General features: G+C 48.2%; 2 protein-coding genes across 4 annotated transcripts; one reads left to right on the top strand and one right to left on the bottom strand.

The window, feature by feature from the left end:
• Positions 1 to 2,939: 2,939 nt before the first annotated feature.
• Positions 2,940 to 13,706, top strand: CFL1 (cofilin 1). Its single transcript, XM_038764379.1, has 4 exons — positions 2,940 to 3,044; positions 10,284 to 10,591; positions 10,747 to 10,823; positions 13,526 to 13,706. The coding sequence occupies exons 1-4, from the start codon at positions 3,042 to 3,044 to the stop codon at positions 13,636 to 13,638; spliced, it is 501 nt and encodes a 166-aa protein (XP_038620307.1). The 5' UTR covers positions 2,940 to 3,041; the 3' UTR covers positions 13,639 to 13,706.
• On the bottom strand, positions 7,425 to 51,438 carry SNX32 (sorting nexin 32). 3 transcript variants are annotated; one of them, XR_005455670.1, is made up of 14 exons: positions 51,342 to 51,438; positions 35,249 to 35,353; positions 33,725 to 33,835; positions 30,558 to 30,679; positions 27,395 to 27,518; positions 27,015 to 27,119; positions 26,778 to 26,883; positions 26,398 to 26,473; positions 23,694 to 23,733; positions 23,503 to 23,589; positions 19,090 to 19,249; positions 17,679 to 17,764; positions 14,615 to 15,860; positions 7,425 to 7,439 (listed from the first exon to the last, which is right to left on the bottom strand). XR_005455670.1 is itself a non-coding variant. In XM_038764378.1 (13 exons), the coding sequence occupies exons 1-13, from the start codon at positions 51,375 to 51,377 to the stop codon at positions 15,807 to 15,809; spliced, it is 1,212 nt and encodes a 403-aa protein (XP_038620306.1). In that variant the 5' UTR covers positions 51,378 to 51,438; the 3' UTR covers positions 14,249 to 15,806. The 3 variants fall into 3 exon arrangements, 1 of the variants encoding a protein (XP_038620306.1); XR_005455669.1 differs by lacking the exon at positions 7,425 to 7,439 and adding an exon at positions 11,170 to 11,192; XM_038764378.1 differs by lacking the exon at positions 7,425 to 7,439 and having other exon boundaries at positions 14,249 to 15,860.
• Between the last annotated feature and the right edge of the window lie 20,445 nt (positions 51,439 to 71,883).

Genomic DNA, 71,883 nt, shown 5'->3' on the forward strand with positions numbered 1-71,883 from the left:
ATAGAGTAATAAATCCATACAAACATATATACAGGTGCTGTGGAGAAGTGAAGGAGGTAAGGCGGGGGGGAGGAGGGGGAACCTGATCATCTTCTTAGAGAAGCAGCGTGGCTCAGTGGAAAGAGCCCAGGCTTTGGAGTCAGAGGTCATGGGTTCAAACCCCGGCTCCGCCAATTGTCAGCTGGGTGACTTTGGGCAAGTCACTTCGCTTCTCTGGGCCTCAGTTACCTCATCTGTAAAATGGGGGTTAAGACTGTGAGCCCCCCATGGAACAACCTGAACACCTTGTAACCTCACCAGCGCTTAGAACAGTGCTTTGCACCTAGCAAGCGCTTAACAAATGCCATTATCCTCATTATTATCTTCTAACATCCCCGGCGCTTAGAACAGTGCTTTGCACATAATAAGTGCTTAATAAATGCCATTACTATTATTATTATTATCTTCTAACCTCCCTGGCACTTAGAACAGTGCTTTGCACATAGTAAGCGCTTTATAAATGCCCTTATCATTATTATTATCTTCTAACCTCCCCGTGCTTAGAATAGTGCTTTGCACATAGAAAGTGCTTAATAAATGCCATTATTATTATTATCATCTTCTAACCTCCCCAGCGCTTAGAACAGTGCTTTGCACATAGTAAGCACTTAATAAATGCTATTACTATTATTATTATTATCTTCTAACCTCCCTGGCACTTAGAACAGTGCTTTGCACATAGTAAGCGCTTTATAAATGCCCTTATCATTATTATTATCTTCTAACCTCCCCGTGCTTAGAATAGTGCTTTGCACATAGAAAGTGCTTAATAAATGCCATTATTATTATTATCATCTTCTAACCTCCCCAGCGCTTAGAACAGTGCTTTGCACATAGTAAGCACTTAATAAATGCTATTATTATTATTATCATTATTATTCTTATCTTCTAACCTCCCCAGCGCTTAGAACAGTGCTTTGCACATAGTAAGCGCTTAATAAATGCCATTGTTATTATGATTACTATTATTATTATTATTATCTTCTAACCTCCCCAGCGCTTAGAACAGGGCTTTGCACCTAGTAAGCACTTAATAAATGCCATTATTATTATTTTTATTATTATCATCTTCTAGCCTCCGCAGCGCTTAGAACAGTGCTTTGCACCTAGTAAGCGCTGAACAAATGGCATCATTATTATTCATCATCATCAATCGTATTTATTGAGTGCTTACTGTGTGCAGAGCACTGTACTAAGCGCTTGGGAAGTACAAATTGGCAACACATAGAGACAGTCCCTACCCAACAGTGGGCTCACAGTCTAAAAGGGGGAGACAGAGAACAAAACCAAACATACCAACAAAATAAAATAAATAGGACAGATATGTACAAGTAAAATAAATAAATAAATAGAGTAATAAATATGTACAACCATATATACATATACACAGGTGCTGTGGGGAAGGGAAGAAGGTAAGATGGGGGGATGGAGAGGGGGACGAGGGGGAGAGGAAGGAAGGGGCTCAGTCTGGGAAGGCCTCCTGGAGGAGGTGAGCTCTCAGTAGGGCCTTGAAGGGAGGAAGAGAGCGTGCTTGGCGGATGGGCGGAGGGAGGGCATTCCAGGCCCGGGGGATGACATGGGTCGGGGGTCGATGGCGGGACAGGCGAGAGCGAGGTACGGTGAGGAGATCAGCGATGGAGGAGCGGAGGGTGCGGGCTGGGCTGGAGAAGGAGAGAAGGGAGGTGAGGTAGGGAGGTGAGGTAGGAGGGGGCGAGGGGATGGATGGATGGACAGCCTTGAAGCCCAGGGTGAGGAGTTTCTGCCTGATGTGCAGATTGATTGGTAGCCACTGGAGATTTTTGAGGAGGGGAGTGACATGCCCAGAGCGTTTCTGGACAAAGATAATCCGGGCAGCAGCATGAAGTATAGATTGAAGTGGGGACAGACACGAGGAGGGGAGATCAGAGAGAAGGCTGATGCAGTAGTCCAGACGGGATAGGATGAGAGCTTGAACGAGCAGGGTAGCGGTTGGGATGGAGAGGAAAGGGCGGATCTTGGCGATGTTGCGGAGCTGAGACCGGCAGGTTTTGGTGACGGCTTGGATGTGAGGGGTGAACGAGAGAGCGGAGTCGAGGATGACACCAAGGTTGCGGGCCTGTGAGACGGGAAGGATGGTAGTGCCGTCAACAGAGATGGGAAAGTCAGGGAGAGGGCAGGGTTTGGGAGGGAAGACAAGGAGCTCAGTCTTCGACATGTTGAGCTTTAGGTGGCGGGCGGACATCCAGATGGAGATGTCCTGAAGGCAGGAGGAGACGCGAGCCTGGAGGGAGGGGGAGAGAGCAGGGGCAGAGATGGAGATCTGGGTGTCATCAGCGTAGAGATGAGAGTTGAAGCTGTGGGAGCGAATGAGGTCACCGAGGGAGTGAGTGTAGATCGAGAACAGAAGGGGACCAAGCACTGAACCTTGGGGAACCCCCACAGTAAGGGGATGGGAGGGGGAGGAGGAGCCTGCAAAAGAGACTGAGAATGAACGACCGGAGAGGTAAGAGGAGAACCAGGAGAGGACGGAGTCTGTGAAGTCAAGGTCGGATAGCGTGTTGAGGAGAAGGGGGTGGGCCACAGTGTCAAAGGCAGCTGAGAGGTCGAGGAGGATTAGGACAGAATATGAGCCGTTGGATTTGGCAAGCAGGAGGTCATCGGTGACCTTTGAGAGGGCAGTTTCCGTGGAATGAAGGGGACGTAATTATTATTAATGAATACGATTGAATGAATGAAAGACTACATTTCCCAGAGCGCCCCGGGCGCCGCCGGCCTCCATTTCCCAGAGCGCCCCGGGCGCGGCCGGCCTCCATTTCCCAGAGCGCCCCGGGCGCGGCCGGACTCCATTTCCCGGCGGGCCCCGGGGCAGGCGCCGGAAGCGGGCCCCGCCCCTCATTGTGCGGCTCCTACTAAACGGAAGGGGCCGGGGGAGGCCGCTTTCAGTCGGATCCCGGCAGCGGCTGCGGCGGACGCTTCGTCTTCTCCGGCCTCAGGCGACTCCTCCTCCGCTCGTTTCCGGAACCATGGTGAGCGCCAGGCCCAGGCTCGCGGACAGTTTTGAGGGGGGGGGGGTGGTGGTCTCCATCGGCCTCCCCTGGGCGCGGCGGAGGGGGGGGGCGCTGAGGGCGGTGGGCTCCTCGGCGCGCGCGCGCGCTCCCGGGAGTGTTGGAGGGCAGGGCGGTAGCGCGCGTGCGTGCGCTCCCCTTCCTCCCGGCGGTCGTGGTGGCTCCTGACGTGCCCACCGCCCTAGGACGGTCGTCGGGGGGGGAGGGGGAGGGGGCGCGCGCGCGCGCGTGCGTGCTGGGCCGAGGAGCCGGCGGCGCGCGCCGCGTTGCGGGCGGAAGCGGCGCGCGGGAGGGAGGGAGGGAAGGAGGGAGGGGTCGGGGGCGCGCGGGCGGGCGGGCGCGCGCTCGGGGCCTCCTCAGCACGCGGCGCCGAGGCCTAAGAGGAGCGGGCTGATGGCGGGGCGGGGCGGGGGGGGGGGCGGAGAGAAAGGGCGCGGGCGGCCTCGTTTGCCCCACCCAAGCGCCCTGCCTTCCTTCCCTCCTTTCCTCCTTTCCTTTCCTTCCCTCCTTTCCTTTCTTTCCCTTCCCTCCTTTCCTTCCCTCCCCTCCTTTCCTTCCCTCCTTTCCTTCCCTTCCCTCCTTTCCTTCCCTTCCCTCCTTTCCTTCCCTTCCCTCCTTTCCTTCCCTCCCCTCCTTTCCTTCCCTTCCCTCCTTTCCTTCCCTTCCCTCCTTTCCTTCCCTCCCCTCCTTTCCTTCCCTCCCCTCCTTTCCTTCCCTCCCCTCCTTTCCTTCCCTCCCCTCCTTTCCTTCCCTCCCCTCCTTTCCTTCCCTTCCCTCCTTTCCTTCCCTTCCCTCCTTTCCTTCCCTTCCCTCCTTTCCTTCCCTTCCCTCCTTTCCTTCCCTTCCCTCCTTTCCTTCCCTTCCCTCCTTTCCTTCCCTTCCCTCCTTTCCTTTCCTTCCCTCCTTTCCTTTCCTTCCCTCCTCTCCTTTCCTTCCCTCCTCTCCTTCCCTTCCCTCCTTTCCTTCCCTTCCCTCCTTTCCTTTCCTTCCCTCCTTTCCTTTCCTTCCCTCCTTTCCCTTCCCTTCCCTCCTTTCCCTTCCCTTCCCTCCTTTCCCTTCCCTTCCCTCAATCAATCGTATTTATTGAGCGCTTACTGTGTGCAGAGCACTATACTAAGCGCTTGGGAAGTACAAGTTGGCAACATCTAGAGACAGTCCCTACCCAACAGTGGGCCCCTTCCCTCAGTCCCTTCTTCCCCTCCTTCCCTTCCCCTCCTTCCCTTCCCTCCTTCCCTTCCCTTCCCTCCTTTCCTTTCATTCATTCATTCGATCGTATTTTATTGAGCGCTTACCGTGTGCAGAGCACTGTACTAAGCGCTTGGGAAGTCCAAGTTGGCAATATATAAAGACGGCCGCTACCCAACAACGGGCTTCCAGTCTATTAGAGGGATCCTTTCCTTTTCCTTTCCTTTCCTTTCCTTTCCTTTCCTTTCCTTTCTTTTTTTCCTTCTTGTTGGCCCTCCTTTCCCTTCCTTCCGCCGTGGCCCGCGGGCGGCCCCGGGCCGTGGCCTCGTGGCCGATGACCGACCGACCGTCTCCATCCGTTGCCGACTTGTACAGAAGCAGCGGGGCACAATAGAAAGAGCCCGGTCTTGGGAGTCAGAGGTTGTGGGTTCCAATCCTGACTGTGCCATATAATAATAATAACGGCATTTAGTAAGCGCTTACTATGTGCAAAGCACTGTTCTAAGCGCTGGGGAGGTTACAAGGTGATCAAGTTGTCCCCCGGGGGGGGTCCCAGTCTTCATCCCCATTTTCCAGATGAGGTCACTGAGGCCCAGAGAAGTGAAGTGACTTGCCCAAAGTCACACAACTGACAGTTGGCGGAGTCGGGATTCGAACCCATGACCTCTGACTCCAAAGCCCGGGCTCTCTCCACGGAACCACACTTTTTCTCTGGGTGACTTTGGGCGAGCCACTTGACTTCTCTGGGCCCCAGTGACCTCATCTAGAAAACGGGGATGAAGACTGGGAGCCCCACGGGGGACAACCTTGATTACATTATATCCCCCCCCCCTCAGCGCTTAGAACAGTGCTTGGCACATAGTAAGCGATTAAGCAGCGTGGCTCAGTGGAAAGAGCCCGGGCTTTGGAGTCAGAGGTCATGGGTTCGAATCCCGACTCCGCCCCATGTCTGCTGTGTGACCTTGGGCAAGTCACTTAACGACTCTGAGCCTGTTACCTCATCTGTAAAATGGGGATGAAGATTGTGAGCCCCACGTGGGGCAACTTGATCACCTTGTATCCCCCCCAGCGCTTAGAACAGTGCTCTGCACATAGCAAGCGCTTAACAAATGCCAACATTATTATTATTACCTCCCAAGCGCTTAGTCCAGTGCTCTGCACACAGTAAGTGCTCAATCAGTACGACTGAATGAATGAAGGACGGCACATAGCAAGTGCTTAACAAATGGCATCATTATTATTAACAAATGCCACCATTATTATTATTACTTCCCAAGCACTTAGTCCAGTACTCTGTGCACAGTAAGCGCTCAATCAGTACGATTGAATGAATGAATGAAGGATGGCACATAGCAAGCGCTTAATAAATGCCATCATTATTATTAAGAAATGCCAATATTATTATTATTACTTCCCAAGCGCTTAGTCCAGTGCTCAACACATAGTAAGCGCTCAATCAGTACGACTGAATGAATGAATGAAGGACGGCACATAGCAAGCGCTTAACAAATGCCATCATTATTATTAAGAAATGCCAACATTATTATTATTATTACTTCCCAAGCGCTTAGTCCAGTGCTCTGCACACAGTAAGCGCTCAATCAGCACGATTGAATGAATGAATGAAGAACGGCACCTAGCAAGCGCTTAACAGATGCCATCATTATTATTAAGAAATGCCAACATTATTATTATTATTACTTCCCAAGCGCTTAGTCCAGTGCTCTGCACACAGTAAGCGCTCAATCAGTACGATTGAATGAATGAATGAAGGATGGCACATAGCAAGCGCTTAACAAATGCCATCGTTATTCTTAACAAATGCCAACATTATTATTATTACGTCCCAAGCAATTAGTCCAGTGCTCTGCACACAGTAAGCGCTCAATCAGTACGAATGAATGAGTGAAGGACGGCACATAGCAAGCGCTTAACAAATGCCGTCATTATTATTAGGAAATGCCAACCTTATTATTATTACTTCCCAAGCGCTTAGTCCAGTGCTCTGCACACAGTAAGCGCTCAATCAGTACGATTGAATGAATGAATGACGGGGTAGGGGTGGGAGGGGGCGTCTCCCCCTAGACTGTGAGCCCGCTGTTGGGTAGGGACCGTCTCTCTGTGTTCCCAAGTTGGCCAACCCAAGCGCTTAGTCCAGTGCTCTGCACACAGCGCTCACTAAATACGATTGAATGAATGAATGACGGGGTGGGGGAGGGAGGGGGCGTCTCCCCCGCTGCCGGCAGGCCGGGTTTGGGGAAGTGGGGCGGGCGGGCGGGGCCCGGAAACGGTGGGAGCCCGAGTGGGGTTGTGTAACCGCCCAACGGGAGGCCGGCCTCCCCCGGGGGACGAAGAGGAGGATGAGAGGAGGAGGAGGATGATGAGGGGAGGAGGATGATGAGGGAAGGAGGAGGGGATCCCTCCCCGGTGGCGTCCTCCCCACCCCCCAGTCCCGGAACCGGCAGGGTCATGTGGTCCCGGGTGGCTTCCCTTGCCCTGCCCTGACCGTGAGGTTGCCCGGGGCTAGGAGAGTACATTCATTCATGCACTCATTCATTCAATCCTATTTATTGAGCGCTTACTGTGTGCGGAGCACCGTACTGAGCGCTTGGGAAGTAACAGAGTAACAAAACAGAATTCTGTTAATTTGCTTTGCTGTCTGTCTCCCCCTTCCAGACTGTGAGCCCGTTGTTGGGTAGGGACCGTCCCTCTATGTTGCCGATTTGGACTTCCCAGGCGCTTAGTACAGCGCTCAGTAAGTACGATTGAATGAAGTACAAGTTGGCAACATGTAGAGACGGCCCCTACCCAACAGTGGGCTCACAGTCTAGAAGGAGGAGCCCGCCTAGGCCAGGACCGGCCCCACGCCTCATTCATTCATTGTCAATCGTATTTAATAATAATAATAGTGTTGGTATTTATCATCATCAATCGTATTTATTGAGCGCTTACTATGTGCAGAGCACTGTACTAAGCGCTTGGGAAGTACAAATTGGCAACATATAGAGACAGTCCCTACCCAGCAGTGGGCTCACAGTCCTATTTAAGCACTTACTATGTGCGAAGCACTGTATTTGTTGAGCGCCGACTCTGCAGAGCACTGGACTAAGCGCTTGGGAAGGCCAGGTCGGCAACAGAGACGGTCCCTACCCACCAACGGGCTCTCACAGTCTAGAAGGGGGAGACACGACGAAATAAAAGAGGGAGACGGGTGTCAAAATTGTCAGAACAAATAGAATTATGGTTATAGGCACATCATTACCAAAATAGAGTAGTAGATACGTACAACTAAAATAGTGATAAATCTGTACAAATGTATACAAGTGCGGTGGGGAGGGGAAGGAGGTAGGGCTGAGGGGTGGGGAGGAGGAGAGGAAAAAAAGGGGGCCCAGTCTGGGAAGCTCTTAGTAGGGCTTTGAAGGGAGGAAGAGGGCTAGCTTGGCGGATTCATTTATTCAGTCGTATTTATTGAGCGCTTACTGTGTGCAGAGCACTGGACTAAGCGCTTGGGAAGTCCAAGTTGGCAACATATAGAGACGGTCCCTACCCAACAGTGGGCTCACAGTCTAGAAGGGGGAGACAGACAACAAAGCATATAAACCAAATAAATAGAATAAATATGTACAGGTAAAATTAATAAATAAAGAGTAATAAATCTGTACAAACATATATACAGGTGCTGTGGGGAGGGGAAGGAGGTAAGGCGGAGGGGGAGAGGAAGGAGGATGTGTGGAGGGGAGGGCATTCCAGGCCAGGGGAAGGATGTGGGCCGGGGTCGACCACTCTGTGCCCCAATCCCGTTTCCTCATCGGTTAACCGGGGCTCCTTCCACCTTCCCGGGGGGGTGGGACGGGGCGGCCTGCTTCTCTCGTGTCCCCCCCCAGTCCTGAGGAGGGTGCTTGGCGGGTAGTAAGCGGTTAATGAATACCTCAGTTGTTGTGAAGGACTTCCTTCGCAGGGCCGGGCGTTAAGGGAAGATAATAATAACAGTATTTGTTAAGCGCTTACTATGTGCAAAGCGTGGGGGGGGGGGGGGGTGTTATTTATTTGTTTATTTTGCTTGTGCATATCTATTCTATTTATTTTATTTTGTTAGTATGTTTGGTTTTGTTCTCTGTCTCCCCCTTTTTAGACTGTGAGCCCACTATTGGGTAGGGACTGTCTCTCTATGTTGCCAACTTGGGCTTCCCAAGCGCTCTGCACACAGTAAGCGCTCAATAAATACGATTGATGATGATACAAGGTGATCAGGTTGGCCCAGGTGGGGCTCACAGTCTTAATCCTCATTTTATAGACGAGGGAACTGAGGCCCAGAGAAGGGGCTTGCCCAAAGTCAACACAGTGGCGGAGCTGGGATTAGAACCCATGACCTCTGACTCTGAGAAGCAGCATCGAGCCGTGCTGCTTCTCAATAATAAGATGGTTGATAGTAATATCGTATTATTATAAGATAATAATGGCATTTATGGCAGATACACACACACCCTATGCCCCACGCGCCCTCCCCCCTCAGATAACCTTGGGCCTCGGGTTATCCTGCCTGTTTCCTGGTAACCCCCTCCCCCCCCCAATACAGAGCAGCTGCTGAACCCCGAGTTTGGGCGAGGAGACTGGCAGCTGTCGGGTTTGGGGGGGATAAGATGTCTCCTCCTGCTTGATCTGCATTTCTGCCAGGCACCCTAAACACCATCTTGAGATGTGTCAATTTCATGAGTTAAATGGGGAAGGGAGGTGGTGGTGGTGGGGTGCTTGGAGTTTCGGTCCGTATTGATCTCTCTCTCTCTCTGGCTCCCTCCCACTCTCTTTCCTTTTCACACGTCCCAGATTCAGTAGATTTCTGAAAGGTGGCCCCTCTTCTCCGGCACTAACCAGAACTCCTTCCCTCCCCACCCCCTTCAGAGCCACAGAGGGAAGTCGAGATTCAAAAATTTGGGCAGAGGGGTAGGGAGGAGGAGGCAGTGTCAAGAGCCCAATTGTCTAGTTATAAAATGAACTAGAAAAGTGAGCCCCCCCCCCCCCCCACCTCCATAAAACCGAGGGCCACTCGAGTTTTTTCTATTCACTAATCTCGGACCCTTACCTTTTTTGGAATCTGAGCCCCGGACCCCTGACCGTTTCTCCCCCCCCACCCCCGGCTAAGACCTCTTTCTAGGAGAGAGGGAGTTGAATGAGGGGTATTCAGGCAAACACAGAGTCGTCTAGACTCCCCAGAAGATTCTCCGTCCGAAGCAAGATGGGAATATGAGGCAGTGAAGGTAGCAGAAGTTTTCATCTATCAATGTATAGGCATTTTCTGAGGATTATCCCCTTTGTAGTTTTAAGCAACTACAAGTTGTGGTAACTGCCCCTTGGGCCCTAACCTCAGCCGGGGGACCAGTACCCACCCCGACAAGTAGATCGGGCCCTGGTCCCCGAAAGAGTCTGGCCTCTTGTCTGGAGCTCTCTTCCTCCCTTCAGGCCCTACTGAGAGCTCACCTCCTCCAGGAGGCCTTCCCAGACTGAGCCCCTTCCTTCCTCTCCCCCTCGTCCCCCTCTCCATCCCCCACATCTTACCTCCTTCCCTACAGCACCTGTATATATGTTTGTACATATTTATTTATTTTACTTGTACATATCTATTCTATTTATTTTATTTTGTTAGTATGTTTGGTTTTGTCTCCCCCTTTTAGACTGTGAGCCCACTGTTGGGTAGGGACTGTCTCTATATGTTGCCAATTTGTACTTCCCAAGCGCTTAGTACGGTGCTCTGCACACAGTAAGCGCTCAATAAATACGATTGATGATGATGATGATGAGTTCTGAGGGGGGGCACCTCTCCCACGATGCCTTCCAGCTAATGCCTCTTGGGTCCCCATGGCACGTCTGGCCCTGGGCCAGCCCCACCCTCGCCTCTGGCACGATCTGTGGGGCGAGGTAGGAAAGAAATGGTTTGGGAAGGGTGTGTGTGGGGGTTGGATTTGAGGGGGGATCGCCCCCAGAGCATGCGGTGAACCCACCCACCCCCCGTTCCTACAGGCCTCCGGCGTGGCAGTCTCCGATGGGGTCATCAAGGTGTTCAACGACATGAAAGTGCGCAAGTCGTCAACGCCAGAGGAGGTGAAGAAGCGCAAGAAGGCGGTGCTGTTCTGTCTGAGTGAGGACAAGAAGAACATCGTGCTGGAGGAGGGCAAGGAGATCCTGGTCGGGGACGTGGGGCAGACGGTGGACGACCCCTACGCCACCTTCGTCAAGATGCTTCCGGACAAGGACTGCCGCTACGCCCTCTACGATGCCACCTACGAGACCAAGGAGAGCAAGAAGGAGGACCTGGTGTTCATCTTCTGGTGAGCCGGGCGGGGGTCTGTCCCACGAGGGCCGGGGAGTGGGGGGGGAAATCACCAGGGTGGGCCGGGATCGGCCCCCAAAGCCCGGGAGGGTGTTGTCGCCTGGGCATCGCCTCTCCCGTCTGGTGCCCTGAACCACCTCCTTGTCTTCTCAGGGCCCCAGAATGTGCCCCCCTCAAGAGCAAAATGATCTACGCCAGCTCCAAGGATGCCATCAAGAAAAAGCTGACAGGTGAGCGCTTCAGGCCCCAGGACAGTCTATGTTGTTTTGCCCCTCTCCCCCTCTGCCTTCTCCTGGCACACTTAATCAATCAATCGTATTTATTGAGCGCTTACTGTGTGCAGAGCACTGTACTAAGCGCTGGGGAAGTACAAGTTGGCAACACATAGAGACGGTCCCGACCCAACAGTGGGCTCACAGTCTAAAAGGGAAAGCTCTTGGCAGCACAGTATTCTTACTCATGTTGTAAGGGACGTGCCCATGGGACTACCACCCTCCCCTGCCCCCCTGTGATCCATCATTCATTTAATCGGACGTACCGAGCGCTCACTGCGGGCAAAACACTGTACGAAGCGCTTGGGACAGCTGGCGCGGGCCTACCTGGAGGGCGGGCAGAGGGTCAGTCATTCATTAATCAATCAATCAATCATATTTATTGAGCGCTTACTGTGTGCAGAGCACTGTACTGAGCGCTTGGGAAGTCCAAGTTGGCAACATATAGAGACAGTCCCTACCCAACAGTGGGCTCACAGTCTTAAAGGGGGAGACAGAGAACAAAACAAAATATACTAACAAAATAAAATAGAATAGATATGTACAAGTAGAATAGAGTAATAAAAATGCCCCTCCACTCCACTTGCTCCTTCCACCCACTTGTCAAGCTTATTAAACCCCCTTTCCACCCCTGCCACTGCCAGTGCAGGTGGGTGGGTGTGTTGTGTGAGTGCGTTCTTCCCACTTTTAACAACACTCCAGTAGTAAAGATTTTTAGTATTTTTCACCCCCTGCCCCACCATTCATGTGTAAACACCCTGTGGGCAGGGCCTGGACACTTTTGGTCCTTACCAAGTGGTGTTCAGCAAGCGCTTAGAACAGTGCTTTGCACATAGTAAGCGCTTAATAAATGCCATCATTATTATTATTATTACTGCCCCTCAGTGGGAAACAGCGGAGTCTAGTAGTAATAATTATGATAGTAAGCGCTTACTATGTCAGGTACTGTATTGAGCACTGGGGTGGATACCGGGAAATCAGTTCTTGTCCTGCATGGGGCTTAATCCCCGTTTTACAGAGGAGGGAACTGAGGCCCGGAGAAATGGAGCGACTTGCCCATGGCCACCCAGCAGACAAGTGCCAGAGCCGGGATCAATCAATCAGTCGTATTTATTGAGCGCTTAGTGTGTGCAGAGCACTGTACTAAGCGCTTGGGAAGTCCAAGTTGGCAACATCTAGAGACGGTCCCTACCCAACGGTGGGCTCACAGTCTAGAAGGGGGAGACAGAGAACAAAACATATTAACAAAATTAAATAGAATAGATGCTAGTGCAAGTAAAATAGAGTAATAAATATGTACAAATACATATATACAGGTGCTGTGGGGAGGGGAAGGAGGTAAGAGGAGGGGGAGAGGAAGGAGGGGGCTCAGCTCCGGAGGTCATGGGATCATCATCATCATCAATCGTATTTATTGAGCGCTTACTATGTGCAGAGCACTGTACTAAGCGCTTGGGAAGTACAAATTGGCAACATATAGAGACAGTCCCTACCCAGCAGTGGGCTCACAGTCTACAAGGGGGAGACAGGGAACAAAACCAAACGTACTAACAAAATAAAATAAATAGAATAGATATGTACAAGTAAAATAGAGTAATAAATATGTACAAACATATATCCATATATACAGGTGCTGTGGGTAAGAGAAGGAGGTAAGATGGGGGGGGGGTGGAGAGGGGGACGGGGAGAGGAAGGAAGGGATGAGAACCCATGACCTTCTCACTCCCAGTATGCCATGCCTTTTAGACTGTGAGCCCACTGTTGGGTAGGGACTGTCTCTATATGTTGCCAACTTGGACTTCCCAAGCGCTTAGTCCAGTGCTCTGCACACAGTAAGCGCTCAATAAATACGATTGATGATGATGTAAGAGTCCGCTGGGAGCCAAAGGAGCTGGTTTCTAATCCTGCCTCTGCCCCCTGACCTGCTGTGACCGCGGACGAGTCACTTCATTCATTCACATTCAGTTGTCTTTATTTCACTGCCGTGGCTCAGTTCCCTCCTCTATCAAATGGGGATTCAACACCCATCCTCATCATCATCATCAATCGTATTTATTGAGCACTTACTATGTGCAGAGCACTGTACTAAGCGCTTGGGAAGTACAAATTGGCAACATATAGAGACAGTCCCTACCCAACAGTGGGCTCACAGTCTAAGAGGGGGAGACAGAGAACAAAACCAAACATACTAACAAAATAAATAGAATAGATATGTACAAGTAAAATAAATAGAGTAATAAATATGTACAAACATATATACAGGTGCTGTGGGTAAGGGAAGGAGGTAAGATGGGGGGGATGGAGAGGGGGACGAGGGGGAGAGGAAGGAAGGGGCTCAGTCTGGGAAGGCCTCCTGGAGGAGGTGAGCTCTCAGCAGGGCCTTGAAGGGAGGAAGAGAGCGAGCTTGGCGGATGGGCAGAGGGATTGGGGGCATTCCAGGCCCGGGGGATGACGTGGGCCGGGGGTTGACGGCGGGACAGGCGAGAACGAGGTACAGTGAGGAGATTAGCGGCAGAGGAGCGGAGGGTGCGGGCTGGGCTGGAGAAGGACAGAAGGGAGGTGAGGGTGGGACGGGGACCAGCTTTTATCTTGACCGCCCCGGTGCCAAGCGTCGCGCCGGTCGATAGCGTTGGCAGCGGCCCTTTATTTCTTCTCCCCAGGGATCAAGCACGAGTTGCAAGCGAACTGCTACGAAGAGGTGAAGGACCGCTGCACCCTGGCCGAGAAGCTGGGGGGCAACGCGGTCATCTCTCTGGAGGGGAAGCCCTTGTGAGCCCCCTCTCACCCCCCCCACCTCTGTCCCTCCCCTCCTCCCCCTGCCTGGAGCAGCCCAGCGAGCGAGCGAGCGAGCGAGCTGGGGGGGAAAGCTTCCTGGCCAGACCAGAGGGGCCGGGGGAGCCGGGGGCGGGTGGGGAAGCACCAACCCTCAACCCCATTTGCCAAACCCCCGGCCCCCGCCCCCTCCCCAACGGTTCTGGTCCACCCCAGCCCCGCTTTTGATCTAATTCCCCTTGGTTGAAGCAGACCAAGTGGGGCCCGCCCCCCCCCCCCACCCAGCAGGAAAACCGGGCTCGTGGGGACGGGTCTGTATATTTTTTCTTCTTTTTTTTTTTTTAACGACGACCCCACCACATTCCTCCCACCCGTGCTGCCAACTTCTAACCGCAAATAGTGGCTTTGTGCTTGTTCGTTTAGTTCTGTGTATAAATGGAATATTGTCACCACGACCCCATCCCACCCCCGGCCGGCTCCTCCCCCCCCCCCCCCCCCCCCCCCCCCGGCCCGGCCGCTCTCGTGGAAGCAGCACCAGTAAGGAATCAATTTAAAGCAAAAAAGAAAAAAAAAGGAGAATAAAAAAGGATAGCTGCTTGCTGGGCTCTTCATATTTTTTTTTTCCTTTAATTCCCCTCCTCCACAGCACACCCTTGGACAGTACGAAGGGGTGGGGGGTGAGAGAGATAAAAAGCAGCATGGTTCACCCCTCGCCTGCTGAACGAAGGGAGAGGGTAGAAGTGCCTGGTACGATTTCCGAACTTGGTTTTGTGGTGATGCGGGCAAGACCATGGGGCTTCAGTTCTCCCTCAGAAGCTGTTCCCACCCATCCTCCGTCCATTTCCTGCCTTTTCCCCCCAGCCCGCCTCCGTGCAACAGGGTCGGTGAGAGAGCCTTCCCGCCCTTCCTCCTCGATTCCCTATCCCAGTCTGGTTGGATCCGGCTTCTCGGGAGGGTGGACTGGGCAACCCGCTTACCTGGGAAAGGCGTGGCAGGAGGCAGAGCATCCAGCTGGGAGCAGGCCCTCAGACCTTGGACCCGCGTGTCTTTGGCCTGCCTCCTCGCCGTGTTGACTCAGGAGGGTGTGAGCCTCCCGGCTCCCTCCTCCCAGTCGGGTCGGCCTGTACTTTATCCCCTGGGAGCCGAAGGGGACCGGGAAGGAGCCGGAGCAGGAGATCGGAGTCCAGCCTGCTTCTGGGGGCGGAGGAGGACGGCAGAGAAAGGGTGGGCCGGCAGCCAGCGCCCACCTGTTCCTCCAGCTGCAGGGGTGGGGTATGGACATAATTATGATTACGGTACTCGTTAAGCATTACTAGGTGCCAAGCGTGGTTCTGGGCAGTGGGGTAGATACAAGATCATCAGATTGGTCACAGTCCCTGTCTCACATGGATATGCCAGAGGCCCGGGGATGGGAAGTTCCTTGCCCAAGATCGCACAACAGACGAAGGGCAGAGCAGGAATTAGAATCCAAGTCCTGCCTCCCAAGCGTGCTTCTTGACAGGCAGAGGGGACGGGGCTGAACTTAAGCCCCGAAGCCCGACTGTCACAGCCTGCCACCCCTCAGGGGTCAGAATGGGTGCGGGCTCCTTGTCCTTCCAACTTCACACCTTATCGGAGGAGGAGGAGCCGCCAGCTGCCAAGGAGGCCCCTCCAAGCTGGCCAAATCAATCAATCGTATTTATTGAGCGCTTACTGTGTGCAGAGCACTGGACTAAGCGCTTGGGAAGTCCAAGTTGGCAACATAGCCCGAGACGGGCCCCCTACTTAGGCCTGCCAGTAGGGAGAGGGAGTGAAGGGGGCCGCCCCTGCCCCAATTTCTCCTGCTGGTTCCCCGGGGCCTGTGGAAGACGGAGGAGGCCAAGTTCCAGTCTGCCCAGAGGTGGGCACAGCCAGTGGGCAGTCCCACGGACCCACCCTTCCCTGTTCCTGGGATTTTTCCGGCTGGGGAAGGGGTGGGGGCTGGCGGCCGTTCCTCGGAACTCCTGGCAGTGGTGGATGGGGGGCGGGGATCGTCCTGGTCTTGGAGGAATGGCGATACAGGTGGCGGGAGGCCCTGCTGGGGGGACCCTGGAAGATGGAGAGGCCGGTCCGTGGTCCTAAGCCACCGTCCCTTCCTTGTGGTGTAACTTGCCAAGGCAGCACTGGGAAGGTGGCATTGACCTGGCCATTTTAGGGCTCCCCTTTGACGGCCAGGAGGGTGGTGCGGAGGAGCATTGTGCTCGCCTGCAAAGTGGGGAGAGAAGAGTTAATTAGGATTCTCCCCCCCGTCCCCCCTCCAAAAGCAAAGACGGGCTACTCTGTTCCAGTCACCTGCCTCTCATTAATAATGATGGCATTTATTAGGCGCTTACTACATGCAAAGCACTGTTCTAAGCGCTGGCACTTACCTTCTCCCACCCTACAGCAGCTGTGCCCCCTTCCCTGCCCCGAGAGGCAGGGGATCCTAGCAGGATGGAAAGGGGAGAAGCAAGATCCTCTTAATTGTAGTTTTTTTAAAATATTTTTTAAGCATTTACTCCATCCTAAGCCACTTCCCATATGGACTGGACTGCTTCCTGGGAAGCAGCGTGGCTTAGTGGAAAGAGCCCGGGCTTGGGAGTCAGAGGTCGTGGGTTCTAATCCCAGCTCCCCCACTTCTCTGCTGTGTGACCTTGGGCAAGTCGCTTAGCTTCTCTGGGCCTCACTCAGTTCCCTCATCTGTAAAATGGGGATTAATAATAATAGTAAGCGCCTAATAAATGCCATTATTATGTGCAAAGCACTGTTCTAAGCGCTGGGGAGGTTACAAGGTGATCAGGTTGTCCCAAAGGGGGCTCACAGTCTTAATCCCCATTTTACAGATGAGGGAACTGAGGCCCAGAGAAGTGAAGTGACTTGCCCAAAGTCACCCAGCTGACCGTTGGCAGGGCTGGGATTTGAACCCATGACCTCTGACTCCAAAGCCCAGGCTCTTTCCACTGAGCCACGCTGCTCCTCCTTTGAGCCCCACATGGGACAACCTGATTACCTTGTATTTACCCCAGCGCTTAGAACAGTGCTTAGCACCTAGTAAGCGCTTAAATACCATCACCATCATTATTATATGGGATTCACAGTCTTACTCCCCATTTTACCAAGGAGGGAACAGGCACAGGGAAGTGACTTGCCCAAGGTGACAAGTGGCAGAGCCGGGGGTTCGGAGTCAGAGGTCATGGGTTCAAATTCCGGCTCTGCCAATTAGCTGTGCGACTTTGGGCAAGTCACAACTTCTCTGCGCCTCAGTTCCCTCATCTGTAAAACGGGGATTAAGACTGTGAGCCCCACATGGGACACCCTGATCACCTTCTAACCCCTCGGTGCTTAGAACAGTGCTTTGCACATAGTAAGCGCTTAATAAATGCCATCATTATTATTATTATTTAGAGCCCAGGTCCTCTGCCTCCGCGGCCTGGGCTCTTTCCACTCGCTTTTGAGGCTAAGCTGCTTCTCTTAATCAATCAATCAATCAATCGTATTTATTGAGCGCTTACTATGTGCAGAGCACTGTACTAAGCGCTTGGGAAGTACAAATTGGCATCACATAGAGACAGTCCCTACCCAACAGTGGGCTCACAGTCTAAAAGACTGTGCTCACTCTCCTTAATAAGGAGAGTGAGCACTTAAGCACTTAATGCTTAAGTGCTTAATAAGCACGTAAGCACTTAATAAGTGCTCACTCTCCTCTAAGCGCTGGGGTAGGATTAGAAACAGTCCCTGTCCCTCTTAGGGCTCCCAGTATAAAGGGAGGGAGAAAAGGTATTGCTCGCTGTGGGCGGCCAACGTATCTGCTAACTCCCCCGTACTAAGTGCTCAGTGCCCAGTAACTGCTCAAACTGAAGCCCAGAGAAGTCGAGCGATTGGCCCGAGGGCACACAGCAGGCAGAGCTGGGGTTGGAGTGTATTTTTCCACTCGACCACCCCGCTTCCCTTCTCTTGCTGAGGTTTCCACTGCACCAGCGGACTGACTGATCAGTCGATCAGTCGTATTTCGGTGGAGAAAGGGGGTCGGGGGGCAGTTGGTACCTTGGCGTGCTTGAGTTCCAACTCCGCCAACTCGACGAGGTTCTTGCGGAAGGCGGACACGCGGCGGGACTTGAAATCCGTGAGCTCTGAGCCGGAGAGAGGGACGGGGTCATTCGACGGTTTACTTGTACCTATCTATTCTATTTATTTTATTTTGTTGGTATGTTTGGTTTTGTTCTCTGTCTCCCCCTTATAGACTGCGAGCCCGCTGGTGGGTACGGACCGTCTCTAGATGTTGCCGACTTGTACTTCCCAAGCGCTTAGTCCAGTGCTCCGCACACAGTAAGCGCTCAATAAATACAATTGATTGATTGATAGTAAGCGCTTAACAAATGACATTATTATTATTATTATTATTATTATTAATGGAATGCCCTCCCTCTGCTCATCCGCCAAGCTAGCTCTCTTCCTCCCTTCAAGGCCCTACTGAGAGCTCACCTCCTCCAGGAGGCCTTCCCACACTCAGCCCCTTCCTTCCTCTCCCCCTCGTCCCCCTCTCCATCCCCCCATCTTACCTCCTTCCCTTCCCCACAGCAAATGTATATATGTATATATGGTTGTACATATTTATTACTCTATTTATTTATTTATTTTACTTGTACATTTCTATCCTATTTATTTTATTTTGTTGGTATGTTTGGTTCTGTTCTCTGTCTCCCCCTTTTAGACTGTGAGCCCACTGTTGGGTAGGGACTGTATGTGTTGCCAATTTGTACTTCCCAAGCGCTTAGTACAGTGCTCTGCACATAGTAAGCGCTCAATGAATACGATTGATTGATTGATTGTCTCCCCCTTTTAGACTGCGAGCCCGCTGGTGGGTAGGGACCGTCTCTAGATGTTGCCGACTTGGACTTCCCAAGCGCTTAGTCCAGTGCTCCGCACACAGTAAGCGCTCAATAAATACGATTGATTGATAGTAAGCGCTTAACAAATGACATTATTATTATTATTATTATTAATGGAATGCCCTCCCTCTGCCCATCCGCCAAGCTCGCTCTCTTCCTCCCTTCAAGGCCCTGCTGAGAGCTCACCTCCTCCAGGAGGCCTCCCCAGACTGAGCCCCTTCCTTCCTCTCCCCCTCGTCCCCCTCTCCATCCCCCCCATCTTACCTCCTTCCCTTCCCCACAGCACCTGTATATATGTATATATGTTTGTACGTATTATTACTCTATTTATTTTATTTGTACATATCTATTCATTTTATTTTGTTAGTATGCTTGGTTTTGTTCTCTGTCTCCCCCTTTTAGACTGCGAGCCCGCTGGTGGGTAGGGACCGTCTCTAGATGTTGCCAACTTGGACTTCCCAAGCGCTTAGTCCAGTGCTCCGCACACAGTAAGCGCTCAATAAATACGATTGATTGATTGATTGGGAGGCGGCGGGCGGGGAGGGGGTGATGGGGGTGGTCCTCACCTTGCTTGGCGGAGTCCGAGAGGCGCTCAAAGCGCCGGCAGCACAGCTGTTGGTGCGTCTCGGCTGGCCGGACTTCGCGGTTCCTCATTCGGGCCTTGTCCAGGGCCTTGTTGGCGTTCTCGTAGTCGGCCAGAGCCCGCAGCCGCCGGTAAAGCAGGTCCTGGAAAGCGCGTGCGCGGCCGTGGATGGGGTGGGATAGAAAGAGAAAGACGCCAAGTGTGTACGTCTGTCTCTACATGTTGCCAATTTGTACCTCCCAAGCGCTTAGTACAGTGCTCTGCACATAGTAAGCGCTCAATAAATACGATTGATGATGATGGTGTACGTGTTAAGCGGCAGAATAATAATAATAATAATAATGATGGCATTTGTTAAGCGCTTACTATGTGCACAGCACCGTTCTAAGCGCTGGGGGGGAAACAAGGCGATCAAGTTGTCCCACTTGGGGCTCACACTCTTCATCCCCATTTTACAGATGAGGTAACTGAGGCTCAGAGAAGCTAAGCGACTTGCCCAAGGTCACACAGCAGACGTGGTGGAGTTGGGATTCGAACCCCTGACCACTGACTCCAAAGCCCGGGCTCTTTCCACTGAGCCACGCTGCTTCTGATGGCGTTTGTTAAGCGCTTACTCTGTGCAAAGCACTGTTCTAAGCGCTGGGGAGGTTACAAGGTGATCGGGTTGTCCCACGGGGGGCTCACAGTCTTCATGCCCGTTTTCCAGATGAGGGAACTGAGGCCCAGAGAAGTGAAGTGCCTTGCCCAAAGTCACACAGCTGACAGTTGGCGGAGCTGGGATTTGAACCCATGACCTCTGACTCCAAAGCCCGGGCTCTTTCCCGACTCTGCAGAAAGTCCCAGGTGCTTGCCCAGAGTCCATGGAACTTTCTCCCTACATCCCTCTTACCTCCTCATTAATAGCCCCAGGACCAGTCAATCAATCAATCAATCATTTATTGAGCACTTACTGTGTGCAGAGCACTGTACTAAGCACTTGGGAAGTACAAGTTGGCAACATATAGAGACAGTCCCTACCCAACAGTGGGCTCACAGTCCTCTCGTAGAACTACAAGAAGCAGTGTAGAAGCAGCGTGGCTCAGTGGAAAGAGCCAGGACTTTGGAGTCAGAGGTCATGGGTTCAAATCCCGGCTCCGCCACTTGTCAGCTGTGTGACTTTGGGCAAGTCACTTCACTTCTCTGGGCCTCAGTTCCCTCATCTGTAAAATGGGGATGAAGAGTGTGAGCCCCCCGTGGGACAACCTGATCACCTTGTAACCTCCCCAGCGCTTAGAACAGTCCTTTGCACATAGTAAGCGCTTAATAAATGCCATTATTATTATTATTATTATTATTATTATTATTATTATTATTAACTATGCATGGCTCAGTGGAAAGAGCCCGGGCTTTGGAGTCAAGAGGTCATGTGTTCAAATCCCAGCTCCACCAACTGTCAGCTGGGTGACTTTCAGCAAGTCACTTCTCTGGGCCTCAGTTCCCTCATCTGTAAAATGGGGATTAAGACGGAGCCCCAAGTGGGACAACCTGATCACCTTGTAACTTCCCCAGCGCTTAGAACGGTACTTTGCACATAGTAAGCGCTTAATAAATGCCATTATTATTTTTTTATAGAGAAGCAGCGTGGCTCAGTGGAAAGAGCATGGGCTTTGGCTATGTTGCCAACTTGTACTTCCCAAGCGCTTAGTACAGTGCTCTGCACACAGTAAGCGCTCAATAAATACGATTGATTGATTGATTGATTGATTTGGAGGCAGAGGTCATGGGTTCAAATCCCAGCTCCGCCAATTATCAGCTGTGTGGCTTTGGGCAAGTCACTTGACTTCTCTGTGCCTCAATTCCCTCAGAGAAGCAGCGTGGCTCAGTGGAAAGAGCCCGGGCTTTGGAATCAGAGGTCAGGGGTTCAAATCCTGGCTCTGCCAATTGTCAGCTGTGTGACTTTGGGCAAGCCACTCAACTTCCCTGTGCCTTAGTTACCTCACCTGTAAAATGGGGATGAAGACTGTGAGCCCCACGAGGGACAACCTGATCACCTTGTAACCTCCCCAGCGCTTAGAACTGTGCTTTGCACATAGTAAGCGCTTTATAAATGCCATCATTGTTATTTTTATCATTATTAAAATGGGGATGAAGACTGATTCCCCCTGATGGGACAACCTGATCACCTTGTAACCTCCCCAGCGCTTAGTACAATGCTTTGCACATAGTAAAGGCTTAATAAATGCCATCATTGTTATTATTTCCCATAGAACTACGCTACTTAATAACAATAATGATGGTACTGAAGCACTTAAACTGTTTTAAGCACTGGAGTAGATACAAGATAATCAGGTTGGTTGGACACAGTCCCTGTCCTACATGGGCCTCACATTCTCAATTCCCATTTTGGACAGGGATTTTGCGTTTATCTGATTAACTTGTATCTACCCCAGTGTTTAGAGGAGTGTTTTCCACATAGTAAAGGCTTACTAAGTGCCATCATTGTTATTATTACTTCCCATACAACTACGCTACTTAATAACAATAATGATGGTACTGCAGCACTTTCTGTGTCCCAGGCACTGTTTTAAGCGCTGGAGTGGATACAAGATAATCAGGTTGGTTGGACCCCGTCCCTGTCCCACATGGGCCTCACATTCTCAATTCCCATTTTGGCCAGGGATTTTGCGTTAATCTGATTAATTTGTATCTACCTCAGTGTTTAGAGGAGTGTTTTCCACATAGTAAAGGCTAAGTGCCATCATTGTTATTATTACTTCCCATAGAACTATGCTACTTAATAACAATAATGATGGTACTGAAGCACTTACTGTGTCCCAGGCACTGTTTTAAGCGCTAGAGTAGATACAGTATAATCAGGTTGGTTGGACACAGTCCCTATCCCACATAGGCCTCACATTCTCAATTCCCATTTTGGCCAGGGATTTTGCGTTAATCTGATTAACTTGTATCTACCCCAGTGTTTAGAGGAGTGTTTTCCACATAGTAAAGGCTTACTAAGTGCCATCATTGTTATTATTACTTCCCATACAACTATGCTACTTAATAACAATAATGATGGTACTGAAGCACTTACTGTGTCCCAGGCACTGTTTTAAGCGCTGGAGTGGATACAAGATAATCAGGTTGGTTGGACACAGTCCCTGTCCCACATAGGCCTCACATTCTCAATTCCCATTTTGGACAGGGATTTTGCATTAATCTGATTAACTTGTATCTACCCCAGTGTTTAGAGGAGTGTTTTCCACATAGTAAAGGCTTACTAAGTGCCATCATTGTTATTATTACTTCCCATAGAACTATGCTACTTAATAACAATAATGATGGTACTGAAGCACTTACTGTGTCCCAAGCACTGTTTTAAGCGCTAGAGTAGATACAAAATAATCAGGTTGGTTGGACACAGTCCCTGTCCCACATAGGCCTCATATTCTCAATTCCCATTTTGGCCAGGGATTTTGCGTTAATCTGATTAATTTGTATCTACCCCAGTGTTTAGAGGAGTGTTTTCCACATAGTAAAGGCTTACTAAGTGCCATCATTGTTATTACTTCCCATAGAACTATGCTACTTAATGACAATAATGATGGTACTGAAGCACTTACTGTGTCCCAGGCACTGTTTTAAGCGCTAGAGTAGATACAAAATACTCAGGTTGGTTGGACACAGTCTCTGTCCCACATGGGCCTCACATTCTCAATTCCCATTTTGGCCAGGGATTTTGCGTTAATCTGATTAATTTGTATCTACCACAGTGTTTAGAGGAGTGTTTTCCACATAGTAAAGGCTTACTAAGTGCCATCATTGTTATTACTTCCCATAGAACTATGCTACTTAATGACAATAATGATGATACTGAAGCACTTACTGTGTCCCAGGCACTGTTTTAAGCGCTAGAGTAGATACAAAATACTCAGGTTGGTTGGACACAGTCCCTGTCCCACATGGGCCTCACATTCTCAATTCCCATTTTGGCCAGGGATTTTGCGTTAATCTGATTAACCTGTATCTACCCCAGTGTTTAGAGGAGTGTTTTACACATAGTAAAAGCTTACTAAGTGCCATCATTGTTATTATTACTTCCCATAGAACTATGCTACTTAACAATAATGATGGTACTGAAGCACTTACTGTGTCCCAGGCACTGTTTTAAGCGCTAGAGTAGATACAAAATACTCAGGTTGGTTGGACACAGTCCCTGTCCCACATGGGCCTCACATTCTCAATTCCCATTTTGGACAGGCATTTTGCGTTAATCTGATTAACCTGTATCTACCCCAGTGTTTAGAGGAGTGTCTTACACATAGCAAATGCTCAACGAGTATCAGAATTATTAAATTGTCAGGGGAAACCCAAAATAATGGCACGGTGTGTAACGGGGGGGGCTGGCCCATCTCACCTTGGCGGCCTGAGAGTCTCTCATGTAATATTTGAGCATATCCGTCAGCTTCAGATCCTCATCCGAGGCCACTCGCCCTTCCAGCTTCTGCAGATTAGAGGGAGGGTTGAGGGGGACGGTTTGGTAGTAGATGCCCCCTCCCCTACTCCCCACAGCACTAGGTTTCTGTCCGAAAGGAAGCCGGCACTCACCCGCAGACGCTCAAAAAGCTCAGCCAACTTGAGGAAGCTCCTACAGCGGAGAGAAGCGCCCGTTACGACTAAGCCCCTTTCATTCAGTCAATCGTATTTATTGAGCGCTTACTGTGTGCAGAGCACTGGACTAAGCGCTTGGGAAGTCCAAGTGGGCAACATCTATTATTAATAACAAAGGGGCTGAGAGATGGTCCTGGTCGTCGTAGATTCTGTTCATTCCTGACGTCAATCAATCAATCAATCATATTTATTGAGGGCTTACTGTGTGCAGAGGACTGGACTAAGCGCTTGGGAAGTCCAAGTTGGCAACATCTATTATTAATAACAAAGGGGCTGAGAGATGGTCCTGGTCATCGTAGATGCTGTTCATTCCTGACGTCAATCAATCAATCGTATTTATTGAGGGCTTACTGTGTGCAGAGCACTGGACTAAGCGCTTGGGAAGTCCAAGTGGGCAACATCTATTATTAATAACAAAGGGGCTGAGAGATGGTCCTGGTCATCGTAGATTCTGTTCATTCCTGACGTCAATCAATCAATCGTATTTATTGAGCGCTTACTGTGTGCAGAGCACTGGACTAAGCGCTTGGGAAGTCCAAGTTGGCAACATCTAGAGACGGTCCCTACCCAACAGTGGGCTCACAGTCTAGAAGGGGGAGGCAGAGAACAAAACAAAACATATTAACAAAATAAAATAAATAGAATATGTACAGATAAAATAAATAGAGTAATAAATACATACAGACATATATACAGATGCTGTGGGGAGGGGAAGGAGGTAAGGCAGGGAGGGCAGGCTTTAATAATAACATTTATCGTATTTCAGCACTATGTGCTAGGCACTGTACTAAACACCGGGGTGGATACAGTCCCTGTCCCACATGGGGCTCACAGTCTCAATCCCTATCTTACAGGCGAGGTAACTGAGGCACAGAGGAGAGAAGTGACTTGCCAAAGTCACAGGGCAGACATTCACTCATTCATTCAATTGTATTTATTGAGCGCTTACTGTGTGCAGAGCACTGTACTAAGCGCTTGGGAAGTCCAAGTTGGCAACATAGAGAGACGGTCCCTACCCAACAGTGGGCTCACGGTCTAGATGGGGGAGACAGACGACAAAACAAACCAAGTGGACAGGTGTCAAGACGTCAGAACAAACAGAATTAAAGCTAAATGCACATCACTGACGAAATAAATAGAATTGTAAATATGTACAAGTGACGGAGCCGGGATTAGAACTCAGGTCCTTCTGACTCCGAGGCCTGTGCTCTTGTGCTAAGTACTGTAATCAATCAATCGTATTTATTGAGCGCTTACTGTGTGCAGCGCACTGTACTAAGCGCTTGGGAAGTACAAGTCGGCAACATCTAGAGATGGTCCCTACCCACCAGTGGGCTCACAGTCTAGAAAGGGGAGACAGAGAACAAAACCAAACATAGTAACAAAATAAAATAAATAGAATAGATAAGTACAAGTAAAATAAATAGAGTAATAAATACGTACAAACATATATACATATATATATATATACAGGTGTGTGTGTATATATATATATATATATATATACACACACAAACCATATAGAACAAAACCAAACATATTAACAAAATAAAATAAATAGAATAGATAAGCACAAGTAAAATAAATACAGTAATAAATACGTATAAACATATATACATATACATATATATGTGTGTGTGTGTGTATATATATACACACATATATATACACACACATATATATGTATATACACACACACACACACACACACACACACATATATACATGTGTGTGTGTGTATGTATGCTCTGTCTCCCCCTTTTAGACTGTGAGCCCACTGTTGGGTAGGGACTGTCTCTATATGTTGCCAACTTGTACTTCCCAAGTGCTTAGTACAGTGCTCTGCACACAGTAAGCGCTCAATAAATACGAATGATGATATATGTATATATATATGTATGTGTGTGTATATATATAAAATATATACATATATAATAAAATATATTATATATGCCTATATTATATATATATAATATATATAATAAAATATATACATATATATATATATATATATATATATATATATATATATATATATAATTAAAAGGTGCTGTACTAAGCCCTGGGGTAGATAGAGGATTATCAGGTCCCACATAGGGCTCACAGTCCAAGAAGGAAGAACAGGGATTGAATTGCCATTTTGCAAGTGAGGTAACAGGCACAGAGAGGCCAAGTGACTCGCCAAGCAGACAAGTGGCGCCAGGACTAGAATCCAGGTCCTGACACCCCAGGCCTGGGCTTTTATATTGGACTCTCCCAAGCGTCCATTCTTTCAATCGTATTTATTGAGCGCTTACTGTGTGCCGAGCACTGTACTAAGCGCGTGGGAAGTCCAAGTTGGCAACACATAGGGACGGTCCCTACCCAAAAGTGGGCTCACAGTCTCGAAGGGAGCCCCCCGTGGGACAACCTGATCACCTTGTAACCTCCCCAGCGCTTAGAACATAGTAAGCGCTTAATAAATGCCGTATTATTACAGTGCTTTAAGTGCTCAATAAATATGAATGAATGAGTGCCGCCGCCCGGGGGGGGGTTAGGGGGCCCCCTGGTGGCAGGTGGGGGTAGCGCGGACTGGGCTGGCAAACTGGGCAAACTGGGCAAACTGGGGGTAGGAGATGGGCGAGGGGGTGCGGCTCCTCACGTCTTCAGCTGGTTGACCTCCTGCGCGCCCAGGCTGCTCAGCGCGGCCGAGATGGGGATGTAATCCTCGGCCAGACCTGCGCGGGACAATCTCACCGTCAGGGCCAACCTCGGAGCGGCCGGGGGGGCCGCGTCACGGGCCGGCTCCGGCCCCCCGTACCCAGCGGGTGCCCCAACACCAGGCCCCGTCGCCCCAGGACGGGTCTGCCAACTCTTCCGTTGGACTCTTCCCAGCGGCTTCACCCAGTGCTCTGCACGGAGTTGGCGCTCGAGGAATGCCCGTCGGTGGACCTAGATGGCCACCCCTGCCCTCCCCTGGCCCCGGCGAGGCGGGGAGGCACGCTCCTGGGGGCGGCGGGGGGACGGGGAGGGCCCACGTACACTTGTGCGAACGCATGACGCGGTCGGCACGCAGGCAGGCGTCCCGGATGCGGGTGTGATATTCCAGCAGGAATGTCCGCTCGTGCTCGAAGAAGTCATCCACTTCCTGGTGGGAAGCGGTGATGCTGGGATTGCCCAGCCCCCCCCCGGCCATGCCCAGTCTCCCGCTCCCCAGGTCGGAAGCCACGTACCGGGGAGCCTCCCCCCCGCCAGCCCCGTCTTGCTCCCCTCACTCACCTTGAGGCCCACCACGCCCGTGATCAGGGCCTCGTCGGCCGACTTGACGATGTTCCTCAGGAATCCCCCCAGCAGCTCCTTGCGGTTCTTCCCTCGCACGCTCAGCTGGGTGAGGCGGGAGGGAAGCGGAGAAGGGGATGAGCTGAGGGGCTCTGTCACCCCCCGCCACCCCACCGCGCCCCGATAATCAGACCTCCCTCCGCCCGCTGCCTCGTCCCCGACGGCCGGCCTTCCCAAGGGGGCTCCGGGCAGCTCCCGGATCTCTGTCCCCTCGGGGATTTGGCCACCCTTCCGCTCCATTCCCGCTCCCGGGAAGCCCCACGGGCCCTCTGGCTTCTCCCGGGGCCCGCGGTCCCTCTGGGCGGCTGCCTCCCGCTCACGTCCTGGCCGTATTCCAAGAAGACGAAGAGGTTGTGGTCGCGCCGCAGGGTGGGATGGGCTGCCAAGCGCTGGAGGAACACTTCGTGCATGGCCACCGTCTTCTTGAAGATCGCCAGGTATTCCCTGAGTCGGGAGCGGGGACCGAGGAGGAACGGCAGGCTCAGAGGGCCCGGCTGACTTCTCCCTCCCGCCCCGCTTCTCTTTTCAGAACAAAAATAATAATAATAATTGTGGAATTTAAGCACTTCCTCTGCGCCAGGCACTGTACTACTACTACTACTACTAATTAAGCACTGGGATGGATGCAACGAATGGTGTCAGGCGCTTACGATGTGCCGGGCTCTGCACTAAGCGCTGCGCTGGACACAGTACATTGCGTTCAGGCCTGACTATGGGCCAGACACTGTACTAAGTGCTGGGATGGATACAACGAATGCCATTTGTCAGCTGTGTGACTTCGGGCAAGTCACTCAACTTCTCTGTGCCTCAGTTCCCTCGTCTGTAAAATGGGGGTGAAGACTGTGCGCCCTCCGTGGGACAACCTGAGCACCTTGTAACCTCCCCAGCGCTTAGAACAGTGCTTTGCACATAGTAAGCGCTTAATAAATGCCATCATCATTACTACTAATTAGTAGTATTATTACTATGTGCAAAGCACTGTTCTAAGCACTGGGGGGGATACAAGGTGATCAGGTTGTACATACTTATTACTCTATTTTACTTGTACACATCTATTCTATTTATTTTATTTTGTTAATATGTTTGGTTTTGTTCTCCGTCTCCCCCTTCTATCAATCAATCAATCAATCGTATTTATTGAGCGCTTACTGTGTGCAGAGCACTGGACTAAGCGCTTGGGAAGTACAAGTTGGCAACATCTACAGACGGTCCCTACCCAACAGTGGGCTCACAGTCTAAAAGGGGGAGACAGAGAACAAAACCAAACATACTAACAAAATAAAATAAATCATCATCATCATCAATCATATTTATTGAGCGCTTACTGTGTGCAGAGCACTGGACTAAGCGCTTGGGAAGTCCAAGTTGGCAACATATAGAGATGGCCCCAACGTAACAGTGGGCTCACAGTCTAAAAGGGGGAGACAGAGAACAAAACCAAACATACTAACAACATAAAATAAAGAGAATAGATATGTACAAGTAAAATAAATAAATAAATAAATAGAGTAATAAATATGTACAAACATATATACTGTGAGCCCACTGTTGGGTAGGGACTGTCTCTATATGTTGCCAACTTGTACTTCCCAAGCGCTTAGTCCAGTGCTCTGCACACAGTAAGCGCTCAATAAATACGATTGATTGATTGATTGATCAGGTTGTCCCGCGTGGGGCTCACAGTCATCCTCCCCATTTTACAGATGAGGTAACTGAGGCTCCGAGAAGTGAAATGACTTGCCCAGCGTCACACAGCAGACAGGTGGCAGAGCCGGGATTCGAACACATGACCTCTGACTCCAAAGCCCGTGCTCTTTCCACTGAGCCACGCTGCTTCAAAACTAGACTGTAAACTCACGGTGGGCAGGAAATGCGTCTGTTATATTGTACTCGCCCAAGCACTTAGCACAAGACTGCACAAAGAGCATAGGCCTGGAGCAATAATAATGATGATGGCATTTATTAAGCGCTTACTATGTGCAAAGCACTGTACTAAGCGCTGGGGAGGTTACAAGGTGATCAGGGTGTCCCATGGGGGGGCTCACAGTCTTAATTCCCATTTTACAGGAAGTCAAAAGGTCATGGGTTCTAATCCCTGCTCCGCCACTCGGCTGCTGTGTGACCTTGGGTAAATCACTTAACTTTTAGACTGTGAGCCGACTGTTGGGTAGGGACTGTCTCTATATGTTGCCAACTTGGACTTCCCAAGCGCTTAGTCCAGTGCTCTGCACACAGTAAGCGCTCAATAAATACGATTGATGATGATGATGATGATGATGATAACTTCTCTGGGCCTCAGTTCCCTCATCTGTAAAATGGGGATTGAGACTGGGAGTCCCACGCGGGACAGGGACTGTGTCCAATCCCGTTTGCTTGTATCCACCCAGTGCTTAGTACAGTGCCTGGCACACAGTAAGCACTAAACAAATACCACAATTAGTCGACGCTCAATAAATACGATTGAATGAAGGATTTACATTTATTTATACTGATGCTATTGATGCCTGTTTACTTGTTTTGTTTGGTTTTGATGTCTGTCTCCCCCCTTCTAGACTGTGAGCCCGTTGTGGGCAGGGATTGTCTCTCTTTGTTGCTGAATTGTACTTCTCAAGCGCTTAGTCAGTGCTCTGCACACAGTAAGTGCTCAATAAATACGATTGAATGAATGAATGTCAGCCCTATTTGTGTTTCTCCCCCTTCTAGACTTTGAGCCCGTTAGGTGGGGACCTGATAATCCTCTATCTACCCCAGGGATTAGTACAGCACCTTTTTATTATATATATATATACACACACACACACACACACACACATATACATATATATACATATATATACACACACACACAGCACCTTATATATATATATATATATATATATATATACATACATATACACCTGTGTATATATACACACCCCTCTCTCTCTCTATGTATATATATACCTGTATATATATAGGCGTAAACACACACACACACACACACATACCTATATACATATACACCTATGTATATGTGTGTGTGTGTATATATATGTGTGTGTGTGTGTGTGTGTGTATATATATATATATATATACACCTATATATAGGTATATATATACACCTATATATAGGTATATATATACACCTGTATATATGTATATATGTACACGTGTGTGTGTGTGTATATATACATACACCTACATATATATATATATATATATATATATATATATGTTTGTACGTATCTATTACTCTATTTATTTTACTTGTACATATCTATTCTATTTATTTTATTTTGTTAATATGTTTGGTTTTGTTCTCTGTCTCCCCCTTCTAGACTGTGAGCCCACTGTTGGGTAGGGACCGTCTCTATATGTTGCTAACTTGTACTTCCCAAGCGCTTAGTCCAGTGCTCTGCACACTGTAAGCGCTCAATACGATTGATTGATTGATTAAAAAAAGAATGGGGAGGGGGTCGAGGGGAGGGTCTCGGCGACACTCACCCCTCCAGCTCCTGTTTCATCTTGGCAAACTCTTCTCGGGTGACAGAGCTGTCCCCTTCCCCCAGTTTCTGAAGTTTCTCCCGGGAGACCTCGAAGTCCGGTTTCGGCGGAGCTGGGGGAATCTGTCCGAGGCAAGATGGGGAATGATGATAATCATATTAATAACTGTGGCAGCCGTTAAGCACTTAGTATGTGCCAAGCCCTGTACGAAATGCTGGGCTAGATATGAGATCGTCAGGTCCCATGTGAGGCTCACAGGTCTAAGCAGGAGGGAGAAGAGGTACTGAATCCCCATATATGTATATATGTTTGTACATATTTATTACTCTATTTATTTATTTATTTTACCTGTACATATCTATTCTATTTATTTTATTTTGTTAGTATGTTTGGTTTTGTTCCCTGTCTCGCCCTTTTAGACTGTGAGCCCACTGTTGGGTAGGGACTGTCTCTATATGTTGCCAACTTGGACTTCCCAAGCGCTTAGTACAGTGCTCTGCACATAGTAAGCGCTCAATAAATACGATTGATGATGATTTCTGCAATGTGGGAACCGAGGCCCTGGAAAGTGAAATGATTTGCCCAAGGTCATGCGGCAGGCAAGTGGGAAAGCCGGAATTAGAACCCAGGTCCTCTGACTCCCATGCCACGAAGACAGGGAAGCGGGCAGATCCCCCACGTGTCTGCTTTGTGACCTTGGGCAAGCCGGGCTTTGGAGTCAGAGGTCATGGGTTCAAATCCCGGCTCTGCCGCTTGTCAGCTGTGTGACTTTGGGCAAGTCACTTCACTTCTCTGGGCCTCAGTGACCTCACCTGGAAAATGGGGATGAAGACTGTGAGCCCTCCGTGGGACAACCTGATCGCCCTGAAACCCCCCCGGCACTTAGGGAACAATTTCTAACCAAGACAAGCAACTGTGGGTGATTTCAGGAATATTTATGTTTCATGAAAAAAATTAGGCTATTGATAGTGCTGTCCTGCTGCAAAATCACCCTAAATAAAACCCATAGGGGAAAAAAAAAACCCACGATATTTGAAATTGGTAAAACTTAGTCATCTGAGCAAACTTGATCCTGTGTTCTGTTAGTATCTTTGAATCATAGATACTAACCCCCGCCTCCATCCCCCCGTCTTACCTCCTTCCCTTCCCCACAGCACCTGTATATATGTATATGTTTGTACATATTTATTACTCTATTTATTTTACTTGTACATATCTATTCTATTTATTTTATTTTGTTAATAGGTTTGGTTTTGTTCTCTGTCTCCCCCTTCTAGACTGTGAGCCCGCTGTTGGGCAGGGACCGTCTCTATATGTTGCCAACTTGTACTTCCCAAGCGCTTAGTACAGTGCTGTGCACACAGTAAGTGCTCAATAAATATGATTGATTGATTAGAACAGTGCTTTGCACAGAGTAAGTGCTTAATAAATGCCATCATTAGTATTATTATTCTCTGGGCCTCAGTTACCTGATCTGTAAAATGGGGATTTAATAATAATAATGAGGGCATTTACTAAGCGCTTACTCTGTGCAAAGCACTGTTCTAAGCGCTGGGGAGGTTTCAAGCTGATCTTCTAGATTGTGAGCCCACTGTTGGGTAGGGACCGTCTCTATATGTTGCCAACTTGTGCTTCCCAAGTGCTTAGTACAGTGCTCTGCACACAGTAAGTGCTCAATAAATACGACTGAATGAATGAATGAATCAGGTTGTCCCACGGGGGGGCTCACAGTCTTAATCCCCATTTTACAGATGAGGTAACTGAGGCCCAGAGAAGTGAAGTGACTTGCCCAAAGTCACACAGCCGACAATTGGCGGAGCAGAGATTTGAATCTATGACCTCTGACTTCAAAGCCCGTGCTCTTTCCACTGACCCACGCTGCAGAACAGTGCTCTGCACATAGTAAGCGCTTAACAAATACCATTATTATTATTATTATTATTATTATTATTATTAATAACAAAGGGGCCGAGAGATGGTCCAGGTCATCGTAGATTCTGTTCATTCCTGACGTCAATCAATCCATCAATCCATCGTATTTATTGAGGGCTTACTGTGTGCAGAGCACTGGACTAAGCGCTTGTGAATCAATCAATCAATCAATCAATCGTATTTATTGAGCGCTTACTGTGTGCAGAGCACTGTACTAAGCGCTTGGGAAGTCCAAGTTGGCAACATCTAGAGACGGTCCCTACCCAACAGCGGGCTCACAGTCTAGAAGGGGGAGACAGACAACAAAACCAAACATATTAACAAAATAAAATAAATAGAATAGATATGTACAAGTAAAATAACTAGAGTAATAAATCCGTACAAACATATATACATCTATACAGGTGCTGTGGGGAAGGGAAGGAGGTAAGGCGGGGGGGGGGACGGAGAGCGGGAGGAGGGGGCTGAGTGTGGGAAGGCCTCCTGGAGGAGGTGAGCTCTCAGTAGGGCCTTGAAGGGAGGAGCTTGGCGGATTCATTCATTCAATCGTATTTATTGAGCGCTTACTGTGTGCCTAGCATTGGACTAAGCGCTTGGGAAGGACAAGTTGGCAACCTATAGAGACGGTCCCTACCCAACAGCAGGCTCACAGTCTAGAAGGGGGAGACAGACAACAAAACCAAACATATTAACAAAATAAAATAAATAAAATACATATGTACAAGTAAAATAAATGGAGTAACAAATCCGTACAATCATATATACATCTATACAGGTGCTGTGGGGAAGGGAAGGACGTAAGGCGGGGGGGACGGAGAGCGGGAGGAGGGGGCTGAGTGTGGGAAGGCCTCCTGGAGGAGGTGAGCTCTCAGTAGGGCCTTGAAGGGAGGAGCTTGGCGGATTCATTCATTCAATCGTATTTACTGAGCGCTTACTGTGTGCCTAGCACTGGACGAAGCGCTTGGGAAGGACAAGTTGGCAACATCTAGGGACGATGTGGGGACCATTTTTTTGTCCCCTCTCCCTTCCCGGCTGACGCCACAACCTCCCAACGCGCGGAGCGGGGAGAGAAGCGGGAAAGGAGAGAAGACGTGGCGACGTCGCCCCGCTTCCCTCCCTACCCCACGCCGGACCTCTCCACCCCGGCCCAGCCCCACGGGCCCCGCTCCGTCCGCGCCCCTGACTTGTGCCCCTCCACCCCAGGATCCCCGTCTCCCCCAGCGCCGCTGCCTCACGATGATGCCGGCGTAATCCCGGTTGTCCGTGTAGGCGTCGTGCAGCCAGATGAACTCCTCGTGCTGGCGCACCACCGCGAACTCCGCCTGAGCGAAGTGCGGCAGGGAGCTCTGAAACCCAGAAAGGCCGCCGCCGTCAGAGACCCCCCCAACAAAAAAAAAACACAAACACTCCCACGCCCCGAAGGACCCACACTCACCCCCCAAAATGATCGTCTTTAGTCCAGACCCCCCCAACAAAAAAAACACAAACATTCCCACGCCCCGAAGGACCCACACTCACCCCCCAAAATGATCGTATTTAGTCCTCACTACAGTGCTTTGCACACAGTAAGCGCTCAATAAATACAATTGAATGAATGAATCCTCTTTCAGAGTCTCTCCCTGGGGATAATAATAATAAAAATGATGGAATTCATTAAGTGCTTATCAATCAACCAATCAATCAGTCGTATTTATTGAGCACTTACTGTGTGCAGAGCACTGGACTAAGCGCTTGGGAAGTCCAAGTTGGCAACATATAGAGACAGTCTCTACCCAACAATCAATCAATCAATCGTATTTATTGAGTGCTTACTGTGTGCAGAGCACTGGACTAAGCGCTTAGGAAGTACAAGGTGGCAACGTATAGAGACAGTCCCTACCCAACAATCAATCAATCAATCAATTGTATTTATTGAGCGCTTACTGTGTGCAGAGCACTGGACTAAGCGCTGGGGAAGTACAAGTTGGCAACATATAGAGACAGTCCCTACCCAACAATCAATCAATCATATTTATTGAGCGCTTACTGTGTGCAGAGTACTGGACTAAGCGCTTGGGAAGTACAAGTTGGCAACATATAGAGACAGTCCCTACCCAACAATCAATCAATCAATCAATCGTATTTATTGAGCGCTTACTGTGTGCAGAGCACTGGGCTAAGCGCTTGGGAAGTACAAGTTGGCAACATATACAGTTCCTACCCAACAATCAATCAATCGTATTTATTGAGTGCTTACTGTGTGCAGAGCACTGGACTAAGCGCTTGGGAAGTGCAAGTTGGCAACATATAGAGACAGTCCCTACCCAACAATCAATCAATCAATCGTATTTACTGAGCGCTTACTGTGTGCAGAGCACTGGACTAAGCGCTTGGGAAGTACAAGTTGGCAACATATAGAGACAGTCCCTACCCAACAGTGGGCTCACAGTCTAAAAGGCAGAGGGAAGGAGTTGTGGCGATGGGGAGCGGAGGAGCACCTGTATATATGTTTGTACATATTTATTACTCTATTTATTTTACTTGTACATATCTATTCTATTTATTTTATTTTGTTAATATGTTTTGTTCTCTGTCTACCCCTTCTAGATTGTGAGCCCACTGTTGGGTAGGGACTGTCTCTAGATGTTGCCAACTTGGACTTCCCGAGCGCTCAGTCCAGGGCTCTGCACACAGTAAGCGCTCAATAAATACGATTGATTGATTGAGGGGAGGGGGCCCGTGACCGGCGAAAGTCGTCTCCCGCCGCCTGGGAGCCTCACCTTGGTCTGGACGGTGAATTTTACCCTGTCCCGCTCGCTCACGGCATCGGAGATCTCCACCTGCAGCAAGCTGGCTCCCTGCAGGCCCACAGACACGGAGCAAGGCTGGCCGGGGGGGAGGAAGGCAGAGAATAATAATAATAATAATGATTATTATTATTACAGTATTAGAACAGTGCCTGGAACATAGTAAGCGCTTAACAAATACCGTAATAATAATAATCATTATCATTATTATTATTCTCTGCTTTCCTCCCCCCTTTCCTAGTACTTAGAACAGTACTTAGTACTGTTCCCCCTCCCCCCCTTTCCTAGTACTTAGAAGCGCTTAACAAATACCGTAATAATAATAATCATTATTATTATTATTATTCTCTGCTTTCCTCCCCACTTTCCTACTACTTAGAAGAGTGCCTGGCACATAGTAAGCGCTTAACAAAGTACTAGAGAAGCAGCGTGGCTCAGTGGAAAAGAGCCCGGGCTTGGAGTCAGAGGTCATGGGTTCAAATCCCGGCTCCGCCAACTGTCAGCTGTGTGACTTTGGGTAAATCGCTTCACTTATCTGGGCCTCAGTGACCTCATCTGTAAAATGGGGATGAAGACTGTGAGCCCCACGTGGGACAACCTGATCACCTTGTATCCTCCCCAGTGCTTAGAACAGTGCTTTGCACATAGTAAGTGCTTAATAATAATAATAATAATGATGGCATTTATTAAGCGCATACTATGTGCAATGCACTGTTCTAAGCGCTGCAGAGATCACAAAGTGATCTGGTTGTCCCACATGGGGCTCACAGTCTTCATCCCCATTTTACAGATGAGGGAACTGAGGCCCAGAGAAGTGAAGTGACTTGCCCAAAGTCACACAGCTGACAACTGGCAGAGCCTGGCAGAGCAGCGTAATAAATGCCATTATTTTTATTACTCTCTGGGCCTCAGTTCCCTCATCTGGAAAATGGGGATGAAGACTGTGAGCCCCCGTGGGACAACCTGATCACCTTGTATTCTCCCCAATCAATCAATCGTATTTATTGAGCGCTTACTGTGTGCAGAGCACTGTACTAAGCGCTTGGGAAGTACAAGTTGGCAACATATAGAGACAGTCCCTACCCAACAGTGGGCTCACAGTCTAGTCTCCCCAGTGCTTAGAACAGTGCTTTGCACATAGTAAGTGCTTAACAAACACCATCATCATTATTATTATTATTACTGGGGTAGATACAAGGTAATCAGGTCCCAGTCCCAAATGGGGCTCACAATCTTAATTCCCCATTTTACAGATGAGGTAACTGAGACAAAGAGAAGTCCAATGACTTGCCCAAGGTCACCCAGCAGACGGGTCACTTCTTTAACAGTGAGCCCACTGTTGGGGAGGGACTGTCTCTATATATTGCCAACTTGTACCTCCCAAGCGCTTAGTCCAGTGCTCTGCACACAGTAAGCGCTCAATAAATACGATTGATCGATTGATTGATTGATTCTGAGCAGTCAGTCAGCAGTCTCAGACCTCATGGTGGAGGGTGGAAATGGCTCCACCCGGCCCCTTCTCCTTCCCTGGGTTCCTTTCATTCATTCAATCAGATTGATTGAGCGCTTACTATGTGCAGAGCACTGTACTAAGCTCTTGGGAGAAGACAGAATAATAGACACAATCTTGGTTCCTGGTTCCTGGACCACCTGCCCTCTGCCTCCCTCTGCCCATCCACCAAGCTGGCTCTCTTTCTCCCTTCAAGGCCCTACTGAGAGCTCACCTCCTCCAGGAGGCCTTCCCACTCTGAGCCCCTTCCTTCCTCATCCCCTCATCCCCCCTCCATCCCCCCATCTTACCTCCTTCCCTTCCCCACAGCACCTGTATATATGTATATATGTTTGTACATATTTAATACTCTATTTATTTATTTATTTTACTTGTACATATCTATTCTATTTATTTTATTTTGTTAGTATGTTTGGTTTTGTTCTCCGTCTCCCCCTTTTAGACTGTGAGCCCACTGTTGGGTAGGGACTGTCTCTATATGTTGCCAATTTGTACTTCCCAAGTGCTTAGTACAGTGCTCTGCACGTAGTAAGCGCTCAATAAATACGATTGATGATGATGCCTCCCCCTCCCAGCCCTACAGCACTTTACGTCCATATCTGTCATTTTATTTCCTTCTATTAATGTCTTTCTCCCCCTCTATACTGTAAGCTTGTTGTGGGCAGGGACTGTGTCTGTTGTATTGTTATACCGTACTCTCCCAAGCACTTACTACAGTGCTTTGCACACAGTAAGTGCTCAATAAATACAACTCCGTGAATGAATGAATGAACTGATGACTCTCCCTGCTGGTCTCCTTGCTGGTCCCCTGCAGGGCTGAGTACAGACTTTCTGGGCCCGGGAGTTTGGTGTTTACACACAACAGATTAGACACAATAATAGAGATAAACACAATAATAGAGAAGGGGAGGGAAGAAGGAGGAGGAGGAGAGAGTGGGAGGAAGAGATGGGAGAGAAGGAAAAGGGGAGGAGAGGAAGGGAAGATGGGGAGAAGGGGTGGGGAGAAGGGGTGGGGAGGAGGAGAAGAAGAGAGAAGAGAAGAGGGAGGAGGAGGAGGAGAGAGTGGGAGGAAGAGATGGGAGAGAAGGAGAAGGGGAGGAGAGGAAGGGAAGATGGGGAAAAGGGGTGGGGAGGAGGAGAAGAAGAGGGAAGAGGAGAAGAGGGAGGAGGAGGAGAGAGTGGGAGGAAGAGATGGGAGAGAAGGGGCAGGGGAAGAGAGGAAGGGAAGATGGGGAGAAGGGGTGGGGAGGAGAAGAAGGAGGAGGAGGGGAAGAGGGAGGAGGAGAAGAGGGAGGAGGAGAAGAGGGAGGAGGAGAAGAGGGAGGAGGAGAAGAGGGAGGAGGAGAAGAGGGAGGAGGAGAAGAGGGAGGAGGAAGAGGGAGGAGGAAGAGGGAGGAGACGGGGGATGGGGAGAAGAGGCAGGATAGGAGGATAGGAGAGGAAGGAAAGAAGAGAAGGGGTGGGGAGGGGGAAGAGATGGGGGAGAAGGGGCGAAGAGGAAGGGGAGAAGGAATAGGGAGGAGAGGAAGAGGAGAAGGAATAGGGAGGAGAGGAAGGGGAGAAGGAATAGGGAGGAGAGGAAGGGCAGAAGGAATAGGGAGGAGAGGAAGGGGAGAAGGAATAGGGAGGAGAGGAAGGGGAGAAGGAATAGGGAGGAGAGGAAGGGGAGAAGGAATAGGGAGGAGAGGAAGGGGAGAAGGAATAGGGAGGAGAGGAAGGGGAGAAGGAATAGGGAGGAGAGGAAGAGGAGATGGAATAGGGAGGAGAGGAAGGGGAGAAGGAATAGGGAGGAGAGGAAGGGGAGAAGGAATAGGGAGGAGAGGAAAGGGAGAAGGAATAGGGAGGAGAGGAAAAGGAGAAGGAATAGGGAGGAGAGGAAGGGGAGAAGGAATAGGGAGGAGAGGAAGAGGAGATGGAATAGGGAGGAGAGGAAGGGGAGAAGGAATAGGGAGGAGAGGAAGGGGAGAAGGAATAGGGAGGAGAGGAAGGGGAGAAGGAATAGGGAGGAGAGGAAGGGGAGAAGGAATAGGGAGGAGAGGAAAAGGAGAAGGAATAGGGAGGAGAGGAAGGGGAGAAGGAATAGGGAGGAGAGGAAGGGGAGAAGGGGTGGTGAGGAAGGGGAGAAGGAATAGGGAGGAGGAAGGGGAGAAGGGGCAGGGAGGAGAGTTAAGGGAGAGAGGGACCAGGTGACCACAGTGACAACCACAGATTCATTTGCACCCCTTGTTCCTGGAAAGGTGCAAGGTGTTTGCCTTTTGCTTGCCTTAATATTCCTCCTTGTTCCTTCCTTCCTTCATTCAATCCTATTTATTGAGTGCTTACTGTGTGCAGAGCACTGGACTAAGCGCTTGGGAAGTCCAAGTTGGCAACATCTAGAGATGGTCCCTACCCAACAGCGGGTTCACAGTCTAGAAGGGGGAGACAGACAACAAAACAAAACATATTAACAAAATAAACAAAATAAAATAAAAAAGGTCATCTCTGAGGGGGTGAGATCTACGCAGGGGAGCAGCAAGGCTTAATGGCGAGATCCTAGGTCCGGGAGTCGGAGGTCCTGGGTTCTAATCTGGGCCTCAGTTACCTCATCTGCAAAATGGGGGCTAAGACTGTGAGCCCCACGAGGGACAACCTGATTACCTCGTGAGAAGCAGCGTGGCTCAGTGGAAAGAGCCCGGGCTTTGGAGTCAGAGGGCATGGGTTCGAATCCCGGCTCCACCACAAGTCTGCTGTGTGACCTTGGGCAAGTCACTTCACTTCTCTGAGCCTTAATTACCTCATCTGTAAAAATGGGGATTAAGACTGTGAGCCCTACGTGGGACAACTTGATCACCTTGTATCCCCCCCAGCGCTTAGAACAGTGCTTTGCACGTAGTAAGCGCTTAACAAATGCCATTATTATTATTATTATTATCTACACCAGCGCTTAGAACAGTGACTTTTAGACTTCTAGTCTTTTAGACTGTGAGCCCACTCTTTTAGACTGTGAGCCCACTGTTGGGTAGGGACTGTCTCTATGTGTTGCCACCTTGGACTTCCCAAGCGCTTAGTACAGTGCCCTGCACATAGTAAGCGCTCAATAAATACGATTGATTGATTGATTGATTGATTGGCACATAGTAAGCACTTAAATAGCAATTTAACTAATCCCAGCTCCGCCTCACTGTGGCCCAGTGGCTAGAGCCCAGTCCCCTGAGTCAGAGAGACCTGGGTTCTCATCCTGGCTCTATCCACTGGGCCACACTGCTTCTCTATTGAGCACCCACCGAACGCAACACACTGTACTAAACTCTCCGGAAACTCCGACAGAAGCTTCAAACAGGCTCCTGTCCCACAAGGAACGTACACACCGACGACACATATACCAGATCGCTAACGTATTTTCCTCCTCGTCATTACGAAGAGCCCGGGCTTTGGAGTCGGAGGTCAGGGGTTCAAATCCCGGCTCCGCCAACTGTCAGCTGGGTGACTTTGGGCAAGTCACTTCACTTCTCTGGGCCTCAGTGACCTCATCTGTAAGACGGGGATTAAGACTTTGAGCTCCCCCTTGGGACAACCTGATCACCCTGAAACCTCCCCAGCGCTTAGAACAGTGCTTTGCACGTAGTAAGCGCTTAATACCATCATTATTATTATTATTATTAATACATGCGGTTTTAAATCCGGCTGGGATTTAGCTCGGACACACTATTTCTAGGCTGTGAGCCCACCTTCTAGACTGTGAGCCCACCTCATCCATACAATCGTATTTATTGAGCGCCTACTGTGTGCAGGGCACTGTACTAAGCGCTTGGGAAGTACAAGTCGGCAACCTATAGAGACAATCCCTACCCAATAACGGGCTCCTGCTGCTCCCCTCCTCTGTACCCCCTGCACCCCCCCGTCCCAGGCCCTGCACCTAAACTCCAGACCCACCCCACAGGCCTGGAGTCATTCATTCATTCAATCGTATTTATTGAGCGCTTACGGTGTGCAGAGCACTGTACTAAGCGCTTGGGAAGTCCAAGTTGGCGACATATAGAGACGGTCCCTACCCAACAGCGGGCTCACAGCCTAGAAGGGGGAGACAGACAACAAAACAAAACACGTGGACAGGTGTCAAAGCAGTGTGGCTCATTGGAAGGAGCACGGGCTTTGGAGTGAGAGGTCATGGGTTCGAATCCCGGCTCCGCCAATTGCCAGCTGTGTGACTTTGGGCGAGTCGCTTCACTTCTCCGGGCCTCAGTTACCTCATCTGTAAAATGGGGATGAAGACTGGGAGCCCCAAGTGGGACAACCTGATCACCTTGTATCCTCCCCAGTGCTTAGAACAGGGCTTTGCACATATAGTAAGCGCTTAACAAATGCCATCATTATTATTATTATTATTAAGTCATCAGAATAAATAGAAATAAAGCTAGATGCACATCCTTAACAGAATTAATAGAATAGTAGATATGTACAAGTCAAATAAATAGAGTAATAAATCTGTCCAAACATATATACAGGTGCTGTGGGGAGGGGAAGGAGGTAGGGCAGGGGGGATGGGGAGGAGGAGAGGAAAAAGGGGGCTCAGTGTGGGAAGGCCTCCTGGAGGAGGTGAGCTCTCAGTAGGGCTTTGAAGGAGTCCTCCTTCTGGCCCTAGGATTCATTCATTCATTCAATCGTATTTATTGAGCGCTTACGGTGTGCAGAGCACTGGACTAAGCGCTTGGGAAGTCCAAGTTGGCAACATATAGAGACGGTCCCTACCCCACAGTCTAGAAGGGGGAGACAGAGAACAAAGCCAAACATATTAACAAAATGAAATAAATAGAATAAACATGTACAAATAAATAAATATGCGCAGAGCACTGTACTAAGTGCTTGGGAGAGTACAGTGCAAAAGACTTAGCAGGCCCGTTCCCTGCCCACGAGCTTACAGTCTAGACGGGGAGACAGACTAAGCTCCAACTAATATATACTATACAGTCCCAAGCATTTAGAACGGTGCTCTGCCCACAAGTAGTAATGTTATTTATTAAGTGTTCAAAAAATAGGACGGGAAGCGGACCCCTTGAATTTGCACCTTCTAGTCACCCCTCAGCCCCACAGCACTTGGGTCATTCATTCATTCAACCGTATTTATTGAGCGCTTACTGTGTGCAGAGCACTGTACTAAGCGCTTGGGAAGTACAAATTGGCAACATATAGAGACAGTCCAACAGCGGGCTCACTGTCTAGAAGGGGGAGACAGACAACAAAACAACACACATTAACAAAATAAGATAACTAGAGTAGTAAATATGTACAAGTAAACTAAACAGAGTAATAAACCTGTACAAACATGTTCATTCATTCATTCATTAGAGCTTACTGTGTGCAAAGCACTGTACTAAGCGCTTGGGAAGTCCAAGTTGGCAAGATATAGAGACGGTCCCTACCCAACAGCGGGCTCACAGTCTAGAAGGGGGAGACAGATAATAAAACAACATATATTAGCAAAACAAAATAGCCACCATTTTATCTACTTATAATCATGGCTTTCTCCCCCTCTAGACTGTAAGCTCCTTGTAGGCAGGGAACATGACTACCAAAGCATGTACTCTCCAAAGCGCTTAGATCAGTGCTCTGCACACAGTAAGCACTCAATAAATATCATCGGTTGATTTAATCCCCTCAAGAGACACCCTCCCATCATCATCAATCGTATTTATTGAGCGCTTACTATGTGCAAAGCACTGTACTAAGCGCTTGGGAAGTACAAACTGGCAACATATAGAGACGGTCCCTACCCACCAGTGGGCTCACAGTCTAAAAGGGGGAGACAGAGAACAAAACCAAACATACTAACAAAATAAAATAAATAGAATAGATATGTACAAGTAAAATAAATAAATAGAGTAATAAATACGTACAAACATATATACATCTATACAGCTAGGCCTGTCGGCTTGGGGAAGGCCAACTTTTCTCTTGTTCTATAACTGTGTTATAGCAAGAGGACATGGGTTCTAATCCCGTCTCTGCCTCTTATCTGCTGTGTGACCTTGGGCAAGTCACTTAACTTCTCTGGGCCTCAGTTGCCTCACCTGTAAAACGGGAATGAAGACTGTGAGCCCCCCGTGGGACCACCTGATTACTCTGTAACTATCCCAGCGCTTAGAACAGTGCTTGGCACATAGTACGTGCTCAACAAATTGTAACCTCCCCAGTGCCTGGAACAGTGCTTTGCACATAGTAAGCGATTAATAAATGCTAAATAAATAAATAAATGCTAAATAAATAATAAATAAATGCTATAAATTTTATTTTAATTTATTTTATTCTGTTAATATGTTTTGTTTTGTTGTCTGTCTTCCCCTTCTAGACTGTGAGCCCACTGGTGGGTAGGGACCGTCTCTATCTGTTGCCGATTTGTACTTCCCAAGCGCTTAGTACAGTGCTCTGCACACAGCAAGCGCTCAATAAATGCGATTGAATGAATGAATGAACAAATACCCTTATTATTCTCCCAAGCGCTTAGTACAGGGCACTGCACACAGCTGGTAGTCAATGAATATAGTTGATTGATTTTCTCCCGATGATTTTCTCTGGTTTCTCCAACCAGAATTAGCCAATAGAAAATAAAATATATAGAAAATAGAAAATAAATGGCAGTTATTACAGTCTTCTAGACTGTAAGCTCATCATGGGCAGGGAATGTGTCTCCTAATTGTGTTGTATTTTCCCAAGTGCTTAGTGCAGGGCTCTGCACTTCGCGCTCAAAAGCAGCGTGGCTTAGTGGAATTAGCCCGGGTTTGGGAGTCAGAGGTCACGGGTTCTAATTCCACCTCCGCCACTTCATCATCATCAATCGTATTTATTGAGCGCTTACTATGTGCAGAGCACTGTACTAAGCGCTTGGGAAGTACAAATTGGCAACATAGAGAGACAGTCCCTACCCAACAGTGGGCTCACAGTCTAAAAGGGGGAGACAGAGAACAAAACCAAACATACGTGTGACTTTGGGCAAGTCACTTAAATTCTCTGTGCCTCAGTGACCTCATCTGTAAAATGGGGATTAATCAATCAATCAATCAATCGTATTTGTTGAGCGCTTACTGTGTGCAGAGCACTGGACTACGCGCTTGGGAAGTCCAAGTTGGCAACATATAGAGACAGTCCCCACCCAACAGTGGGCTCACAGTCTAGAAGGGGGAGACAGAGAACAAAACCACACATACTAACAAAATGAAATAAATAGAATAGATATGTACAAGTAAAATAAATAGAGTAATAAATATGTACAAACATATATACATATATACAGGTGCTGTGGGGAAGGGAAGGAGGTAAGATGGGGGGGATGGAGAGGGGGACGAGGGGGAGCGGAAGGAAGGGGCTGAGTGTGGGAAGGCCTCCTGGAGGAGGTGAGCTCTCAGCAGGGCCTTGAAGGGAGGAAGAGAAAGCCCCACGGGGGACAAACTGATTACCTTGTATCTACCCTAGCGCTTAGAACAGTGCTTGGCACATAATAAGCGCCTCAGATCCCTCATCTGTAAAATGAGGGTGAAGACCGTGGGCCCCAGGCCTGTCTACTTGTTTTGTCTTGTTGTCTGTCTCCCCCTTCTAGCCCGTTGTTGGGTTGGGATCGTCTCTATATGTTGCCGATTTGCACCTCCCAAGCGTTTAGTACAGTGCTCTGCACACAGTAAGCGCTTAATCATCATCATCATCATCATCAATCGTATTTATTGAGCGCTTACTATGTGCAGAGCACTGTACTAAGCGCTTGGGAAGCACAAATTGGCAACATATAGAGACAGTCCCTACCCAACAGTGGGCGCACAGTCTAGAAGGGGAAGACAGAGAACAAACCAAACATACTAACAAAATAAAATAAATAGAATAGATATGTACAAGTAAAATAAATAAATAAATAGAGTAATAAATATGTACAAACATATATATATATATATGAATGAATGAATGAACTGGGACTGTGGCCAACCCAATTACCTTGCATCTACTATAGTGCCTGGCACACAGTAAGTGCTGAAGGAGGATAATAATAATACTAATAACAATGGTATTTGTTAAGTGCTTACGAGGTGCCAAGCATTAGTTTGTTTGCTTTTTGATGGCATTTATTAAGCGCTTACTATGTGCAAACCACTGTTTTAAGCGCTGGGGAGGTTACAAGGTGATCACACAGTAAGCGCTCAATAAATACGATTGATTGATTGATTGATTGGTCAGGTTGTCCCATGGGGGGCTGTCAGTCTTAATCCCCATTTTACAGTTGGGGTAACCGAGGAACAGAGAAGTGAAGTGACTTGCCCAAAGTCACACAGCTGACAAGTGGTGGAGATGGGATTTGAACCCAGGACCTCTGACCCCAAAGCCCGGGCTTTTTCCACTGAGCCACGCTGCTTCTCTTCGCTTCACTGTTCTAAGCACTGGGTAGATATAAAGTAAGCAGTGTGGCTCAATCAATCAATCAATCATATTTATTGAGCGCTTACTATGTGCAGAGCACTGTACCAAGCGCTTGGTGAGCCCGGGCTTTGGAATCAGAGGTCACGGGTTCAAATCCTGGCTCCGCCAATTGCCAGCTGGGTGACTTTGGGCAAACCACTTCACTTCTCTGGGCCTCAGTTCCCTCATCTGTAAAATGGGGGTGAAGACTGTGAGCCCCCTGTGGAACCACCTGATCACCCTGTAACCTCCCCAGCGCTTAGAACAGTGCTTTGCACATAGTAAGTGCTTAACAAATGCTATCATTATTATTATTATTATTATTATTATCCCACGTGGGGCTCACAGCCTTGATCCCCGTTTTACAGATGAGGTCACTGAGGCCCAAAGAAGTGAAGTGGCTTGCCCAAAGTCACCCAGCTGACAAGTGGCGGAGGCAGGATTAGAACCCATGACCTCCGAGTCCCAAGCCCGGGCTCTTGCCCCCAAGCCACGCTGCGCTCCTTCATCATCACCCCATGATGATGGAGATAATGACGTCTTGCTCCTGTCAGTCAGTGGTATTTATTGAGCGCTTACTGTGTGCACAGCACTGTAATAATAATATTCAATCATATTTATTGAGCGCTTACTGTGTGCAGAGCACTGTACTAAGCGCTTGGGAAGTACAAGTTAATAATATTGGTACTTGTTAAGCGCTTACTATGTGCCAAGCACTGTTCTAAGCGCTGGGGTATATACAAGGTGATCAGGTTGCCCCACGGGGGGCTCACAGTCTTCATCCCCATTTTACGGATGAGGGAACTGAGGCCCAGAGAAGTGAAGCGACTCGCCCAAAGTCTCACAGCTGACAAGTGGCGGAGCCGGGATTAGAACCCATGACCTCTGACTCCCAAGCCCGGGCTCTTTCCACTAGAGAAGCAGCGTGGCTCAGTGGAAAAGAGCCAGGGCTTGGGTGTCAGAGGTCACGGGTTCAAATCCCAGCTCTGCCACTTGTCGGCTGTGTGACTTTGGGCAAGTCATTTCACTTCTCTGGGCCTCAGTTCCCTCATCTGTAAAATGGGGGTTAAGACTGTGAGCCCCACATGGGACAATCTGATCACCATGTAACCTCCCCAGCGCTTAGAACAGTGCTTTGAACATAGTAAGCGCTTAATAAATGCCTTTTAAAAAAAAGGGCACTGGCTTGGTCGTCAGAGGTCATGGGTTCTAATCCCAGCTCCCCCACTTGTCAGCTGTGTGACCTTGGTCAAGTCACTTCACTGGGCCTCAGTTGCCTCATCTGTAAAATGGGGATGAAGACTGTGAGCCCCCCGTGGGACAACCTGATCACCTTGTATCCCCCCCAGCGCTTAGAACAGTGCTTTGCTCATAGTAAGCGCTTAACAAATGCCATTTTTTTAAAAAAGGGCACGGGCTTGGGAGTCAGAGGTTATGGGTTCTAATCCCGACTCCCCCACATGTCTGCTGTGTGACCTTGGGCAAGTCACTTCACTTCTCTGGGCCTCAGCTGCCTCATCTGTAAAATGGGGATGAAGACTGTGAGCCCCCCGTGGGACAACCTGATCACCTTGTATCCCCCCCTGCGCTTAGAACAGTGCTTTGCACATAGTAAGTGCTTAATAAATGCCATTTTTTTTTAAAAAAAAAGGGCACGGGCTTTGGAGTCAGAGGTCATGGGTTCTAATCCCGGCTCCCCCACATGTCAGCTGTGTGACCTTGGGCAAATCACTTCACTGGGCCTCAGCTGCCTCATCTGGAAAATGGGGATGAAGACTGTGAGCCCCCCGTGGGAAAACCTGATCACCTTGTATCCCCCCCTGCGCTTAGAACAGTGCTTTGCACATAGTAAGTGCTTAATAAATGCCATTTTTTTTAAAAAAAAAAGGGCACGGGCTTTGGAGTCAGAGGTCATGGGTTCTAATCCCGGCTCCCCCACATGTCAGCTGTGTGACCTTGGGCAAGTCACTTCACTGGGCCTCAGCTGCCTCATCTGGAAAATGGGGATGAAGACTGTGAGCCCCACGGGGGACAACCTGATCACCTTGCATCCCCCCAACACTTAGAACAGCTCTGGGCACATAGTAAGCGCTTAACAAATGCCATCATTATTATTGCTATTATTCTCTGGACCTCAGCTGCCTCATCTGGAAAATGGGGATGAAGACTGTGAGCCCCACGGGGGACAACCTGATCACCTTGCATCCCCTCCAGCGCTTAGAACAGCGCTGGGCACATAGTAAGCGCTTAACAAATGCCATCATTGTTATTGCTATTATTCTCTGGGCCTCAGTTGCCTCTTCTGGAAAATGGGGATGAAGACTGTGAGCCCCACGGGGGACAACCTGATCACCTTGCATCCCCCCAACACTTAGAACAGCTCTGGGCACATAGTAAGCGCTTAACAAATGCCATCATTAGTATTGCTATTATTCTCTGGGCCTCAGCTGCCTCATCTGGAAAATGGGGATGAAGACTGTGCGCCCCACGGGGGACAACCTGATCACCTTGCAACCCCCCCAGCGCTTAGAACAGTGCTGAGCACATAGTAAGCGCTTAACAAATGCCATCATTATTACTGCCATTATTCTCTGGGCCTCAGTTGCCTCATCTGGAAAATGGGGAGGAAGACTGTGAGCCCCACGGGGGACAACCTGATCACCTTGCATCCCCCCCAGCGCTTACAACAGCGCTGGGCACATAGTAAGCGCTTAACAAACGCCATCATTATTATTGCTATTATTCTCTGGACCTCAGCTGCCTCATCTGGAAAATGGGGATGAAGACTGTGAGCCCCACGGGGGACAACCTGATCACCTTGCATCCCCTCCAGCGCTTAGAACAGCGCTGGGCACATAGTAAGCGCTTAACAAATGCCATCATTGTTATTGCTATTATTCTCTGGGCCTCAGTTGCCTCTTCTGGAAAATGGGGATGAAGACTGTGAGCCCCACGGGGAACAACCTGATCACCTAGCAACCCCCCAGCGCTTAGAACAGCGCTGGGCACATAGTAAGCGCTTAACAAATGCCATCATTGTTATTGCTATTATTCTCTGGGCCTCAGTTGCCTCTTCTGGAAAATGGGGATGAAGACTGTGAGCCCCACGGGGGACAACCTGATCACCTTGCATCCCCCCAACACTTAGAACAGCTCTGGGCACATAGTAAGCGCTTAACAAATGCCATCATTAGTATTGCTATTATTCTCTGGGCCTCAGCTGCCTCATCTGGAAAATGGGGATGAAGACTGTGCGCCCCACGGGGGACAACCTGATCACCTTGCAACCCCCCCAGCGCTTAGAACAGTGCTGAGCACATAGTAAGCGCTTAACAAATGCCATCATTATTACTGCCATTATTCTCTGGGCCTCAGTTGCCTCATCTGGAAAATGGGGAGGAAGACTGTGAGCCCCACGGGGGACAACCTGATCACCTTGCATCCCCCCCAGCGCTTAGAACAGCGCTGGGCACATAGTAAGCGCTTAACAAACGCCATCATTATTATTGCTATTATTCTCTGGGCCTCAGCTGCCTCATCTGGAAAATGGGGATGAAGACTGTGAGCCCCACGGGGGACAACCTGAGCACCTTGCATCTCCCCCAGCGCTTAGAACAGTGCTTGGCACATAGTAAGCGCTTAACAAACGCCATCATTATTATTGCTATTATTCTCTGGGCCTCAGCTGCCTCATCTGGAAAATGGGGAGGAAGACTGTGAGCCCCACGGGGGACAACCTGATCACCTTGCATCTCCCCCAGCGCTCAGCACAGTGCTTGGCACATAGTAAGCGCTTAACAAATGCCATCATTATTATTGCTATTATTCTCTGGGCCTCAGTTGCCTCATCTGGAAAATGGGGATGAAGACTGTGAGCCCCACGGGGGACAACCTGATCACCTTGCATCTCCCCCAGCGCTCAGCACAGTGCTTGGCACATAGTAAGCGCTTAACAAATGCCATCATTATTATTGCTATTATTCTCTGGGCCTCAGCTGCCTCATCTGGAAAATGGGGATGAAGACTGTGCGCCCCACGGGGGACAACCTGATCACCTTGCAACCCCCCCAGCGCTTAGAACAGTGCTGAGCACATAGTAAGCGCTTAACAAATGCCATTATTATTATTGCTATTATTCTCTGGGCCTCAGTTGCCTCATCTGGAAAATGGGGATGAAGACTGTGAGCCCCACGGGGGACAACCTGATCACCTTGCATCCCCCCCAGCGCTCAGCACAGTGCTTGGCACATAGTAAGCGCTTAACAAACGCCACCATTATTATTGCTATTATTCTCTGGGCCTCAGCTGCCTCATCTGGAAAATGGGGAGGAAGACTGTGAGCCCCACGGGGGACAACCTGATCACCTTGTATCCCCCCCAGCGCTTAGAACAGTGCTTGGCACATAGTAAGCGCTTAACAAATGCCACCATTACTATTGCTATTATTCTCTGGGCCTCAGTTGCCTCATCTGGAAAATGGGGAGGAAGACTGTGAGCCCCACGGGGGACAACCTGATCACCTTGTAACCTCCCCAGCGCTTAGTACAGTGCTGGGCACATAGTAAGCGCTTAACAAATGCCATCATTATTATTGCTATTATTTTCTGGGCCTCAGTTGCCTCATCTGGAAAATGGGGATGAAGACTGTGAGCCCCACGGGGGACAACCTGATCACCTTGTATCACCCCCAGCGCTTAGAACAGTGCTTGGCACATAGTAAGCGCTTAACAAATGCCACCATTATTATTGCTATTATTCTCTGGGCCTCAGTTGCCTCATCTGTAAAATGGGGATGAAGACTGTGAGCCCCACGGGGGACCACCTGATCACCTTGTAACCTCCCCAGCGCTTAGAACAGTGCTGGGCACATAGTAAGCGCTTAACAAATGCCATCATTATTATTGCTATTATTCTCTGGGCCTCAGCTGCCTCATCTGGAAAATGGGGATGAAGACTGTGAGCCCCCCGTGGGACAACCTGATCACCTTGTATCCCCCCCAGCACTTAGAACAGTGCTTGGCACATAGTAAGCGCTTAACAAACGCCATCATTAGTATTGCTATTATTCTCTGGGCCTCAGCTGCCTCATCTGGAAAATGGGGATAAAAACTGTGAGCCCCATGGGGGACAACCTGAACACCTTGCATCCCCCCCAGCGCTTAGAACAGTGCTGGGCACATAGTAAGCGCTTAACAAACGCCATCATTATTATTGCTATTATTCTCTGGGCCTCAGCTGCCTCATCTGGAAAATGGGGATGAAGACTGTGAGCCCCACGGGGGACAACCTGAGCACCTTGCATCTCCCCCAGCGCTTAGAACAGTGCTTGGCACATAGTAAGCGCTTAACAAATGCCACCATTACTATTGCTATTATTCTCTGGGCCTCAGCTGCCTCATCTGGAAAATGGGGAGGAAGACTGTGAGCCCCACGGGGGACAACCTGATCACCTTGCATCTCCCCCAGCGCTCAGCACAGTGCTTGGCACATAGTAAGCGCTTAACAAATGCCATCATTATATCAGCTGCCTCATCTGGAAAATGGGGATAAAAACTGTGAGCCCCACGGGGGACAACCTGATCACCTTGCATCCCCCACAGCGCTCACCACAGTGCTTGGCACATAGTAAGCGCTTAACAAACGCCATCATTATTATTGCTATTATTCTCTGGGCCTCAGCTGCCTCATCTGGAAAATGGGGATGAAGACTGTGAGCCCCACGGGGGACAACCTGAGCACCTTGCATCTCCCCCAGCGCTTAGAACAGTGCTTGGCACATAGTAAGCGCTTAACAAATGCCACCATTACTATTGCTATTATTCTCTGGGCCTCAGCTGCCTCATCTGGAAAATGGGGAGGAAGACTGTGAGCCCCACGGGGGACAACCTGATCACCTTGCATCCCCCCCAGCGCTCAGCACAGTGCTTGGCACATAGTAAGCGCTTAACAAACGCCACCATTATTATTGCTATTATTCTCTGGGCCTCAGCTGCCTCATCTGGAAAATGGGGAGGAAGACTGTGAGCCCCACGGGGGACAACCTGATCACCTTGTAACCTCCCCAGCGCTTAGTACAGTGCTGGGCACATAGTAAGCGCTTAACAAATGCCATCATTATGATGATGATGATGATGGTTTTACCTCAGTGTCGTCCCCCGTTTGTTGGTTTTCGTCCATGACGGCTGTCTGTCTGTCTGTCTGTCTGCCTCCTCACAGAGGCGGCGCCCACCAGGCGGCGCTCGCTCGCTCCCTCCCTCCGTCCCTCAGCTCTCCGCCAACCAACGGCGGGTGGGGGAGGGGGAGGGAGCGAACGCCTCAGCCGGCTGCCCCTCCCCCCCCCGCCTCAGGTCACCTGCCAGGAGGCGGGCTCCCGGCCCGCGCCTGCCACCAACGCCTCGCCTGATTGGACGCCTGTCTGGAATCCTGGCTGCCATTGGCTGGAGCCCCTGCCGCTCACCCTTCGAACGCCCGCCCCCTTAAGGGAGGGGCCGGGGACGAAAGGAAGAGCCGGGGTGGAGCCTCCCGGAGGGGAGGATGGCGTCATTCATTCATTCGTTCGTTCATTCATTCATTCGTTCGTTCGTTCGTTCGTTCGTTCATTCATTCATTCGTTCGTTCGTTCACTCACTCATTCATTCATTCGCTCATTCATTCACTCATTCATTCACTCGCACGTTCGTTCATTCATTCGTTCGTTTGTTCGTCCACTCACTCACTCACTCATTCATTCACTCGCTCATTCATTCATTCACTCACTCATTCATTCACTCAAGCGCTTAGTACAGTGCTCTGCACATAGTAAGCGCTCAATAAATACGATTGATTGATTGATTCACTCATTCACTCGCTCGTTCGTTCATTCATTCATTCGTTCGTTTGTTCACTCACTCATTCATTCATTCGCTCATTCATTCATTCATTCATTCACTCACTCATTCACTCACTCGTTCGTTCATTCACTCTTTCGTTCATTCATTCATTCACTCATTCACTCATTCATTCATTCAGTCACACTCATTCATTCATTCACTCACTCATTCATTCATTCACCCACTCATTCATTCACTTGATCGTTCATTCATTCATTCATTTGTATTTATTGAGAAGCAGCGTGGCTCAGTGGAAAGAGCCTAGGCTTTGGAGTCAGAGGTCATGGGTTCAAATCCCTGCTCTGCCACTTGTCATCATCATCATCAATCATATTTATTGAGCGCTTACTATGTGCAGAGCACTGTACTAAGCGCTTGGGAAGTACAAATTGGCAACATATAGAGACAGTCCCTATATATACATATATATATATTACTATATATTACATATATATATATATGTCAGCTGTGTGACTTTGGGCAAGTCACTTCACTTCTCTGGGCCTCAGTTCCCTCATCTGGAAAATGGGATGAAGAGCGTGAGAACCCCATGGGACAACCTGATCACCTTGTAACCTCCCCAGCGTTTAGAACAGTGCTTTGCACACAGTAAGCGCTTATAAATGCCATTATTATTATTATTATTATTATTATTATTGAGCGCTTACTGTGTGCAGAGCACTGGACTAAGCGCTTGGGAAGTCCAAGTTGGCAATATATAGAGACGGTCCCTACCCAACAGTGGGCTCACAGCCTAGAAGGGGATACTTCTAGAGGAAGGGGATACAGTCTAGAAGCACTTTGTTAAGTGCTTACTATGTGCGAAGCACTGTTCTAAGCGCTGGGGGGATACAAGGTGATCAGGTTGTCCCACGGGGAGCTCACAGTCTTCATCCCCATTTTACAGATGAGGCAACTGAGGCCCAGAGAAATGAAGTGACTTACCCAAGGTCACACAGCAGACATGTGGGGGAGTCGGGATTAAACCCCATGATCTCTGACCCCCAAGCACATGCCCTTTTTTTTTTTTTTAAAAAAAAAGGCATTTATTAAGTGCTTACTATGTGCAAAGCACTGTTCTAAGCGCTGTGGGGGATACAAGGTGCAATACAGCAGAGCTAACAGTCATGTTCCCTGCCACCACAAGCTTCTAGTCTGGGGGACAGGAGGGATGAGGAAACAGGGCTGGAGATGGGGGTGGGGGGATTATTGTCAAAATCACTCAGTCAGTCATATTTATTGAGCGCTTACTGCACTGTACTAAGCTCTTGGGAGAGTACAGTATAACAATAAGTAGACACATTCCCTGCCCACAACGAGCCTATAGTCTAGAGGATGGGAGACAGACATTAATATAAATACATTTTGGATATGGACATAAGTGCTGGGAGGGGGGCTGAATAAAGGGAGCAAGTCAGGGTGACACAGAAAGGAGCTGAAGAAAAGGAAAAGAGGGCTTAAATCAGAGAAGGCCTCTTGGAGGAGATGGGTCTTCAGTAAGGCTTTGAAGAGGGGGGAGAGCAATTGTCTGTCGGATCGAGGAGGGAGGGCAATCCAGGCCAGAGGCAGGACATGGGTGAGAGGTTGGGATGAAATAGATGAGATTGAGTGCAATGAGTAGGTTGGCATTAGGTGAGCGAAGAGTGGGGGCTGGGTTGGAATAATAATAATAAAAAAAAATAATAATAATAATGTTGGTATTTGTTAAGCGCTTACTTCAAAGCCCTACTGAGGGCTCACCTCCTCCAGGAGGCCTTCCCACATTGCGCCCCCCTTTTTTCCTCTGCCCCGCCTCCCCTCCCCATGGCCCCTACTCCCTCCCTCTGCTCTACCCCCTTCCCTGCCCCACAGCACTTGTGTATATTCGTACATATTATTCTATTTATTTTTTTAATGATGTGTACCTATATAATAATAATGGCATTTGTTAAGCGCTTACTATGTGCAAAGCACTGTACTAAGCGCTGGGGAGGCTATGAGGTGATCAGGTTGTCCCACGTGGGGCTCACCATCTTAATCCCCATTTCACAGATGAGGTAACTGAGGCTCAGAGAAGTTAAGTGACTTGCCCAAGGTTACACAGCAGACGTGGTGGAGCCGGGATTTGAACCCATGACCTCTGACTCCAAAGCCCAGGCTCTTTCCACTGAGCCACGCTGCTTCTCTAGTGTATATAATGTATATATATATATATATATATACACACACACACACACTATATATATATACATATATAGTGTATATATATATACACTATATATATACGTATATATAGTGTATATGATATATATATTATTCTATTTATCTGTTTTGATGCTATTGATGCCTACTTGTTTTGTTTGATTGTCCGTCCCCCCCTTTTAGACTGTGAACCCAATGTTGGGTAGGGACTGTCTCTGTATGTTGCCAGTTTGTACTTCCCAAGCGCTTGGTACAGTGCTCTGCACATAGTAAGCGCTCAATAAATACGATTGATGATGATGATGATGTGCAAAGCACTGTTCTAAGCGCTGGTAGGAGAGTAGCGAGTTGAGTTCAAGGCCCTGCTGAGAGCTCACCTCCTCCAGGAGGCCTTCCCAGACTGAGCCCCTTCCTTCCTCTCCCCCTCGTCCCCCTCTCCATCCCCCCATCTTACCTCCTTCCCTTCCCCACAGCACCTGTATATATGTATATATGGTTGTACATATTTATTACTCTATTTATTTATTTATTTATTTTACTTGTACATTTCTATCCTATTTATTTTATTTTGTTGGTATGTTTGGTTCTGTTCTCTGTCTCCCCCTTTTAGACTGTGAGCCCACTGTTGGGTAGGGACTGTCTCTATGTGTTGCCAATTTGTACTTCCCAAGCGCTTAGTACAGTGCTCTGCACATAGTAAGCGCTCAATAAATACGATTGATTGATTGATTGATTGAGTTAGGAGGGGACAAGGGGATTGAAGGTGAGACGTAGGGAAACATGGACTGAAGGAGGTGGGTTTGGGGAAGAAGGGAGAGAGTTTGGAGGTGAAAGGGTCCGGGGAGACTGGGGCTGAACGGGGGCGACTTTGCGGGCAAGAGAAGTGAGATGGGTATGGAAGTTCAGGGTGAAGGGATCCATTTTGAAGTTGAGAGGGCAGAGGCTGGGGTTCAACAAATGATTTATTTTTATTTTAATGGTATTTGCTAAACATTTGTTATGTGCCAGGCACCGTACGAAGTGCTGGAGTAGATACAAACTAATCAGGTTGGACCCAGTTCATGTCCCACGCGGGGCTCACAATCTTAATCTCCGTTTTACAGATGAGGAATCTGAGGCACAGAAAAGCTAGGTGACTTGTCCAGGGTCACACAGCAGACAAGAGGCAGGACTAGGGAACAGAACCCAGGACCTCCCAGGGCCGTGCTCTAACCACTAAGCGATGCTGCTGGTTGATCGATTGGGATGGGGTGTGTTATTGAAGAAGATTTATTGGTGGAAAGGGTGCGGACCAGGCCCGAGAAAATGGGGGGAAACTGGGAGGGATTGGAAGGAATTGGAATCAGCGTGGTCTAGTGGATAGAGCCCCGGCCTGGGTTCTAATCCCGGCCTCACAACTTGTCTGCCATGTGACCTTAGACAAGTCACTTCACTTCTTTATGCCTCAGTTCCCTCATCTCTAAATTGGGGATTAAGACTATTAGCCTCATGTGGGACATGGACTGGGTCCAAGGTGATTAGTTTGTATCCCAGCTCTGCCAATTATCAGCTGTGTGACCTTGGGCAAGTCACTTAATCAATCAATCAATCATATTTATTGAGCGCTTACTATGTGCAGAGCACTGTACTAAGCGCTTGGGAAGTACAAATTGGCAACACATAGAGACAGTCCCTACCCAACAGTGGGCTCACAGTCTAAAAGACTTAACTTAACTTAACTTAACTTAACTTAAGTTCTTAAGCACTTAACTTCTCTGTGCCTCAATTAGCTCATCTGTAAAATGGGGATTAAGACTGTGAGCCCCCCGTGGGACAACCTGATCACCTCATATCCTCCCCACTGCCTAGAACACTGCTTAGAAGCAGCATGGCGCAGTGGAAAGAGCCTGGGCTTTGGAGTCAGAGGTCATGGGTTCAAATCCCGGCTCCGCCACTTGTCAGCTGTGTGACTCTGGGCAAATCACTTCACTTCTCTGGGCCTCAGTTCCCTCATCTGTAAAATGGGGATGAAGACTGTGAGCCCCTTGTGGGACAACCTGATCACCTTGTACCCTCCCCAGCGCTTAGAACAGTGCTTTGCACATAGTAGGTGCTTAATAAATGCCATCATTATTATTTATTATAAACAGTGCTTTGCACATAGTAAGCGCTTAACAAATGCCATTATTATTATTATTATGATCTATCCCTGGGCTTAGTACAGTGCCTGGCACATAGTAAATACTTAATCAATCACTCAATCAATCAATCCTATTTATGAGCACTTACTACGTGTAGAGCACTGTCCTAAGAGCTTGGGAATCCTGGCTCTGCCACTTGTCTGCTATGTGACCTTGGGCAAGTCACTTCGCTTCTCTGGGCCTCAGTTTCCTCATCTGTAAAATGGGCATTAAGACTGAGAATGCTGTGTGGGACAGGGATTGTGTCCAACCCAATTATCTTGTATCTACCCCAGCACTTGGAACAGTGCGTGGCTCATATTAAGTGCTTAACAAATACCATAATTATTAATTATATTATTATTGGGAGAGTACCATACCACGGAACTAGTAGACACATTCCCTGCCCACATCAAGCATACAGTCTAAATGGGGAGACAGACAAAAATATAAATCGATAATACGCAGATATGTATATAAGTGCCATGGGGTTGAGGATGGGGTGAATTGCAAATATTCAAAGGATACGGATCCAAGTACAGAGACGAAGCAGGAGGGAGAGGGAGTCGGAGAAGAGAGGGATTAATCGGGGAATGTCTTGAGTTTATTCCTTTTAAATCTCCTCCAGGCATTCCTGGTACATACAAGATAGGATCTGAGCTGAAAGAGCATCGATTTGTGATTTTTATAGGCTTTCACATAAATCCCTTCCTCTGTTCCTTCCCAGAGTGATGTGATCAGATCCCATTAGTCAGGTCCGTTATTTAGAATGGTGGGTCAGTGACTTTTTGAAAAGCAGGGAAGTAGCATAGTGTAGTGGAAAGAGCACAGGCCTGGGATTCAGAAGGACTTGGGTTCTAATCCTGACTCCTCCACTTGTCTGCTGTGTGACCTTGGGCAAGTCAGTTTGCTTCTCTGTGTCTCAGTTGCCTCATCTGAAAAATGGGGATTAAGGCCGGGAGCCCCATATGGGACAGGTAACTCATAACTGTCAAACAAACAAAAAACTCCTCACCATAGGCTTTAAAGTACTCAATCACCTTGCCCAATTATACTTTACCTCCCTGATTTAGTGCGATTTTTTATGGTACTGGTTAAACGCTTACTATGTGCCCAGCGCTGTTCTAAGCTCTGTCGTAGATTGGACACAGTCCCTGTTTCACATGGGGCTCACTGTCCAAGGAGGAAGGAGTGTCTGCCCCACGGGGGACAACCTGATCACCTTGCATCCCCCCAACAGCGCTTAGAACAGCGCTGGGCACATAGTAAGCGCTTAACAAATGCCATCATTATTATTGCTATTATTCTCTGGGCCTCAGTTGCCTCATCTGTAAAATGGGGATGAAGACAATGAGCCCCACCATGGGACAACCTGATCACCTTGTATCCCCCCAGAGCTTAGAACAGTGCTTTGCACATAGGAAGCGCTTAACAAATGCCATCATTATTATTATTATTATTTAATCCCCATTTTACAGTACTTAGTATTTACTTGTATCCACCCCACCGCCTAGTATGGTGCCTGGCACATAGTAAGCACTTAACGAATACCAAAAAATAAAAAAATAAAAAGGCAGGTCTGTTCATTCATTCATTCATTCAATCGTATTTATTAAGCGCTTACTGTGTGCAGAGCACTGTACTAAGTGCTTAGGAAGTCCAAGTCGGCAACATCTAGAGACGGTCCCTACCCAACAGTGGGCTCACAGTCTGGAAGGGGGAGACAGAGAACAAAACATATTAACAAAATAAAATAAATAGAATAAATATGTCTGTTTACGAACTCTTCTTTCAATCTGATGTTCTCTGACCTCCTGTCTGGACATAATAATAATAATAATAATAATAATGATATTTGTTAAGCACTTACTATGTGCAAAGCACTATTCTAAGTGCTGGGGAGGTTACAAGGTGATCAGGTTGTCCCACGGGGGGCTCACAGTTTTAATCCCCATTTTACAGATGAGGTAACTGAGGCACAGAGAAGTGAAGTGCCTTGCCCAAAGTCACACAGCTGACAGGTGGCAGAGCCGGGATTTGAACCCATGACCTCTAACTCCAAAGCCCGGGCTCTTTCCACTGAGCCACGCTGCTTGATTTGGGGTCAAATTGGGGTTGATCTCAGGTGTAGTTCGGTACTAAGCCTCCCTGTAGAGAAGCACCATGGTGTGAATTCAGCCGGGCCTGGGGGTCAGAAGGTCATGGGTTCTAATCCCGGCTCCACCACCTGTCCGCTGTGTGACCTTGGGCAAGTCACTTCACTTCTTTGTGCCTCACTTACCTCATCTGTCAAAAATGGGGATTAAGAGTGTGACCCCAATCTGGGCCAGGGTCTGTGTCCAACCTGATTAACTTGTACCTACCTCAGCGTTTAGAACAGTGCTTGGCACATGGTAAGTGCTTAACAAGTACCATAATTATTACTATTATTATTAATATTTGGTTTGTCAAAGAAGCCAAAGCCTCCAGGAGGCCTTCCCAGACTGAGCCCCTTCCTTCCCCTCCCCCTCGTCCCCCTCTCCATCCCCCCGTCTTACCTCCTTCCCTTCCCCACAGCACATGTATATATGTATATATTTGGTTGTACATATTTATTACTCTATTTATTTATTTATTTATTTTACTTGTACATATCTATCCTATTTATTCTATTTTGTTAGTATGTTTGGTTTTGTTCTCTGTCTCCCCCTTTTAGACTGTGAGCCCACTGTTGCGTAGGGACTGTCTCTATATGTTGCCAATTTGTACTTCCCAAGCGCTTAGTACAGTGCTCTGCACATAGTAAGCGCTCAATAAATACGATTGATGATGATGATGATGATGATGTGGTGATTCCGGTAAAATGCCGTATATCGCAAACTTCCTTTGTAGCAAAAGGCTTGATTTTTCTGATTCTTCATCTGGTCAATCAATCAATCAATCAGTCATATTTATTGAGCAGGTCCTGTGAGCAGAGCACCGTACTAAGCTTTTGGGCGAGTACAATAAAGCCGAGTTGATAGACACGGTCTCTACCCACAAGGTGCTTACTGTCTAGAGGGGGAGATAGGCATTAAATAAATAAATTGTAGATATTTATGTAAGTGTTGTGAGGCTGAGAGTGTGGGTGTGAATAAAAGGTGTAAATACTTTATCTAATCCATTATCCTCGACTCATCTTTCTCATTCAACCCACATATTCATTTTGTTGCCAAATCCTGACGGTTCAACCTTCACGACGTCGCTAAAATCCGCTTTTTCCTCTCCATCTGAACTGCTACCATGGTAATCCAAGCACTTTTCCTAACCCGCCTTGATTACTGTATCAGCCTCCTTGCTGAGCTCCCTGTCTCCTGTCTCTCCCCACTTCAGTCCATGCTTCACTTTGCCGTCTGAATCGTATTTCCACAAAACCATTCAGTCCACATTTCCCCACTCCGCATTACCTTCCGGTGGTTGTCCATCCACCTCCGCATCAAACAAAAAACTCCTCACCCTAGGCTTTAAAGCACTCAATCACCTTGCCCAATTATACTTTACCTCCCTGATTTCCTGCTATTTTTTATGGTACTGGTTAAACGCTTACTTGGAAAAGAGCCCGGGCTTTGGAGTCAGAGGTCATGGGTTCAAATCCCGGCTCCGCCACTTGTCAGCTGTGTGACTTTGGGCAAGTCACTTTACTTCTCTGGGCCTCAGTTCCCTCATCTGGAAAATGAGGATTAAGACTGTGAGCCCCACGTGGGACAATCTGATCACCTTGTATCCCCCCAGCGCTTAGAACAGTGCTTTGCACATAGTAAGTGCTTAACAAATACCAACATTATTATTATTATTACTATGTACCCAGCGCTGTTCTAAGCTCTGTCGTAGATACAGATTCATCAGATTGGACACAGTCCCTGTTTCACACGAGGCTCACTGTCTAAGGAGGAAGGAGTGTCTGCTGTGTGACCTTGGGCAAGTCACTTCACTTCTCCGAGCCTCATTTCCCTCATCTGTAAAATGGGGATGAAGACTGTGTGTTTGGTTTTGTTCTCTGTCTCCCCCTTTTAGACTGTGAGCCCACTGTTGGGTAGGGACTGTCTCTATGTGTTGCCAATTTGTACTCCCCAAGCGCTTAGTACAGTGCTCTGCACATAGTAAGCGCTCAATAAATACGATTGATTGACAGCCTGATCACCTTGTATCCGCCCAGCGCTTAGAACCGTGCTTTGCACATAGGAAGCGCTTAACAAACGCCATCATTATTATTATTATTTAATCCCCATTTTACAGACGAGGCAACTGAAGCACAGGGAAGGTAAGTGACCTGTCCAAGCAGACCTGTCACAGCAGATATGTGACAGGGCCGGGTTCAGAACCCAGGTCATCTAACTCCCAGGCTTGGGCTCTTTCCACTAGGCCACACTGCTTCCTCTTTCATTTCAGGCAGAAGCTTTATGTAACCCGGGATGGACCCCGCCGTGGCCTGCTCGATCCCGGAATCTTCCCGGAGGGCCCCGAGGGCCGGGGCTGCTTCCAGCACGGCCTTCCCAGACTGATTGAATGACGATTGAATGAATGAATGAATACTGAGCGCTCACCTCCTCCAGGAGGCCTTCCCAGACTGAGCCCTCTTTTTCCTCTCCTCCTCCCCATCTCCCCAGCCCTACCTCCTTCCCCTCCCCACAGCACCGGATAGATGTTTGTACAGATTTATCACTCTATCACTCTATCACTCCCTTCAAGGCCCTATTGAGAGCTCACCTCCTCCAGGAGGCCTTCCCAGACTGAGCCCCTTCCTTCCTCTCCCCCTCGTCCCCCTCTCCATCCCCCCCTTCTTACCTCCTTCCCTTCCCCACAGCACCTGTATATATATATATATATATGTTTGTACATGTTTATTACTCTATTTTACTTGTACATATCTATTCTATTTATTTTATTTTGTTAGTATGTTTGGTTTTGTTCTCTGTCTCCCCCCTTGTAGACTGTGAACCCACTGTTGGGTAGGGACTGTCTCTATGTGTTGCCAATTTGTACTTCCCAAGCGCTTAGTACAGTGCTCTGCACATAGTAAGCGCTCAATAAATACAATTGATGATGATGATGATGATGATGTAACGATGGAGTTCTCAGGCCACTAATAGCTTTGCCTGATACTTTTTAGATCTAGACCGTAGCTGATCTCTCCGCCGACACCTTGCCCGCGTCCTGCCTCTGGTCTCCCTCTTCGCATCCATCAGATTGCCTCTGTCCCCACCTTCAAAACTCTATAAAAAGCACATCTCCTCTAAGAAGCTGCCGCCAAGCCCTCATTTCCTCGTCTCCTACTCCCTTCTGTGTCGCCCTGGCACTTAATAATAATAATAATGGCATTTATTAAGCGCTTACTATGTGCAAAGCACTGTTCTAAGCACTGGGGAGGTCACAGAGAAGCAGCGTGGCTCAGTGGAAAAGAGCACGGGCTTTGAAGTCAGAGTTAATGGGTTCAAATCCCAGCTCTGCCAATTGTCAGCTGTGTGACTTTAGTGCTCTGCACATAGTAAGCGCTCAATAAATACGATTGATGATGATGACTTTGGGCAAGTCACTTCATCATCATCATCATCAATCGTATGTATTGAGCTCTTACTGTGCGCAGAGCACTGGACTAAGCGCTTGGGAAGTCCAAGTTGGCAACATCTAGAGACAGTCCCTACCCAACAGTGGGCTCACAGTCTAAAAGGGGGAGACAGAGAACAAAACCAAACATACTAACAAAATAAAATAAATAGGATATGTACAAGTAAAATAAATAAATAAATAAATAGAGTAATAAATCTGTACAAACATATATACATATATACAGGTGCTGTGGGGAAGGGAAGGAGGTAAGATGGGGGGATGGAGAGGGGGAAGAGGGGGAGAGGAAGGAAGGGGCTCTGGGTCTCAGGTACCTCATCTGTAAAATGGGGATTAAGACTGTGAGCCCCTGTGGGACAACCTGATCACCTTGTAACTTCCCCAGTGCTTAGAACAGTGCTTTGCACATAGTAAGTGCTTAATAAATGCCACCAATATTATTATTATTATTGTTATTATTATGAGGTGATCAGGTTGTCCCACAGGGGGCTCTCAGTCTTCATCATATTTACTATTCTATTTATTTTATTTTGTTAATATGTGTTTTCTAGACTGTGAGCCCACTGTTGGGTAGGCACCATCTCTATATGTTGCCAACTTGTACTTCCCAAGCGCTTAGTACAGTGCTGTGCACACAGTAAGCGCTCAATAAATACAATTGAATGAATGAATGAATGTTTTGTTTTGCTCTGTCTCCGCCTTCTAGACTGTGAGCCCACTGTTGGGTAGGGACCGTCTCTAAATGTTACCAACTTGTACTTCCCAAGCACTTAGTACAGTGCTCTGCACACAGTAAGCACTCAATAAACATGACTGAATGAATGAATGCCCATTTTACAGATGAGGGAACTGAGGCACAGAGAAGTGAAGTGCCCTGCCCAAAGTCACACAGCTGACAGTTGGCGGAGCCGGAGTTTGAACCCATGACCTCCGACTCCAAAGCCCGGGCTGTTTCCACTGAGCCACGCTGCTTCTCTGGATTTGCTCTCTTTATTCACCCCACCCTCAGCCCCATAGTATTTATGTCCGCATCCATAATGAATTTATTTATATTTGAAGGAGTCATAATGGAGCGGGTGCAGCGGAAGCTGATAATACAAGATAGAGTCATCTTCCTCCCTTCAAAGCCCGAGAGCTCACCTCCTCCAGGAGGCCTTCCCACACTGAGCCCCCTTTTTCCTCTCCTCCTCCCCATCCCTACCTCCTTCCCCTCCCCACAGCACCTGTATATATCAATCAATCAATCATATTTATTGAGCGCTTACTGTGTGCAGAGCCCTGTACTAAGCGCTTGGGAAGTATTTATATTTGTACAGATCTATTTCTCTATTTATTTTCCTGGTACATACTTACTATTCTATTTATTTTGTTAATAATGTGCACCTAGCTTTATTTTTTGTTTATTCTGATGACCTGACACCTGTCCACCTGTTTTGTTCTGTTGTCTGCCTCCCCTTCTAATAATAATAATAATAATAATGGCATTTATTAAGCGCTTACTATGTGCAAAGCACTGTTCTAAGCGCTGGGGAGGTTACAATAATAATAATAACAATAATAATAATAATGATGGCATTTATTAAACGCTTACTACGTGCAAAGCACAGTTCTAAGCGCTGGGGAGGTTACAATAATAATAATAATAATAATAATAATGGTGGTATTTACTAAGCGCTTACTACGTGCAAAGCACAGTTCTAAGAGCTGGGAAGGTTACAGTAATAATAATAATAATGACGGCATTTATTAAGCGCTTACTACGTGCAAAGCACAGTTCTAAGCGCTGGGGAGGTTACAATAATAATAATAATGACGGCATTTATTAAGCACTACGTGCAAAGCACAGTTCTAAGCGCTGGGGAGGTTACAATAATAATAATAATAATAATGACGGCATTTATTAAGCGCTTACTACGTGCAAAGCACAGTTCTAAGCGCTGGGGAGGTTACAATGATAATAATAATAATGACGGCATTCATTAAGTGCTTACTACGTGCAAAGCACAGTTCTAAGCGCTGGGGAGGTTACAGTAATAATAATAATAATGACAGCATTCATTAAGCGCTTACTACGTGCAAAGCACAGTTCTAAGCGCTGGGGAGGTTACAGTAATAATAATAATAATGACGGCATTCATTAAGCGCTTACTACATGCAAAGCACAGTTCTAAGCGCTGGGGAAGTTACAGTAATAATAATAATAATGACGGCATTCATTAAGCGCTTACTACGTGCAAAGCACAGTTCTAAGCGCTGGGGAGGTTACAATAATAATAATAATAATGACGGCATTTATTAAGCGCTTACTAAGTGCAAAGCACAGTTCTAAGCGCTGGGGAGGTTACAATAATAATAATAATAATGATGACGGCATTTATTAAGCGCTTACTACGTGCAAAGCACAGTTCTAAGCGCTGGGGAGGTTACAATGATAATAATAATAATGACGGCATTTATTAAGCGCTTACTAAGTGCAAAGCACAGTTCTAAGCGCTGGGGAGGTTACAATAATACTAATAATAATGATGGCATTCATTAAGCGCTTACTACGTGCAAAGCACAGTTCTAAGCGCTGGGGAGGTTACAGTAATAATAATAATAATGACGGCATTTATTAAGCTCTTACTACGTGCAAAGCACAGTTCTAAACGCTGGGGAGGTTACAATAATAATAATAATAATGACGGCATTCATTAAGTGCTTACTACGTGCAAAGCACAGTTCTAAGCGCTGGGGAGGTTACAATAATAATAATAACAATAATAATAATAATGGTGGTATTTATTAAGCGCTTACTACGTGCAAAGCACAGTTCTAAGCGCTGGGGAGGTTACAGTAATAATAATAATAATGACGGCATTTAATAAGCGCTTACTACGTGCAAAGCACAGTTCTAAGCGCTGGGGAGGTTACAATAATAATAATGACGGCATTCATTAAGCGCTTACTACGTGCAAAGCACAGTTCTAAGCGCTGGGGAGGTTACAGTAATAATAATAATAATGACGGCATTTATTAAGCGCTTACTACGTGCAAAGCACAGTTCTAAGCGCTGGGGAGGTTACAATAATACTAATAATAATGATGGCATTCATTAAGCGCTTACTACGTGCAAAGCACAGTTCTAAGCGCTGGGGAGGTTACAATAATAATAATAATAATAATGACGGCATTCATTAAGCACTTACTACGTGCAAAGCACAGTTCTAAGCGCTGGGGAGGTTACAGTAATAATAATAATAATGACGGCATTCATTAAGCGCTTACTACGTGCAAAGCACAGTTCTGAGCGCTGGGGAGGTTACAATAATAATAATGACGGCATTTATTAAGCGCTTACTACGTGCAAAGCACAGTTCTAAGCGCTGGGGAGGTTACAATAATAATAATAATAATGACGGTATTCATTAAGCGCTTACTACATGCAAAGCACAGTTCTAAGCGCTGGGGAGGTTACAATAATAATAATAATAATAATGATGGCATTTATTAAGCGCTTACTACGTGCAAAGCACAGTTCTGAGCGCTGGGGAGGTTACAATAATAATAATAATGACGGCATTTATTAAGCGCTTACTACGTGCAAAGCACAGTTCTAAGCGCTGGGGAGGTTACAATAATAATAATAATAATGACGGTATTCATTAAGCGCTTACTACATGCAAAGCACAGTTCTAAGCGCTGGGGAGGTTACAATAATAATAATAATAATAATGATGGCATTTATTAAGCGCTTACTACGTGCAAAGCACAGTTCTGAGCGCTGGGGAGGTTACAATAATAATAATAATGACGGCATTTATTAAGCGCTTACTACGTGCAAAGCACAGTTCTAAGCGCTGGGGAGGTTACAATAATAATAATAATAATAATGACGGCATTCATTAAGCACTTACTACGTGCAAAGCACAGTTCTAAGCGCTGGGGAGGTTACAGTAATAATAATAATAATGACGGCATTCATTAAGCGCTTACTACGTGCAAAGCACAGTTCTAAGCGCTGGGGAGGTTACAATAATAATAATAATAATGACGGTATTCATTAAGCGCTTACTACATGCAAAGCACAGTTCTAAGCGCTGGGGAGGTTACAATAATAATAATAATAATGATGGCATTTATTAAGCGCTTACTACGTGCAAAGCACAGTTCTGAGCGCTGGGGAGGTTACAATAATAATAATAATGACGGCATTTATTAAGCGCTTACTACGTGCAAAGCACAGTTCTAAGCGCTGGGGAGGTTACAATAATAATAATAATAATAATGACGGCATTCATTAAGCACTTACTACGTGCAAAGCACAGTTCTAAGCGCTGGGGAGGTTACAGTAATAATAATAATAATGACGGCATTCATTAAGCGCTTACTACGTGCAAAGCACAGTTCTGAGCGCTGGGGAGGTTACAATAATAATAATGACGGCATTTATTAAGCGCTTACTACGTGCAAAGCACAGTTCTAAGCGCTGGGGAGGTTACAATAATAATAATAATAATGACGGTATTCATTAAGCGCTTACTACATGCAAAGCACAGTTCTAAGCGCTGGGGAGGTTACAATAATAATAATAATAATAATAATGATGGCATTTATTAAGTGCTTACTACGTGCAAAGCACAGTTCTGAGCGCTGGGGAGGTTACAATAATAATAATAATGACGGCATTTATTAAGCGCTTACTACGTGCAAAGCACAGTTCTAAGCGCTGGGGAGGTTACAATAATAATAATAATAATGACGGTATTCATTAAGCGCTTACTACATGCAAAGCACAGTTCTAAGCGCTGGGGAGGTTACAATAATAATAATAATAATAATGATGGCATTTATTAAGTGCTTACTACGTGCAAAGCACAGTTCTGAGCGCTGGGGAGGTTACAATAATAATAATAATGACGGCTTTTTTTAAGCGCTTACTACGTGCAAAGCACAGTTCTAAGCGCTGGGGAGGTTACAATAATAATAATAATAATGACGGTATTCATTAAGCGCTTACTACATGCAAAGCACAGTTCTAAGCGCTGGGGAGGTTACAATAATAATAATAATAATAATAATGGCATTTATTAAGCGCTTACTACGTGCAAAGCACAGTTCTGAGCGCTGGGGAGGTTACAATAATAATAATAATGACGGCATTTATTAAGCGCTTACTACGTGCAAAGCACAGTTCTAAGCGCTGGGGAGGTTACAATAATAATAGTAATAATAATAATGGCATTTACTAAGCGCCTACTACGTGCAAAGCACTGTTCCAAGCGCTGGGGAGGTTACTAGGAGATCTTCTAGACTGTGAACCCGCAGTTGGGTAGGAACCGTCTCTACATGTCACCAGTTTGGACTTCCCAAGCGCTTAGTCCAGTGCTCTGCACACAAGAATTGCTCAATCAATACGACTGAATGAAGGAATGAAGCTAGGCCGCGGCTCATCCCGAATGACCAGGGGACTGCTGAGTCACCGCAGCGATAACCAATCGGGTTTCTGCCCCGCCTTTCTGCGGCAGCCGTTAGCCAATCGGATTTCTGCCCCGCCTTCCCGCGGCGGCCGATAACCAATCGGAAATGACCAACGGAAAGAGGAACTACGACAGAGGCCTATAAAAGCCCCTGCGCGCGACTCACGGGGCATCCCTCTCTTTTAAGGAGAGGAGACTGCCAGGTGTTAGTTCATTCATTCATTCATTCATTCATTCATTCATTCATTCATTCATTCATTCATTCATTCATTCATTCATTCATTCATTCATTCATCCCTTCATTCATTCATCCCTTCATTCATTCATTCATCCCATAGAAACAGTAGGTACTGTATATGTTGCCAATTTGTACTTCCCAAGCGCTTAGTACAGTGCTCTGCACATAGTAAGCGCTCAATAAATACGATTGATGATGCATGCAATCAATCAATCAATCATTCAATCAATCATTCCCCGGGCCTGGAATGCCCTCCCTCTGCCCATCCGCCAAGCTAGTTCTCTTCCTCCCTTCAAGGCCCTGCTGAGAGCTCACCTCCTCCAGGAGGCCTTCCCAGACTGAGCCCCTTCCTTCCTCTCCCCCTCGTCCCCCTCTCCATCCCTCCCATCTTACCTCCTTCCCTTCCCCACCACACCTGTATATATGTATATATGTCTGTACATATTTATTACTCTATTTATTTACTTATTTATTTATTTTACTTGTACATATCTATTCTATTTATTTTATTTTGTTGGTATGTTTGGTTTTGTTCTCTGTCTCCCCCTTTTAGACTGTGAGCCCACTGTTGGGTAGGGACTGTCTCTATATGTTGCCAATTTGTACTTCCCAAGTGCTTAGTACAGTGCTCTGCACATAGTAAGCGCTCAATAAATGTGATTGATGATGATGATTCAGTCAATCATTCAATCAATCATTCATTCAATCAATCATTCATTCAATCAATCAATCATTCATTCGATCAATCATTCATTCAATCAGTCAATCATCATCATCATCATCATTTGTATTTATTGAGCGCTTACTGTGTGCAGAGCACTGTACTAAGCGCTTGGGAAGTACAAGTTGGCAACATATAGAGACAGTCCCTACCCAACAGTGGGCTCACAGTCTAAAAGACAGTGGGCTCACAGTCTAAAAGGTCCTGTATGTACCAGGACCTGCTCTTTGAGCACGAGTTCCTTATATTGCCCTCCTCTTCGACCCCAAATTGGGATCCACCTTCTCTCTCGTCCCCACATGCCCATGTCTGGTTTCATCCCCTAAGCCCAAACTTCCTGGTGGCCTCTTAGCCAGAATAAACCCCGAGGTGTGGGGCAAGGGACTCCCGGGCTGTGCTTTGAATGCGACACCCGTTGAGGTACGTTTGAGGGATCCCCCTGTCTTCCCACATCAGCATCAGTATCCCCTTTCAGCGGAGGCGCGGGTGGGTGTCCAGCCAATTATTGGAGCATGGATTGCTCGTGCCTTGTAGTTCCCCTTGTAACACCCCCATGCTCCCGGTGAAGAAACCAGACGGGACCTACCGCTTTGTCCAAGATCTGCGGCGGGTAAATGCAGCCACTGTCCCCATACACCCGATAGTTGCAAATCCTTACACTCTTTTTGCCCAAGTGCCGGGTGACACTAAGTGGTTCTCAGTTATAGATGTAAAATACGCTTTCTTTTGTATCACTTTAAGCAAAGGGGTCCAATACATCTTTGCCTTGGAATGGGCAGGCCCGGGGGAGAAGTTGGGCCTCCAATATGCTTGGACGGTCCTTCCACAAGGATCCCGGGACAGCCCTCTCCTCTTCGGAGAGTGCTTGGGTCGGGACCTCCGTGGCCCGGGATTGCAAGCTAGCACCCTTATTCAATACGGAGATGACCTCCTTATTTGTAGTCCGACCGAGAGCGAGGCCGCGGAAGACTTGGGCCGGACCCATAACCATCTGGCATGCGGCGGCTACCGGATCTCCCCCCTGAAATTGCAGGCGTGCAGACAAGAGGTTCGGTACCCAGGCCACGTTCTGACCCCCTCGGGAAAGACCCTCATCCCTAAGTGGAGGGATGCTATCCTGAAAATCCCTGCCCCTCGTACTAAGCGCCAACTCCGTGCCTACCTAGGCATGGTGGGCGTTTGCCGCATTTGGATTCCGAACTATGGGATCCTGGCAAAGCCTCTCTATGATGCCCTTGGGGGCTCTGAGGGTGAGCAGCTAGAGTGGGGAGTTGAGCAGGAGACCTCATTCAAGGCCCTTAAGCGGAAGCTCTCCAATGCACCAATTTTCGCCCTACCCGATGTCGCCAAGCCTTTTTCTTTCATTCATTCATTCATTCAATCGTATTTATTGAGCACTTACTATGTGCAGAGCACTGGACTAAGCGCTTGGGAAGTCCAAGTTGGCAACATATAGAGACGGTCCCTACCCAACAGCAGGCTCACAGTCTAGAAGGGGGAGACAGACAACAAAACAGATTAACAAAATAAAATTTTGTTTTATTTATTTATTTACTTTATCTTGTTAGTATGTTTGGTTTTGTTCTCTGTCTTCCCCTTTTAGACTGTGAGCCCACTGTTGGGTAGGGACTGTCTCTATATGTTGCCAATTTGTACTTCCCAAGCGCTTAGTACAGTGCTCTGCACATAGTAAGCGCTCAATAAATACGATTGATGATGATAAAATAAATATGTACAAATAAAATAGAGTAATAAATACGTACAAACATATATACATATATATAGGTGCTGTGGGGAGGGGAAGGAGGTAAGGTGGAGGGGTTGGGGGAAGGGGGAGAGGAAGGAGGGGGTTCAGTCTGGGAAGGCCTCCTGGAGGAGGTGAGCTCTCAGTAGGGCTTTGAAGGGAGCCGTATGTATGTGAACGAACGGAGGCATCATTGCATCATGGTCCTTGGTCAGTTCTTAGGGCTGGATTTTCGGCCGGTTGCCTACCTTTACAGGCGACTAGATAATGTCACCTATGGGTGGCCCGCGTGCCTCCGGGCAGTTGCGGCTACGGAGGGACGAAAACTGACCTTAGGACAACCACTGACCGTCTATACTCCCCATCGGGTCCTGGTGATCCTAGGTAGTAGGGGTGAACCGTGGCTCACAGGGGGTCGTTTATTGCAGTACCAAGCCCTTTTGCTTGACATCCCCGAGGTCACCCTGAGGACCTGTAACACTTTGAACCCTGCAACTCTCCTTCCCCTCCCGGAGGATGGGGAGGGAGACTGGCCGGTTCCGCTTCACGACTGCCTAGCCCAGATTGATGAAAGCCATTCGAGTAGATCAGATCTTCGGGACGTGCCCCTTGACAATGCGGATCATCATCATCATCATCAATCGTATTTATTGAGCGCTTACTGTGTGCAGAGCACTGTACAAAGCGCTTGGGAAGTCCAAGTTGGCAACATATACAGACAGTCCCTACCCAACAGTGGGCTCACAGTCTAAAAGGGGGAGACAGAGAACAAAACCAAACATACTAACAAAATAAAGCGCTTAGCACAGTGCTCTGCACATAGTAAGCGCTCAATAAATACGATTGATGATGATAAAATAAATAGAATACATATGTACAAGTAAAATAAATAAATAAATAAATTTATCTTTATAAAGGTACCATCGTTATCATCATTACTATTCCCATTACTCTTCCCACCTCATCCCACGGCCAAGGGCGGCCTCCTATTGGCCCGGGGCCCACCCGATCCCGCCGCCTCCGCTCCCGCCCGCAGCCCCGTCCCCTCCGCCGCGGCCGGGACGGGGGTCTGGATGCACACTGGTTCACTGCCAGGTCCAGTTACATTGAACAAGGGACCCACTATGGTGGGTATGCGGTTGTTAGCCTTTATGGGACCCCTGAAGCGAGAGCCCTGCCCCCTGGGACCTCAGCTCAGAAGGCAGAACTCATCGCCTTGACCCGCTCTCTAGAGCTGGGGAAGGGGAAACGTCTTAACATTTTTACTGACTCCAAGTATGGGTCCAATGTCCTACATGCCCACGGGGCTATTTGGAAAGAGAGGGGTCTCCTCACCACCCAGGTTACGTCAATCTGACATGCCCAAGAGATCCTTGACCTCCTCGAGGCAGTATGGGAACCCCAGGAAATAGCAGTAATTCATTGTCGGGGACACCAGAAGGGAGACTCAGAGATTGCCAGGCAGGCCGCACGGTCAACCGACCCCACCGACGGGGTGATGTTGGCCCTTGTCCCTGCCCCTGGGATTTTGGGATCGCCGGTGTATTCCGCTGCAGAACACGATCGAGCCAAGGTCAATGGATGTTCCCAATGCCGGGATGGCTGGTACGAGACAGCGGACGGCCGTCCCGTTATTCCCCAGGCCTGCTCGTGGAAGTTTGTCTTCGCCTTACATCAGGCCACCCACCTCGGGCGGGACGCACTTTACACCCTGCTAGATCCCCTTACG

This window comes from Tachyglossus aculeatus, chromosome 22 (genome assembly GCF_015852505.1).
Source record: "Tachyglossus aculeatus isolate mTacAcu1 chromosome 22, mTacAcu1.pri, whole genome shotgun sequence".
Lineage (NCBI taxonomy): Eukaryota > Metazoa > Chordata > Mammalia > Monotremata > Tachyglossidae > Tachyglossus > Tachyglossus aculeatus.

Excerpts from the sequence above, each read along its gene's own strand:
- CFL1 (XM_038764379.1), top strand. Across the intron at positions 10,592-10,746 it reads GACCTGGTGTTCATCTTCTG|GGCCCCAGAATGTGCCCCCC; the intron begins GTGAGCCGGGCG and ends TTGTCTTCTCAG. Across the intron at positions 10,824-13,525 it reads CATCAAGAAAAAGCTGACAG|GGATCAAGCACGAGTTGCAA; the intron begins GTGAGCGCTTCA and ends TCTTCTCCCCAG.
- SNX32 (XM_038764378.1), bottom strand. The coding sequence starts at position 51,377 with ATGGACGAAAACCAACAAACGGGGGACGACACTGAG. Across the intron at positions 19,250-23,502 it reads GAGACTCTCAGGCCGCCAAG|GACCTGCTTTACCGGCGGCT; the intron begins GTGAGATGGGCC and ends CGCGCTTTCCAG. Across the intron at positions 15,861-17,678 it reads TGGAACTCAAGCACGCCAAG|GCGAGCACAATGCTCCTCCG; the intron begins GTACCAACTGCC and ends CCCACTTTGCAG.